The sequence below is a fragment of the Herpailurus yagouaroundi genome, unplaced genomic scaffold (genome assembly GCF_014898765.1).
Source record: "Herpailurus yagouaroundi ecotype Mexico unplaced genomic scaffold, PumYag 195, whole genome shotgun sequence".
Classification (NCBI taxonomy): Eukaryota; Metazoa; Chordata; class Mammalia; order Carnivora; family Felidae; genus Herpailurus; species Herpailurus yagouaroundi.
In genome coordinates, this window is record NW_024412426.1 from 13,235,147 (window position 1) to 13,303,560 (window position 68,414).

A 68,414-nucleotide genomic window follows, 5' to 3' on the forward strand; every position below is an offset into this window, starting at 1 on the left:
CGCCCTTCCTACCCTCTTCCGTGGGCTTCTCATCTATGCTTGGCTCTGGAGAATCCATTCTGCTAGACTTTTGGTGGTTTTCTGGGTTATTTTGGCAGGTGTGGGTGGAATCTAAGTGATCTGCAGGATGCGGTGAGCCCAGCGTCCTCCTACGCCACCATCTTCCCTCCAAAAACAAAAAGCCCCACTTTTCCCCAAACAATTTTTTTCTAATATAAAATCAGATAACTTGTTTAAACGAAGTTTTTGTAGAAGCTAACAGGAAAATATATACACCTTCAAGGAGTTTATTAGTTTTAAAATAGTGGTTGAAGAGCATAAATTCAATATAAAAATTACTGAGAATAAAGCTGAGGGTGGAAGCAAATTTTTCCCTATCAATCTAATGAAAAGTTAAATGTGTTCATAATGCAACCTAGTAATTTAGCAGATTGCTATTTACCCCTTCATATCTTTCATTATCATATTATTTCTAAAGAAATATGTTAGAAAAATAAATGGACAGTGTAAAACAAAAACCTAAGTTGTAAACAGCTTTCCTAATTTTCCTCCATTTTTAAAAGAAAACTTCCTAAAAGTGTGACATTTCTTAGATCTACTCTCCTCTTGCTGGCCTCAGAGAAACTGTGGTATGTGTGACAGAACACCAGTTTCTATCAGGTCATGAGAAGTAATGATTCTATAATCTATGATTGACACAAGACTAGTATGTGATTGTACTAAGATACATATTCAGGTCTTCTGATGGTCCCCAGGCTTTCCTCTCAACACCACGTTCTTATCTCTGTACATTGTTTTGCTTTCTGAGAACTAAGTGATTATCATGGCCCATATACAAAAGTAAGGCTCAGCCATAGACTTAGGCAATTATACCCTACAAACCCTCTAATCTACTTATATTGCAGTCCTTTGGGTCAGTGCTGTAGAAACATGCTACACGTGAAGCAGTGTCAAAGGAAGGCCATTCAAGAAATTTAGTTCAGATCCAAAAATGGACCTCTTACTCCTACAAACATCTATTTGTTGCTTATTATATCCCGAGCAGTAGACACTAGGGAACCCATGATGAACAGGACATTGTTTCAACTGCCTCAAGGAGATGTACTCTAATGAGGAAGATGGATAAGAATGTGAAACCAAAAAACAAAACCAAAAAAAACAAAAAACAACAAACTGATATAACAAATGAAATATCATATGGGATTGCACAAAAGTAGTAGGAGAGAAACTTAGGTGGTGGTGGGCAGTGGGGGAAGGGAGCCACTTCTAAATGAGTACTGAAGGAAGAGGAGTTTTTAAGATGATGTCAGCCGAGTGAGTCTGTAAATGGGGTGGGGCAGAGTATGGTAGGCAGGAGGAATTGCTAGGGGAAGGCCCTGGGTAATAGAAGACTATGCTACTGTAACAAAGGCTAAGGCAACAGTGACTTAAGCAGGTTTAATCCATTTCCTTCTTACCTAAAGTTCTGATGTAGGTGGTCCATGGCAAATAGGGCAACTTGTACCATGAAGTTCACCCAACGATGCAGGTTCTTGGGCATGGCTTTTGTATTGTGTTCCAAGGTGATTATTTTACAGTTGACCAGCAGGAAATGGAGAAAAAGCAAGCTAGTTGTACTATGTTTTTAAAAACATGAATAGAAGCTTCATACCTGAATTCTGTTCACATCCCTTAGCTGAAACCTAGTTACATGAGCACACATAGCTACAAAGAAAGCTAAGAAATCTTTAGCTCTGTGGCCATGTACCTACCTGAAACTTCTATTACTACAGAAGAAGCAAAGAACAGATATCAAGGACACAAATGTCAGCCTCTGCCAAAGTCTGGCACTTTGATGGCCCAAAAATCAGAGTGTACTACTAATTTTTTTATACACAGAACACTTTCACCCCTATTCTAGAAAGAGAATCTCTAAGTATTATTTGTTTACTGCATTAGCTCAAAGTCCAGGATTGCTAAGTGATGCAAAATCCAATCTCTGGGTGATATGTGTGCTTTCAATTAGGACTGAATGTGGATCTTTTGATCCAGTGATCTAAAAACTAAAAAAGAAAAAAAAAGTTTTCTCCTCTTCCAGGACCAGTATACCAAGATGGGATAGGAATCAAATAACTGCAATACAAACCCCTATTCAGAAAGTGAAAGAATTGGAAATGCATGAGAATTGCTCATCTCTAGCAATTTTCAGATTCCACTGGAAGACATTAGAAAAACTCCCTACCCTGACAGTAAAAAAGTAAGTTTAGTTACTCTGTCTTTCAATCCCTGAATCTGCTGTCAGGGAGGGATTCCCCCACCCTCTGTTTTCTGTGGTCATATTGCAAGTGGGTAGTAGGGCTATGTCCTCATTAGGAGGTTAAGCATCTTTCACACCTGCTTCTTGAGGGTACAGGTTTAGGGATCCAGATTTTGCTTTAGAGATTAAAAAAAAATGTTATAGGCTTTTGTTAGCCAGGTTTGCATGTTATTTTTAGCAATAAATTTCCCTCAAAAAGTCGGTATGCATCTTGTGTTTCCAGGTAACCACAGCAAAGCATATCATCTGGGCTTAGGGTGATTGAAATCTCTGGTCTGCCCTTCATGCTCTGTCCATACCTCCCACTCACCCCCAAATTAAAGTTGTCTGAAAGAAAACCTTCAGTTGGAAGGCAGCTCTCTCAGTCTGAATTTTGTTGGTGAAAATTTTTACCAGGAGCAAGTTCCCATTATCTGTCTGGTAAATCTTAAAGGGCATGCTTGAGAAAGTCTAGGCTACAGCTTGTTTTTCTCTTTGCCACCTCTTTAGAGCCAGAATCACCTCTTATAATTAGCACACATTCATGACTGACTGCCTTACAACTTTGGTAAGAAGTGAGAAGCAGCTGGTTCACACTGACAGGAGTTTTTCCAGTTATTTCCACTTGAATTGTAGGCTCTGTCAGCATATGGTTGGTGTGCAAGTGTTGCAAGTGACAGTTTTACTGAAACTTTTTGCACCATAAAACAAGTATGCCTAAGTTTTCACTCTGTGATGTCTATTCTTTTGTCACCAACTACCCAGCCACCAAGCTAATACCACATATTTTCATTTTTGTTGCAATAATGCCCAGATTCTAGGATTCAAATTCTCTGTCAATAAAGCTTTAATGCAAGAAGCAGAAACCATTTTAGTTGTTTTAGAAAAAAGGGGATTGAATCCACTTAGTTAGCTGAGACTCAAGGAAATTAACAAATTAACAAGTTGTTAGATTGACTAGCAAAATAGATTTGGAGCAGAATTGACCTTTTGGAGAAGTTCTTCACTCTGATAAAATCAGGAAGAAATTTTAAGGTTGTCCCTGGAGATAGTGAGTCCAAGAACACACCCCTGTGTCTGTAATCCAAAAATCAGAAAAACAAAACCAAGACGTTACCACTGGTACTGTCACACTGCTCTTCATCCATGGAGGTGGAATGATGATGTGGAAAAACCATGCTTCCACAGTGTTGCTTTGCCAGAAGAAACTGTCAAACCTGCAGAAAGTTGGTCTTCACCCACTTCTGCCTTCCAAATCTCTTGCTAATGCATTTATTTGGTGAAATTTAATTCACATATAGAACTCAAGAAGCAAGGGAGTCTAGAAAATTATTTACCTTTCAGCCTCTGTGGCTCACTGATACTCCCTGGAAAACTGGAGGGATAGATGCTGACTGAAAATTAATTACAATATGCAAAGTCTGATTGTAACTGCAGCCAAGGAGAGGATATAATCAAGGGAAAGAGGGCAGTATAAAAAAAAGTGTGGAGGACAGAAACAATCCAGATTTAAGGGATGAACAGAGGAAGAAAAACTCCCAGAGGAGGCTGGAACAGAGAGGTAGAAAGAAAACCAGGCGAGTGTGCTGTTGGTATCTATGAGAAGGGAGCATTAAAAGAAAAAGGTGACAACAGAGTTGAAGACTGCTAAAAATTGAATAAGAAAGGATCAGAAATGGTAGCTGGATTAAGTAAAAAGGCATAAACTCGGTGATGGTATTTCATTGAGTGACAGGAGTAGAAGACAGATTCAGTGAGCTGAAGAATCAGGAGTCAGGGAGTATAGACAACTGTAGCAGGAACTTTGGGCATAAGACTATAGGATAGATGTAGATATTAGCTCGAAGTAGATTTGGGGGAAAGAAGAGAAATACTGTTTTTCTTGCTCTTTTTAAAGTAAGAGAGATTGAGAATATTTAAATATTCAGTAGAAAGGGTAAGAAGGAATTGAGAAGTTGAAATATAGAAGGAAAGGCAAAAACTAACAGAAGATGGTTCTTGAAGGTAGGAAGAGATGGAATCCAGGGCAGATATGGACAGAATGCTATGGGTGAGAAATAGGACATCTTTTCCATTGTAGCAGAAGAGATAGCAAAGGATGGGTCTAGATGCAGGTAAAATTGGATGGTGAGACATGAGACTGAAAGAAGCCCACTGATATTTTCTATTTTTTCATACATACAAGTAGAAAAGTTTGTTAAATTGAGGAGACACCTAGTGAGTTAAAATATTCATGAAGAGTTGAGAATATTTGATTCTATCTGTATATCACAGATCAATAACCTTCTGGTGAAATTGATTAAAGTTTTTCAGTTGCTAGTAGACTGAGAGAGAAGAGGTACTGAGAGTGTGAGTTAATTTCCTAGGGCTGCTGTAATAAAGTTCCACAAATTGGGTGGTTTTGAACAATAGAAACATTGTCTCATAGTTCTGGAAGCCAGAAGTCTAAAACTTTAGTGTTGGCAGATCTATGCTCCCTCTGAAGGAACTAGGAATAGATCTGTTCTAGATGTCTCCTACTTCCTGGTAAGTTCTTGGTTTATAGCAGTGTAATTCCAAGCTTTATGTGGCATTCTCCCTGAGTGTATGTCTCTATCCAAATTTCCCCTTTTTATGAGGACACCAGATTAGGAGCTCACCTACTCTAGTATGACCTCATCTTAACTAATTATATCTGCATGACCCTATTTCAAAGTAAGATCACATCCTGAGGTACTGGGGGATTAGAACTTCAGCATATGAATGGGGCAGCACAATTCAACCCATAACAGAGTCACACTCCTAGAAACCAAGGGATAGAAAGTTGCTAATAGCAAACCCTCTAAATCAGGAAGGGATAAATACTGTTACATGCAGCTGAAAATAGAGTGGCAGAGATGGACAGTGGAGTCATCCCTTAAGAATAATAATGCTGTTGGGGCGCCTGGGTGGCGCAGTCGGTTAAGCGTCCGACTTCAGCCAGGTCACGATCTCGCGGTCCGTGAGTTCGAGCCCCGCGTCGGGCTCTGGGCTGATGGCTCAGAGCCTGGAGCCTGTTTCCGATTCTGTGTCTCCCTCTCTCTCTGCCCCTCCCCCGTTCATGCTCTGTCTCTCTCTGACCCAAAAATAAATAAACGTTGAAAAAAAAATTTTTAAAAAAAGAATAATAATGCTGTGGCATGTGGGTGACTCAGTCTATTAAGCATCCGACTCTTGATTTTGGCTCAGGTCATGATCTCACAGTTTATGAGTTCTAGCCCTGCTTCAGGCTCTGCGCTGACAGCGTGTGGCCTGCTTGGAATTCTCCCTCTCCCTCTCTCTCTGCTCCTCTCCCACTCATGCTCTCTCTCTCTTTCTCTTTCAAAAATAAATAAACTTTAAAAAAAGAATAATAATGTCTATACCCTAGGGTTATTCTGAGGATTAAAGGAGATAATACATATAAAATATTTAGCACAAAACCCAGATTATGTGAAAAGCATTCAATAAACGGTTATAGATCCTGGCTTCCTTTCAATAAATAACAGTTACTACTATAAAAATAACACTAATAATAGTAACTGTATTCTTCAATTTATTTATTTATTTATTTATAATATACAAACTCCCATCTGTGCTAGGCCCTGTTTTAAGAATAGGAATATAAAGTAGATTAAAATTAAATATTTGTTGAATGAAAGAGTGAGTGAGTGATCTTACAGTGTAATGGGGCAGAAAGGTATTACAAACAGTTATGGGCCAGTGAAGCAAATGCTAAAGGCATACAGAGTTAAATTGGAGAGCTAGGGATAGCTTCAGCATGAGATGATAGTTGAATATTTACCTAAGCCTGAACACCTCTAGAGTGATAGAAAGTAGGACCACAACAATGATAATTTTTACATCATTGACTCAATGACTTCCTTGAAATTTACAGTAAGTGTGCTGTTGCTCCCCAGACTATGTTAGCCTGTTTTTATAGTGGCATGTCCATAAAGCTAAGGGATTGATTTTCCAATTTTGGAAGTTTTGAGTCAGAATATAGCTTCAAAGAATAATTGAAAGTATTAGAAGTAGAAATCATGCATAATTATAAATAATATTTGATGAGAATCTTTGAAACATATCAAGTTTTATTTATTTATTTTTAAATGTTTATTTATTTTGAGAGAGAGAGAGAGAGAGAGAGAGAGAGTTTATGAGTGAGGAAGAGGGAGAGAATTCCAAGCAGGCTCTCTGTTCTGTCAGCACTGAGCCCAATGCAGGACTCAATCTCATGAACCATGATCATCATGACTTGAGTCAAAATCAAGAGTCAGATGCTTTACTGACCGAGCCACCCAGGCACCCCAAAACACACTGAATTTTAAAAGTTTAAGGTCTTTGGTTACAAAGAAACATGAGATGATCATGTTTATAAAAGCTAAAAAATAGTGAATAACACCTAGAACTAACTCTTAAAACAAAGATGATAGGAGTACTCATTATTTCTCATTGTCCTCTTTCCCTTCCCCACCTCTTAAAGTGAGACGTGGAGTATCCCTTACTTGACTGATGAAATCTGAGCAGAAAGGATACTTGTCAGTTCCACACTGATAAGTCAGTGTGTGATAAACTACACTGGCTTTACCTATCTCAATGATCAGAAAACATTGCCTAGATAGTGGTGCCCCATCAGCCTGTGTGTCTGAGTGACAGTAATCACCAGGCATGTACAAACCTACATGGCACAGGTGAATGAAAAACTTCTGTTAGGCCAAACCACTGAGATTTGGGTAGTGTTTGTTAATACAGCATAACCTAGCACTTTCTGCTAATACAATAATTGAAATTTAAACCAGCATTTAATGCATCAGTATCTTTGAAGGCACAATTAGAAGCTGTTTTCTTTTCTTCCCTCTCACCATGAAATCTTTGTCAATTAATAGACAAATATCCCTTACAATAGAAAGGACCTCTTAATATCTTGCAAAGTGTTTCAGAAGGTTTGTCACCTCCTTAAACTATAAACTTTTTTTTTTGAGTTTTTGTGGCCATACAATTTTTTTTTTTATGGAGAGAACTCTTCATACTTTTTATCTAGTTCTTCACGAAGTTCATAACCCATACATGATTGAGATCAACCACTATAGAAGCCTATATTTTAAGTTCCTGCATCAGTGAATATAGGTGCATGACAACTTCACATTAACCAGTTAATGGTAGCTATAGTCAGGATGTGAGTTGGAGAGAACACTGTTTGGGAGAGTTTACTAAATAGTAACTAAGTACAGATCTCTAAATCAATTCATACATCTGGTATTTTGACCTTTAAATTTGTTGTTTTTCCATCATTAATAGCTCTCCAATTTATCACAGCATTTTTTTAAGGGTGACATTGGATGGAGTATTGTTTTATCAAAGGATTCTGTTTACCAGTTTCTGAATTGGATTTATGGGAAACACATGTGAACGCACATATATACACACACACACATGCACATACACACATGCACATACATACACATGTACCTTGTAGAAATTCAATCAAAAGAATAAGCTGAAAGACTCTTAGCTTTCACTGTGGAGTTCATAGTGTATTCTGTGGAGCCCTAGGTGCATCATGGATAAGAGAGAGGTGGGTCTGGGGGCTCTCTGTGCTCCCATTCCTACTCCTACTTCAACTAGAGCAACTCCTCTTGTGCGTTTTATATGATGTTTTCTATCTCCCTCTTTCCCATCCTCAACAGAGCTCCTGCTTTAAAAATGTTCAAGAACCACTAATGGAAATTGTACATTTGAGCATAGTGAGCTGTCTCCAAGAACCTGAAAATGAGGTTGACCTCTGAGAGCTAAACTGTGAAATCCAAACTAAGGAAAGAGATTAAAAAAAAAATAGGCAAAATCATTTTGAAGAAAGAGGATGGTTCTCAGGTCTGAATATTATTTGACTCAGAAAATAAGTAATATTTATATTTCTAAAGAAATAATGTACCCCTCAGGAAAGACTGAAGCAAGGGCGGGGTGATCAATAATAGAGCACGGAGCAATGAAAGACAGAAAACTTCTCCATTTCCACTCCCAAACAGAAAAACTTAAACACATGGATCCATCAGATTATGTTTGTTGAGCTCAGAATGCTCTCCTTATCTCTTGACATTCTACCTCAACCCAAAGAGAAGAAATTTTCTACCAAGGGAAGAAGGAATTGATAATCAGATTGGTTAAAGACATCTTTCACTGCACCCCATGCAGTGACCTGGGAATGCACCTTGGAGACAATTAGTGCTCACTGGCTCTGTACACATTTGTGACAAATGGAAATTAAGTTCTGAGAGATTAACTTGATTTACTAGTAAGTCCTGACTCACAAAGTTATGAGGTTAAACCATATGAAACTGTCGATATCCAGCCATTTTTAGCCTACAAAACTGGAGGATGCATATGGTTCCATATAGTGCTATTCACATGAACTGAGTTTAGATTGAATCTAGCTCCAGTTCTAGGCTCTTTTCATTGTGTAGCATTGCCCTCTTTGCAAAATGTTTGAAATTTATTGATTGGCCATTTTTGAGAAGTGTATTTTCTTATTTTCTGTGATTAAATAAGGAAAATCTTGGATTAGCCCTTTGATATTTTGCCTTGCAGTCTACAGGACCATTGGAAAAGATGAAGAGGTGTTTATAAAGACTCATTTGGAAACAATGTGTTGGATGGATTGGAGAACAGGCTTATGTAAAAAGACAAGGTATGAGAGGAGCCAGTAGACCAGGTAGAAGCATTGAACCCAACAGGATAGAAAGGATGAGAAGAATCCAAAGGGGAAAAAAAATGACCAGGAAACTTAACTTTTCCACCCTTGCCAGAGGGGCACTAAAAGAGATCACACCTTACCTTTTGGGACAATCCAGCCCTGCCCAGGTCTTTTTAAAGTACAATCAGTAAGTAATCAGACCTGATATCCCATGTGATGACTCAGTTATTATGCAATGAGAGTGAGTCACTTCTCTTCTGTCTACATTTTCTCTCTGGGCTGTCTTTTCCAATTCCATACCCTAGACTGCCAACTGAGTGGCAATGATTTGCAAATCGTTATCTCTTGCCCAAACCTCTCTCTTGGCTACAGACTCTACTTAAAGGACAATGGAATATCTTTACCTGGTTGTCCCAGAAACATATGAACTCAGCATATGAAAAGTTGAGCTAATAGATTTCCCCACTAATTGAATCTTTCTTATATTTCTATAATTTGTTAATATCAAACTAGGACTTTATCTTAGATTATTCCTTCTCCTCCATCCTCAACATCTAATCTGTTCTTCCAGCCTGTCTTTTTTAAAATCTCCTAAACATCTCCTCTCTATTTCCATAGCCAAAGTTCAGTTGCACATTAATTTTTACAATGGCCTCTTTACTAATCTTTCTTCCCTATTTTAAAATACAAAAATGCTGTTTTAGGGATGGCTTAGGGGGTTAGTTGGTTAAGCATCGAACTCTTGATCTTGGCTCAGGTTAGTTTCTCATAGTTTGTGAGTTCGACCCCCACATTGGGCTCTGCATATGTGGAGCCTGCCTGGGATTCTGTCTCCTCTCTCTCTGTCTCTACCCTGCTCACGTGCTCTCTCTCAAAATAAATAAATACACTTAAAAAATGTTTAAAAATGATGATTTAAAGGGGCACATGCACCCGGATGTTTATAGCAGCACTGTCAACAATAGCCAAATTATGGAAAGAGTCCAAATATTCATCTACTGATGAATGAATAAAGAAGATGTGGTATATATCTATAATGGAATACTACTCGACGATGAAAAAGAATGAAATCTTGCCATTTGCAACAACGTGGATGGAACAAGAGTGTGTTATGCTAAGAATAAATAAGTCAGTCAGAGAAAGACAAATATCATATGATTTCACTCATGTGAAATTTAAGAAACACAACAGATAAACATAGGGGAAGGAGAGGAAAAATAAGATAAAAACAGAGAGGGAGACAAACCATAAGAGACTCTTAAATACAGACAACAAACTGAGGGTTGCTGGAGGGAGGTGGGGGGCGGATGGGCTAAATGGGTATTGTCATTAAGGAGGGCATATGTTGGGATGAGTACTGGGTGTTAAATGTAAGTGATGAATCACTGAGTTCTACTCCTGAAACCAATACTATGTTGTACATTAACTAACTTGAGTTTCATATAAAACCATGCACACAAAAATAAAAACATGCACTAATATTTGTATTCCAATTTTTAATTGGAATCATAGAAAATAATAAAACATAAGGGTGTAGGTGAGTATATTGAAAGAAATAGACATTGTACCAGCTGCAATCCGGTCAAATGAATCATAGTCTTGATCAAAATAAATGGTCAATGATGCTTGAGTTCATCACTGTCCTTCTGGGTATTGTCTAAGGAGACTTGTCTCTGGAACTGAGGTCATAACCATGTAGGTCATGGCAGGCTTGTTTTTCATGGGTCAAACAGCATCAAGTTGTCTACTGAAAGTTTAGTTGGAATAAATGATAACATTACTAACAAAGTGGAAGAGGCAATTCATTGGGCTTCTTTGTTGTTTATTGATGTTTGCCTTGTGGACTGGTACTATGTTTTATATGTGTTTCCATCCTATTTTAATTACAGAGTTATGGGAAATTAATATTTTTTTCTTTTTTTTTTTTTTTTTTTTTTTGGAAATTATTTTTTTTTTTTTTTTTTTTTTTTTTTTTTGCTCTGAAGATTTCATTTTTTATTTTATTTTTTTATTTTTTTATTTTTTTTATTTATATATGAAATTTATTGTCAAATTGGTTTCCATACAACACCCAGTGCTCATCCCAAAAGGTGCCCTCCTCAATACCCATCACCCACCCTCTCCTCCCTCCCACCCCCCATCAACCCTGTTTGCTCTCAGTTCTCAACAGTCTCTTATGCTTTGGCTCTCTCCCACTCTAACCTCTTTTTTTTTTTTTTTCCTTCCCCTCCCCCATGGGTTCCTGTTAAGTTTCTCAGGATCCACATAAGAGTGAAACCATATGGTATCTGTCTTTCTCTGTATGGCTTATTTCACTTAGCATCACACTCTCCAGTTCCATCCACGTTGCTACAGAAAGCAGTGTGGAGGTTCCTCAGAAAATTAATATTTTTTTCAATAAACATATGAAAGGCTGTGGAAAAATACACTAAAATACACTCTTCAAATAAACCACCACTAATCCCCCTTCAGAAATCGTCAGGGAATCAGTTTCAAACTCCTTATGTGCTTTATATTCACCACTTGTTCACTGTTTAATTTTCTAGCTTCACCTACCTGCATTCTTGCCCTTGCATTTTTTCCATTTCTTTTGTGATTTCTGGGCAAAAAAGATTGTATGCTCCCCAAACATTCTATATTTTGCAATGCCTCCAAGCATGTATACAGATTTTCCCTCCACCTAGAATGTCCTTTCCTCCACCTCTGCCACACCTCGTACCCTGCCTTGTCCACCTGGTTCTCTTAGTCATACTGAAAAACAGCTTTTCCATCTTCTCCTTGAATCCTTTCCACACCTCCTTCCCCTTCCCCCAGGCAGAGTGACTTGCTCCCTCTTCTCTACTCCTAAATACCTTCTTTTACATCTATATTGCACTAATTACCTCACTATATGATAACTCTCTGCCCCACAGATTGTATCTTCTTGAGAGTTATATTTTGAGTGGTTGAATGAATGAGGGAGTCAGAGCCAATTTTATTTCCTTTTTAAGATATAAAAATAACTTAAAACTGAACTGTTGCAATGTAACTGATATTTTCAGGAATCTGTGAGACATTCACAAACTTGTGATTCATCCCCAAAAAGGACCAACTCAAAAATGGGCAGCAAGTTTCTTATTTTTTTCTTCTTACTTTTTGTGATTAAATAAAGAAAATCTTGGATCAGTTTTTTGGTATTTTGTCTTGTAGTCTGTAGGACTTTTGAAAATGTATTCAGTGTTCAAACAAAAAAAAATTAGAATAAAATGACCAATTATGGGTATGTTTAAGAATCATTTGTGATATGGTATGATAGTAAGGTAGTTGATTGATCAGAAGATTGCAAGAGCACAAGTGTCTTGGAGGATATTTTTCCACTTGGTTGTTTTCTGCATAGTCTTGTAGTTACTGTCAGGTATGATTTTATTTAAAAAATTTGATTTTTGTCCTTTCTTTTGTATTTCATGCTGTCCTAGGGGAAGTCTTCCATCTCTTTATATATGTAAATATTCATTGATGATTAATTACTGTATTTCATTGATTAGTTGAGAGCTAAACCAATAAGCAATGTCTTTAAACAAAAATCTATTCATTTCTATTATCCCAAGTTCTTGTGTCCCGGAAGAGATCTAGCTTCAGAAATGTTGGGCCTTTCTAACTTTTTTAGCGTGCTTAAAGGCAAGAACTCAAAATCTCATTATTATTTTTCAGACATTTTTGAGCAATTATTAATTCTTGACATGTTGTAGAGCTATATTCCATTTATTTTTATTTATAGGCTAGAAAGATTCTTGAACCACTATGGGGAAATAGAATAGAGAAGGATAATTTCTTCCTTTGTCTAGGAAAATACTAACCTTCCTTAATCTGATTGGAGCCAAATCTTAAACATTGTTGGATCACATTTAACTGTAGATGAGCATATGGTATATAAAAGATCCTGAACTTAACTGCGAATATCCCTTCTTCCTCTTGCCCCATGAAGCTAGAGCCAGAGAATTTCGTAAGGGTCTTCTCCAAAAGTAATCCCTGTCATCCTTCTTTCTTTCTTTGCACTTCTTAGTATCTGCATTCTCATCTCTTTAGCCTTTTGTACCAAGTGGTCAACCTGAAGTTAGTAATACCCTGAAATATGGATTTATACTTAAACTAGTGAGAAAAGCACTTAAAGTAAAGTAAAGCACTTAAAATAACTAGGTTACATTTATTAACACAGCTAACCAGAGATCTCTGCATTGGAATTTAAGTAGAGGACCAGCTAATAATAAACTAATAACTTTTTTGCCATATTCCCTGGATCCTTGTGCATATTTCTTCTTTGTGGAAATCACATAAGAAGAAACAACTGGACAAAGGCTACATTGAAGCATTCCTGGATTTCTTGTCTATAATACCATATGAAAATCCCCCAAACTCACATTATCATTCATAACAAGCTGATCATCATCATCATCATCATTTGGATATTACTTAGAGTCACCCTGGCTGAAATTACAGAATAATTAAGAAAATATTGGAAGAAACTGGGATCTGAGATGGTGTTAAGTGTAAGGCTACCAGTTGAGGATAGTGACAGAATATGATGGTAAAGATTATTATCATAATAACATTAGCGGCTAACGTTTGTTGGACATTTAGTGTATGCCAGACCCTGTGGTCATTGTCTTATACCTGTAATTTTACTAAATTCTCAAAACAACTCTATGAAGTAGGTACTATTACCGTTTGTATTACATAGATTAGAAAACTAAGGGCTTGGGGCACCTGGGTTGCTCAGTTGGTTGAGCATCCAACTCTTGATTTCAGCTCAAATCTTGATCTCATGATCGTAGGATCAAGACTGGCGTCAGGCTCTGTGCTGAGTGTGGAGCTTGCTTGGGATTCTCTCTCTCCCTCTCTCTCCACTCCTGCCCATGCATGGGTGTGTACTCTCTCCCTCTCTCTCTTTCAAAATAAATAAATAAACTTAAAAAAAAAAAAGAAAACTGAGAGCTAGAAAAATTATGTAATTTTCCCAAGGTCCAAAATGACACTAGGTTTTAGTATTATGTTAATTTGAGCATTTGAAAGGAAAATAATGACTTAATAAATCTTGTTTCTAGATTTATATTCTCATCAGTAGTACAAGGAAAATTTGAAAAGGGGTTAAATGCAATTACAATTTTATGGAATTTTTTTAGGCAAGATATATTTATTAAAATAAAATACTTATAGGGGTTCTTGGGTGGTTCAGTCTGTTGAGCTTCTGACTTCAGCTCAGGCCATGATCTCACATTTCATGGGTTCGAGCCCCACGTCAGGCTCTGTGCTGACAGCTCAGAGCCTGGAGCCTCTTCAGATTCTCTGTCTCCCTCTCTCTCTCTGCCCCTCCCCCACTCACATTCTGTGTCTCTCTGTCTCTCAAAAATGAATAAACATTAAAAAATTTTTTTCAAAGGGGCGCCTGGGTGGCGCAGTCGGTTAAGCGTCCGACTTCAGCCAGGTCGCGATCTCTCGGTCCGTGAGTTCGAGCCCCGCGTCGGGCTCTGGGCTGATGGCTCGGAGCCTGGAGCCTGTTTCCGATTCTGTGTCTCCCTCTCTCTCTCTGCCCCTCCCCCGTTCATGCTCTGACTCTCTCTGTCCCAAAAATAAATAAACGTTCAAAAAAAAAATTAAAAAAAAAAAAAAAAAAAAGAAAAAAAATTTTTTTTTTCAAAAAAATATAATAAAATACTGACTCAGGCCTCTACCTTTGTATTCTTTTATTTAAACTTATATCCTAATCAAAATTATAAGTTGTTGAATTTCAATTTTGCTTCTAGCTCTGCTTACCATTAAAGCCTATGGGTCTCTTTCAACACACAGTATTAACAATCCGAACTCCAAGCATTTATTAATAGGCAAAAGCTTCATACTCTTTGCTATTCTAAACTTAGAAGTTTGGTAGAAAAATTTAGATTTCTGGACTATTTTCTTAAGAATATGTGGTCTGTACGTTTTTATAGACTGTTTTTTCTTTGGGCAACACTATCCAGATTTACTGAGTTGATATTTGGAATTATACATTAGCCTACATTGAAATATATTAACAAAGTGTCCCTTTTTTATTGCGCTACATAAGGTTCATTTATGACCTTAAAACCAGAAATAGTTGGGCCTTTCTTGATTCGAGTTTTATTGCTGTTAGTCAGATTTATAGTGTCCCAGTGTTACTGTGTACTAGTAACAGGAGAAATGGAGTCATGGAATATGTTAGTACTCTGGAGTATGGTAGAACAGTTTCCTACAATTATTTCTTTCATTTTATCAAGATCTTGATCAGTAATGCTACCTACAACAAATTGGTAAAAAGGAGAGATTTTTCGAAGGTGGAATATAGTAGAACACAATTATAGAGATTATTTTTAAAGAAACTTCCAGTTATGGGTTTCAAATTCTTCATCTTAGTAGCTTCCTACATACTCCAATGGCTCCATTGCTGTATATCATCCCATATTAACTGTTTTCATTCAGTAATGCACAGATCAACTGAATATTGCTAAGGTTCATTAAATATACTTTTTAAGAAATATAATAAATGAAAATGTGGAAGAAATAACTGAGAATTAAATATGAAAACCTATGCTTAACTGCAGTCTACTGGAGGATTTCATCAACATTTTTCTTGTTAGCATGGTCATAAATATGAATAACATAAAACAGCCAGGGAAGTGTTTTTATGTTTACATTTTGTATTTCAACTTCCCTAATACCACTAATAGAAATTTTTATCTTGTTTCTTTCCAAAAGGATTTATCTGCATAAAAGACATGCAAAGTAAGGTTAATAATATAGAAAATAGGAACAAAGGGAGAAAAGAAAATGAAAATATCCTAACTCTATAACAGTTTATGTAGTTGAACTTCACATTTGTCTCAGAGCTTCCTGACATACAAGGAAAAAAAAAGAAAAGAAAAATATAGTCAGTTACAACAGGGCTTTTTACTTATTATATAATAACTGACATTGTATTACAAACCAAACATTATAATTATTTTAAGGAACATGGTAAAAAGCAGAGGAGCCTGAATTATCTATCCTGGGATCCAGATAACCTGAGGGCTGAGAAGATCAATATTTGGGCACACCTATAAACACTCCAGGATATACTTGTGAGCCAAGGCATCATGGTTGGAAAATCTGTTACATAGTTTACATTATTAGAGAAAAGGGTGTCTCCCAGTTTCCGGTGGGAGGGTGGGGAGAAGGGGGATGCACTTTCCCTACATCTAAATTCTAAAATACTATATTTATCCCATTGAGAATAAATAAGAGTAGAATTTCTTAGAGTTACAGTTGATATCTGCATACTCATTTACTCTTGGTATTACTTAATGTAATGATTTGCCATTAATAAAGAGGATTTTGTTTACACGTTTGTTTGGCTTTCACTGTTTCTAGGCATGGTCTCATCCTATGTGGCAGGTAACAGCACCATCCAGTTCCCCAAAGGAATTTCTTAGAGTAGGAGATGTAGGGCTTCCCTCCCTGCTTTCTAATAGAAGACACATAATTTCCCTTGAAGAGTGTGAAGACCAGCCTGTTCTTCAGCTATGGCAACGATGTATGAGTATGTGTTCTGCCATTGCCCTACCCTCCCAAACCCTATGAATGGCGTGAAAGGGCAGGGCGCTGCAACTTGATGCCTGCAGGAAAAGGGAGACAGATTTTCGTGTAAGTGTAGACTTTTGCATAATGAACCGATATGCAAGCTTCCAGGTTGTGCAAGTTATAACGGGTAGTATTTTGGAAACCAACATACAAGTATAATCAGCTACTAAGATACATAAGCAGAATATGCGGAAAATGTTTTTCTCCCAGGGGGCCTTGTGAGGGGAGTGGAAAGGAGCTTTTAAAATGAGGGAGACACTAAATCCTGTTGCCATGCAGGGTTGTAAAAAGTAAACAGTATACACACTCCCAAGGGCTTTTCTTTAAAGAATCTGGATTGGAATGAGAACAGCAGTTATCACATCCAACTATTGCCATGAAAAGCAGAGAAACTAACCCAAGCCCAGAAGCTTCATGTCAGCAGGTAGTTTGGCCAAAAGTTAAGGGAACACCGTTATAAGTGCTAATATTTATTAGGTAGATGATGTTTCTTCCCAGATATTTTTTAATAGTTTGAAGTAATGTGAATTTAAAAAAAAAAGTTTTTTACCGGATTAGAAAAACTATCTTCATCCATGTGGAATATCCCTGCTCTTATGGATCATCTTAACTTGACTGTACAAATCACCACATTGTGTAGAGTTGGTGTTCAGGGTGTTATGGCCTAAAATTGTGTTGTCCCCAGATTCATATGTTGAAATCCTAACTTCCAGTAACTCCAAATGTGAGTGTATTTAGAACTAGGACGTTATAGAGGTAATTAAGGTAAGATTAGGTCATAGCGGTATGCCCTAATCCAATATGACTGGAGTTCTTATAAGAAAAGTAGATTAGGACACAGATGTGTACAGAGGAAAGATCAGGTAAGGACTCAGAGAGAAGGCACACATCCGCAAGCCAAGGAGACAGGCCTCAGGAGAAACCAAATCTGCTGGTATCTTGATCTTGGAATTCTAATCTCCAGAACTGTAAAAAAATAAATTTGTTTTGTTTAAGCTACCTGGCATGTGGCATTATGTTATGGCAGCCCTAAAAATGAGTGCACAGAGTATGAAATAAAAAAAGACCTAGCAAGTATCTTATGATTTTTAACAGAATAATTTCTACTATGTATGCCTTAGAGAATAAGACTCACAACTCTCTTCTAAAATTGGCTGAAGATTCAGAGCTCCTTAATTTACATAAGGGTCACCCTGGCTAGCCTGTAAGTCCCTTCAGAAAAGGAGCTGAGCCATGTTCTTGTTTTCTGTGCATTCTCTGAGTGATAGCATATATTAAGGTACTCACTCTTTAACTTAATTCTTTGATTTTCCATAAAGGAGAAGAAAGTGAATTCTGCAAACTATAAACAAAGAATCTTACCCTCAGTTTGAATCAGGAATCTGGAAAGAAATTATACTAAGATCATTAAAAGTAGGAACAAGGTGTATTAACCTAATTAATCCCTCATTGGGTAATTTATTCAATGACATTGGGCATTACTGTCCAGCTCTTGAAACGCTCTCCATCTTTGATTTCTACAACATTGTTTTGATCTTTTTTACTTCCTTGATAAGAGCTTCTCTGTCTCCTTCCTTTGCTTTTCCTTCTCCAGTCCCCCCTTCAAAGCTTTTGGAGTAACTATTACATTGAACAAGCATACTTCTTGACATAACCAAAATACAACTTTTGTTATTAAAAGAACCCCTAAAATTTATTTATAGGGCAAACTTCCCCTCCCCTGGATGGAAATTGATGGTTCTTCCATCCCTTTTCTGCTACATCTTAGAATTTTAGGGACTTAGAAGCTGGGCAGTCCTAGTGCTGGGACTCACCCGTTCCTACTTGATTCGTTCCACTATTATCTTTGGTCAGGCTTTTCCATGTGTTGCCTGCACTCTGAGATCAATCCTATGGCCCTAGAAGTTGAAAGGAAAAAGAAGTTCCTATTGATCTGGATTTACAAGCCAATTCCAGCTTAGGTCGTATGCCAGGTTTTTACCAACTCTAAACTTACATTCTGCTTTGTGGTACTTGGGCTAGGACTCAGCAGACGACGTTTCTCAGATTCTTTTGTCAGCTAGTTTCTTATCAGGGTCTATGAATGGGAGGCAGTAGAGGAGAATTATAAGGCAATAGGAAGGAAGAAAGGAATTTCTTCCCCTTTTCCCAGTTTCCATCTCACACACCAGCAGCAGGGGAAAGTAGCTCCAGCTTCCAATATCTTTCTGAACTCCCAGCACTCCCTTCAATATATTCCTTAGAGGAACCAGCAGCTACCAGGATGTATTCCTTTAGTAGTTGGAGTTAACCATTGTTCTGCTTCATGTCACCTACTGGGCTGTACTGCCCAGGCTGTCCAAGGATCTGGCCAGCCAAATCTCAAAATTGGAGATCTTTCCCCTATAGCTTGGAGCACCCAGGGCTTCCTCCTGTGAACTCCTATGTCTCTACTCCTCACCTCTTTTTCTTCTGCAAACTTAACAGTTATTAATATCCTTTTTGCTCTTTCAACCTTTCTATGCTTATGGGAAGAGTTCTCTGGGTTAATTCATCTCTCTTTGAAATACTCAGTGTGGTTTCTGTTTTCTTTATTGGCTCCTGAGTTACACAGGTCATGGGATCAATCACCAATTGTTGAGGCCAGAGAGTGACCACAATTGATCAAGCCTGGGACCTCTGTAGCTGAGAGCATGGTCTTCTGCTAGAAAAAGAATAGGTAGGGAGGATAGCACTAGTGAACAGCTATGGGGTGCAAACTATAATTATCACATTAAAAAATAACGTTGTATTTTTTATGGTAAACTGGGTAGAAGAGGAAGGACAATATTAACTGAGAAATTGGAAGTGAGATTAAGGGAGGAGTTTTGTTCTGAGATGGACATGCATGTTCGGATGCTGATGGGAAAGACTAATATATATGCAGAGGTAAAAGGACCAGAAAAAGAAGAGATAATGGATGTGCTGGGACATTTTCTAGATATAATAGGAGGAACTTGTTGGAGCTTACCTATACTGACCTCTATATTCTCTGTTAGGATGAAGGCAGGTCATTTTCAGGGAGGAAGAGGAAGAATGGGCCTATGGCAGAAGTTTGAGGAGAGAGAAGATGTGGAAAAGCCCTCTTGTAAAAGAGAGAGAAAGATGGTCAGAGAAACACAGTGGTGTTACCAGAAATACTGAGGGCACCTTTGAATTTAGTAATCATAAATGTGTAAGAGTACCAGCTTTCTCTCCTGTGTGGCTTTTTAATTTAAATTCTGATGCATGAATATGGAGTAAGTGTAGAGAAAACATGAAAAGAGTGTGGAGTTAGTGTGGAGAAAATGTGAAGAAAGTGTGCAGAAAGTGGACAGTTAGTTTCTTTCAAAAAAGGGGATGGAGAGGGCAAGAGAGCTTAAGGTTTTGGCGAAAGAACTATTGAGGTGGTTAACCATTATATTTATTCTGGAAAAGGGCAGAACAAAAGGCAGAAGGGAGCTGAAGAAAAGGATACACCAAAGATACAAAAGACTGAGAGCCTAAAGAGATCCAGGAGTGATCCCATAGCAAGTACTCAGATAAGCAGTCTGGAAGGATAGAAGGGATATGGTTGCAGAGCGCAAGGACTACATCTAAGGACTGCTAAGGGAGAGGAAAATTTATTTGAAGAAGAAAATGTCAAGGAACATTTCTTTTTTAAAAATATTTATTTATTTACTTTGAGAGAGAGAGAGAGAGAGATGCAGAGAGACAGGGAGAAAGAGAATCAATGTTGGGCTTGATCTCACGAACTGTGAGGTCATGGCCTGAGCCAAAATCAAGTGTCAGACATGTAACTAACTGATCCACCCTGGTGACCCAAGAGATATTTATTTCTAATTGCTGGGTTAAGGCATTTGTATATACTCAATGCTTTATACATTCAACATTGTTTTCCTACATTAAATTGTGAGCCTATTGAGAGCAGGGACTGTGTCTAAAATATGTTTTTGCTTACCTAGAGCCTCACAAAACCTCTCTCCCAAAGAATATTTTGAAAGAACAATATATATTTTTTTAATTTTTAAACTTTAATTTAAGTATAGTTAACATACAAATATATTAGCTTCAGATGTACAATATAGTGATTCAACAACTCTATACGTTACTCGGCGCTCATCATGATAAGTGTACTCTTAATCCCCATCACCTGTTCTACCCATCCCTCTACCCACCTCCCCTGTGGTAACCGTCTGTTTGTTCTCTAGAGTTAGGAGTCTGTTTCTTTGTTTCTCTCTCTCTCTCTCTCTCTCTCTCTCTCTCTCTCTTTTTTCTCCTTTGTTCATTTGTTTCTGAAATGCCACATATGAGTGAAATCATATGGTATTTGTCTTTCTTTGACTGGCTTATTTTGTTTACCATTATACTATTTAGATCCAGGCATGTTGTTGCAAATGGCAACATTTCATTCTTCTTTATGGCTGAATAATATATATATATATATGTGTATATATATATATGTGTGTGTGTGTATATATATATATATATATAGAGAGAGAGAGAGAGAGAGAGAGAGAAAGAGAGAGAGAGACTTGGGCTGATTCCATATCTTGGCTATTGTAAATAATGCTGCAATAAACATAGGGGTTCATACATCCCTTCAAATTGCTGTGTTTTTTTTGTTCTTTGAGTAAATACCCGGCACTGTGGTTACTGGATCATAGGTCTATTTTTAGTTTTTTGAGGAACCTGCACAATGGCTGTACCAGTTTTCATTCCCATCAACAGTGCAAGAAGGTGGCTTTTTCTCCACATGCTTGCCAATACTTATTGTTTCTTGTGTTTTTTGCTTTAGTCATTCTGACAGGTGTGAGATGATATCTCATTGTAGTTTTGACTTACATTTCCCTGGTGATTAGTGAGGTTGAGCATCTTTTTATGTGTTTATTGACCATCTGTACGTCTTCTTTAGAGAAATTTCTGTTCATCTCTTCTGCCCAGTTTTAATTAGATTATTAGGGGTTTTTGGTGTTGAGGTGTATGAGTTCTTTATATATTTTGGATATTAACTTTATCAGATGTTCCATTTGTAAATATCTTCTGTCATTTAGTAGGTTGTTCTTTTAGTCTTGTTGATTATTTCCTTCACTGTGCAGAAGGTTTTTATTTTGATGTAGTTCCAATAGTTTATTTTTGCTTTTACTTCCCTTGCCTCAGGAGGCATATCTAGAAAAATGTGGCTACAGCTAATGTCAGATAAATTACTGCCTGTTCTCTCTTCTAGGATCTTTATTGCTTCAGATCTCACATTTAGATCTTTAATTTATTTTGAGTTTATTTTTGTGTATGGTGTAAGAGAGTGGTCCAGTTTTATTCTTGTGCATGTAACTATCCAGTTTTCCCAACACCATTTGTTGAAAAGAGTGTCCTTTTCCCATTGCATATTCTTGCCTCTTTTGTTGAAGATTAATTGACCATGTAATCATGGGTTTGTTTCTGGCCTTTGTGTTCTGTTCTGTTGATCTATGTGTCCATTTTTGTGCAAGCACCATGCTGTTTTGATTACTACAGCTTTGTAATACAAGTTGAAATTTAAAATGATGATACCTCCAACTTTGTTTTTCTTTTCAAGATTGTTTTAGCTATTTGGGGTCTTTAGTGGTTCCATAGAAACTTCAGTTTCTATGTTCTGTGTTCTGTGAAAAATGCTGCTGGTATTTGGTAGGGATTGCATTGAATCTGTAGATTGCTTTGGGTTGTATGAACATTTAAACAATATTTGTTCTTCCCATAAGCATGGAATATCTTCCCATTTATGCCATCTTCAATTTTTTTCATCAATGTCTTATAGTTTTCAGAACAGGGCTCTTTCACCTATTTGGTCAAGTTTATTCCTAGGTATTTTATTGTTTTTGATGCAATTGAAAATAGGATTGCTTTCTTAATTGCTCATTATGTTGCTTCATTATTAGTGTATAGCAATGCAATGGATTTCTATATATTGATTTTGTATCCTGTGACTTTACTGAATTCATTTATCAGTTCTCATAGTTTTTTCATGGAATCTTTAGGTTTTCTATATTTGGTATCATGTCATCTGCAAATAATGTAAATTTTACTTCTTCTTTACCAATTTGGGTGCATTTTATTTCTTTTTGTTGTCTGATTGCTGTGGCTAGAGCTTCTAGTACTATGTTGAATGAAAGTGTCAACAGTGGACATCCCTGTCTTGTTCCTGACCCTAGGGGGAAAGTCTCAGTTTTTTCCCATTGAGGATGATGTTAGCTGTGGGTTTTTCATATATGGCCTTTATTATGTTGAGGTATGTTCCCTCTAAACCTACTTTGTTGAGGGTTGTTTTTTTTTTTTATCATGAATGGATGTTGTACTTTGTCAAATACTTTTTTTGTAACTATGGAGTGATCATAGGGTTTTTATCCTTTCTCTTATTGATGTGATATATCACATTAATTGATTTGCAAATATTGAACCATGCTTGCATCCTGGGAATAAATCTCACTTGATTGTGGTGAATGATTTTTTAATGTATTGTCGGATTCTGTTTGCTAATATTTTGTTGGGGATTTTTGCATCTATTTTCATCAGAGACATTGGCCTGTAGCTTCAAGAACAATATTTTAATAAAATAATGAAAATGTCAGTTCAAGGAATTTTCATTGCCTTCAGGATGATAAGATGTGAATATTCTCTGCAGATTTAACAACTGAAGGTCTAGAAGGGATAAATTATTTACCCAAGGTGAGCTGAAGTTAACTTCAAATGTATAGAAAATTCATTGAGTTAAAAGAGAGCACATTCTTCTGAAACACATGACATTTCCTTTTTTCATTTGTTTGTTTTCTTTCCATATAAGGCTTTGTAAAATCAGTAATGAAATGGCTATTGCTGGGCATAAAATGCAGGCTCAAAGGGGTGTGGCACTGAGTGGCAGTGACAGTCTATCCGCTGGTAACTTGAGGGAAATGAGAAGTATAAATGACTCCCATGTTGTCATATTTCCTGTTTCAGAACTACAGGAAAGGTGATGCTTTGCTCATGTGTACACATTTCCCCATCATCCCTCCTCCTTACTCCTATGTAACATTTCAATTGGACCAGCCCTCTTGGCCTCATGCCCACCATCCCTGGTCCACTCCCTGGACAGCCTCCTGAGACCTGACACCATTTAGGATTAGGCTATCAACTAGTGCTCACCCGTGTAAGGTCATATTTATTCAGAGTGACACCCCATGTGATGCTCCCACTTCTGAGTGCATTCATCTTGCTCAGAAACTCTTAATCAATGAACCTATCACTTCTGAGGTGGATTGAAAGTTCTTTACAAAAGCAGAAGACCCAAGGATTGCAAATGACTTGCTTTTTAAAAAATAAATTCAAAAGGAAACAACCAAGATGTCTTTCAGGGGGTGAATGGTTAAGCAAACCCTGGTATATCCATGCAGTGGGACACTGCTCAGCAATACAAACGAATGCAACAACATGCAATACATGCAACAATTTGGATAGATCTCAAGGGCATCACACTTAATGGGAAAAGATAGTCTCAAAAGGCTATAGGGTTCCATTTATATAACATTCCCAAATAACAAAACTATGAAAATGGAGAATAATTAAAGGGCAGGGATAGGGTTGGGGAAGTATGACTATAACAGAGGAGCACAAAGAATTCCTACATGCCGTGGAACAGTTCTGTATCTTGTTATTTTTTGTTTTCATCACCACACATAGTTATCAATTTTTTTCTTGTTATGAGAACTTTTAAGAGCTACTCTCTTAACAACTTTCAAATATACAATACAATAGTATTAACTACAGTCACTATGTTGTACGTTATATCCCCAGGACTTACTTTATAATTGGTAGTCTATACCTTTTGACTCTTTTAACCCATTTTGCCCATACTCTCTGGGCTGCCTCTGGCAGCCACCTATCTGGTCTCTGTATCTGTGAGGTCTGTGGTGTTTTTCAGATTCCACATGTAAGTCAGATTATATGGTACTTGTCTTTCTCTGACTTACCTCACTTAGTACAATGCTCTCAAGGGCCATCAACGTTGTTGCAAATGGCAGGATTTTTTTTCTGTTTTTGGGTGAATAATATCCCTGTATGTGTGTGTGTGTGTGTGTGTGTGTGTATGTGTGTGTGTGTCCCACATTTTCTTTATCCATTTATCCATCAGTAGATACTTAGGTTGTTTCCATGTCTTGGCCATTGTAAATACTGCTGCAATGAACATGGGGCTACAAATACCCTTTCAAGTTAGTATCTTTGTTTCCTTTGGATAAATATCCAGAAATGGAATTGCTGGATCATATGGTTAGTTCTATTTTTAATTTTTTCAGGAACCTCTATACTTTTTTTCCATTATGCTGCACCAATTATATTCCCACCAGCAGTGCACAAGACTTCTTTTTCCTCCATTCTCACCAACATTTGTTATTTCTTATCTTTTTGATAATAGCCATTCTAACAGGTGTGAGGTGGTCTCTCATTGTGCTTTTGATTTGCATTTCCCTGATAAATAGTGATGTTGAGCACATTTTCATGTACTTATATGACAATGGTAATCTGTATGTCTTCTTTGGAAAAATATCTATTCAGATCCTCAGCACATTTTTAATCAGATTACTTTTAGGTATTGAGTTGTATGAGTAGTTCTGTATGTTGATTTCAACATTAGCTACATGATTCTGTTTATGGTATCAAAATTACATAGAAGTAAACACACATACAAATATACACATATAAGCAAATGAGTACATAGAAAAACTAATGAAAACTAAATAAGGTATGTAATCTAATTAGCATTTGTATTAGGATTCTCCAGAGAAACAGGGCCAGACTGTACATACACATATACACATGTACATACACAATACACATACATGTCTGGAAGTTGGAGACCCAGGAAAGCCAGTTGTGTAGTTTGAAAGCCTGAGAACCAAGGGAACCAATGCTGTCAATTCTAGTCCAAGTATGAAGGCCTGAGAACCAGGAACACAGGGAACAGGAGGACATCCTTGTCTCCATTCAACAGTCAGGAGGAGAAAGGGTAAATTCAACTTTCTTCCACCTTTTTGTTTTATCCAGGTCTTCAAGGAATTAGATAATGCCCACTTACATTAGGGATGGCCATGTGTTTTACTCAGTCTGCTGATTCAAATGCTAACCTCCTCCAGAAATACTAACACAGACACAAGCAGCTATCTGGGCATCCTGTGGCCCAGTCAAGTTGATGCACAAAATTCACCATCACAGCAGTATTGTATCAATGTTGATTTCTGGTTTTGATATCGTATATGTAAGATGTTAAAAGAAGATGTCACCATTAGGGGGTGTTAGGCAAAGCTTACACAGGACTGTATGTACTATTTATGCAACTTCCTGTTTCTAGAATTACTGAAAAAAATTATAAGTCAATTCGAAAAGAGTTAAGATTACTTCTAAAATGATATCATCTTTACTTATTTGCATTCTGATTGAAAAGTACAGAAAGAGCCCCACTTTATTCTAAGAACAATTCTCTCTAAGATTTTAAGAAAACCCAGGGAAGAGCTCTTAGTAGAGCATCGAATGAATTGTGCTCTTGGTTAGACTCTGATCCTATTAGACTGATTCCCTTTTAATTGGATTCCCTCATATACTGAATTTTCTGCTCCTGAATTTCCATCTGCCAGAGACTGGGTATGACTGAACATTCCGGATCCTGACCACTTGTCTACCTGGCTCTCAGGTGGTACTTCATTATTGTTCCATCTCTACTAAGCTGGATAATGGTCTTAGACAAAGTCTGTACTTTCTGATTATGTGATTTGCATACCATTGCCAGGTTAAATGACCTTTCCTTAGTTTACCATTCTAAATGTGACAATTCTGCCCCATTATTCTCTTAGAGTATGAGTACAGGTATTTTTCTATCATAATACCACCCTTTGTACTCATTTAGTATTTGTTTGTTTATGCACTTAATGCTCATCTCCCCACTAGACTATAAGCCCAATGAGGACAGAGACTATGTCTATTTCCTTCCTTAAGTGGGGGAGGAAGCCATGTGCAAGCATGGGCTTCATGGTCTGGGCCAAAAGTGGGAAAAGCAAGGATAAAGAATCTGAGGAGAGATTTCTTGAAAGTTTGAAGAAGAGTAATGAAGCCAGTGTGGCTGTGTAAAGTGAGCACAGGGGAAACTATAGAAATGAGGGCAGAGAGGTAACAGATATTGGGGAGTGCAGAAGATGAATTCAGGGCCACATAGGTGATAGCCCTGAATCACCTAGGGCTATCACCCTAGGTGAGATGAGAAATCTCTGAAGGGTTTTATTTATTTATTTATTTATTTATTTATTTACTTACTTATTTATTTATTTATCTTTATTTATTTTTGAGAGAGACAGAGAGAGAGACAGAGTGTAAGTGGGGAGGAACAGAGAGAGAGAGGGAGACACAGAATCCAAAGCAGGCTCCAGGCCCTGAGCTGTCAGCACAGAGCTCAACACGGAGCTCGAACTCACGAACCACAAGATCATGGCCTCAGCCGAAGTCAGACGCTTAACCCACTGAGCTACCCAGGTGCCCCTGAAGGGTTTTAAACATAAAAAATTATTTGACATGTTTTAAAGGTATTTCCCTTTTCTGATTCTCTAGTATCTCTTTGAACCAGCTTTTAAAGAGAGAGAGTGGGGAGGGACAGAGAGAGAAGGGGACAGAGAATCCAAAGTGGGCTCCTCACTGGCAGCAGCAAGCCCAATGTGGGGCTTGAACTCGTGAACTGTGAGATCATGACCTGAGCTGAAGTCTGATGCTCAACTGACTGGGCCGGCCAGGCACCCCTAAATTGAACAAACTTAAAAGAGGAAAAGAGGGATGCTATTTATCAATTCCCTAAAATCTCACACCTGCTACCTAGGAGACCCTTGCCAAGTGTTTTTCTTGCATCATTTCCTTTTGTCCAATTATTTATCACATTAAGCAAATTAAGAAACCAAGGCTTGAGGCACCTGGATGGCTCAGTTGGTTAAGCGTCTGACTTTGGCTCAGGTCACGATCTCGCAGTCAGTGGGTTTGAGCCCCACGTCAGGCTCTGCGCTGGCAGCCTGCAGCCTGCTTCAGATTCTGTGTCTCCCTCTCTCTCTGCCCCTCCCCTGCTCACACTCTGTCTCTAAAAAATAAATAAACATTAAAAATTTTTAAAGAAATTAAGGCTTAGGGAGATTATAAAAATTACCCAAAGTCATATATAGTAAATTGCAAATTTCTGATGCAAACCTGGATCTGCTCATTTTAAAGCTCATTCCAGCTATTCTGCTGTACTTCTGGAGTATAATCTGATTTAAGGAGTGGAAGAAGATAAGGCCGTAGAGGTAAGCAGTCTTCAGATTGTCAAAGATTTTGTATACCATATATAGTAGATGCTTATATATTTTATCTGTCTGGTTTTCCCTCCCCTTCCTGCTCAACTATCCATTGTAGTATCTTCTCCCCAGGGCTGGGTTGGGTATATGATTTGTACCTGGCCTGTCAGAGTGACTCATTCATTCCTCTAGCTACGTGATTGAGCCAAAAATGAACATGTGATCCCAGCCAGACCAACCAGAGGCTTTCATTTTGGAGTTTTTTATTGAAATTAGAGAAGAGGATTTCTCTTCTGGGTCTTGGAGATGGAAGTATATAATTAGGAAATACCCATCAACCATCTTTCTTGCCACATGGAAAAACTAGTCCACAATGGGAAAAAAATAATTTGTGCATAATACTCTTCATTGTCAGTCAACTCAGGAATGCTTTGTGATGTACCCCAGAGCAGGGGTGGGAAGACAGAATGCATGTTATTTTTGTATATTTACATTAGGCATATTAATATTATGTATCTTAATATAAAGTCAAAGACTTGTAAATTGGTAGAATCTCTCAATCAACAATAGGTTTCCTAAAAAATTCAATATCTCTATTCTAGGCTGTTTGTACATTAAGACAGTCCTCCATCTGGACTAAAGACTTGCATCCACTATTCTTCCTCTCCTCCCAAACTCATCCCATTAAATCAACAAACAGAGAGATCCTTCTCTTTACAAAGTCAGCAGAAACAGGACAGAAGAGATGTCGGATGCTGTGATTTATAAGAATTAAAAGAGTAGAAAGATCCACAATGTGTAATCAGTACGTGTCACACCTCTGTTCAAAGCTCCCAGAGACTCTCTATCACATTTAGGATAAATCCAAAGTCATCACCATGGCCTATGAGGTCCTAGATGACCAAGCCTATGTCTTCCTTTCTGACCTCATCTTCTATCAGTTTCCTTCTTGCCCAACTCCACTCCAACTGGGCTCTTGCTGTTCCTCAAATACTCCAAGCACCCTTACTTCAGAATGTACATTCTGTTTCCTCTTTTTGAAACACCTTTCTCTCAAATACCCACATGGCACTCTCAACTTCTTTCAAGTCTCTGTTCAGATGTCACCAAATCATTGAGCCTTTACTGCCCTCCCTAACTAAAATAACCTACCCAAACTTGTGTGCTGCTTTCTTTATAGTACTCATCACTACCTATTTGTTTCTTTGTTAATTATGTGTCCACCCTCACTGAAATGTATGCTCCATAAAAGCAAGGAGTCAAATGCTTTGGCCACTGCAGTATCCCCCACACCCTCTGGCACATAGTAGTGAGTGCTTGGTTACTAATCTTTGATTGGATAAATGAATGTAATTTGACATTTGTTGTGACAGTGTGCTAATAATTGATTTGTAATGATTACCGAAGTATTCAGAGTTCCTTGAGTCTTTCTATTCTTGTTTTTTTCAACGTTTTTTATTTATTTTGGGGACAGAGACAGACAGAGCATGAACGGGGGAGGGGCAGAGAGAGAGGGAGACACAGAATCGGAAACAGGCTCCAGGCTCTGAGCCATCAGCCCAGAGCCCGACGCGGGGCTCGAACTCACGGACCGCGAGATCGTGACCTGGCTGAAGTCGGACGCTTAACCGACTGCGCCACCCAGGCGCCCCTCTATTCTTTTTTTTAAAAAAATATTTATTTTGTGAGAGACAGAGAGGGAATGTGCACGCACATGTGCATGCACGCAAATGGGGGAGGTCAGAGAGAGAGGGAGAAAGAGAATCCCGAGCAGGATCCACACTATCAGTGCAGAGCCAGATACGGGGCTTGATATACATATACATACACATATGCACATACATCTATGGAAGTTGGAGACCCAGGAAAGCCAGTTGTGTAGTTTGAAAGACTGAGAACCAAGGGAACCAATGCTGAGCCGAAATCAAGGGTCAGACACTCAATGGACTGAGCCACCCAGGCACCTTGAGTCTTTTTGTTCTTAAATTAATATCACTAAACATTTTCCTTTTCTAAAATTGGTCATGCACATACACATACAACAGGTTTAAGAACCACTGGTTTTGTAGAAGTGTAAACATAGTTAAGATCACTGGTGATTAAATGAAGGATAGAATTGAGGGAGATAACATTATGAACAGACTGTTGTAACTCAGGCTTTGAATGAAGAAATATTGAATTAGACAAGTGAAAATGGGTAAAAGTACATATTAAAAAATTTTAGGTAGTAATGTTAGCAGAACTTGGAAAATGTCTTTCACGAGTGAGTTAAAGGGAGTAGTTAAGGGTGACTCCATATTTCTAGGTTGGGTGAATGGTTGATGATAATGCTACCAAATGAGAGAGAGAATACAAGAGTGGTGATGTGGAGATAGTGATGATCATCAGGTTAGTTTTGATAAGGCTGACTTGAGATAATGGTGAAGAAGACATCCAAGGAAATATGGTCAGCAGACCATCAGACATATGAGGCTGAAGGTCAAAGGCATGGTCTGCAGATTTAGATTTTGGTGTCATGTCCAACAATTCCAGCCTGTGAACATGCCCCCAAATGAAACCATCATCATTCCTCCCAAATTACCCTCTCTTTTCCTTCTGTGTTACCTCTAGAAGATTATATTCAGTTTCCACCCTCTTATAAATGGAAAAATATGTAAAGTAACTTTTTTAAATGCATTTTTAAAAGTAATCTCTACACCCGACGTGAGACTCAGACAGGTGCCCCTAAAGTAGCTTATTTTTAAATTAACTATAATTTTACTGATATTGCAAATGCACAAAACTTGCTTATCAAATAAGTCACAAAGAGAAGAACTGTCTCTATCTGAACCATTACTACTCCCCTGAAACAACCTGTTTTAGTTCTTAGTTTTTAATTTTAGGATTAATCTTTAAATTTCTAGATATACTGAGGTGCCTGGGTGGCTCAGTCATTTAAGCGGCTGACTCTTGATTTTGGCTCAGGTCACCATCTCACAGTTCATGAGTTCAAGCCCCACACCAGGCTGTGTGCAACAGTGAGGAACCTACTTGGGAGTCTCTCTCCCTCCCTCTTTGCCCCTACCCTGCTTGCGTTCTCTCTTAAAATAAATAAGTATTTTAAAAAATAAAAATAAATTTCTAGATATGATACCATTTCTTGGTTTATCAATTTTATACATTTTCTATTAATTTCTTATAGTGCAGATAAGTGTTTTGCTCTCTTATTTTCTGTTTATCTCTTCTCCCATCATCCTAATCTAACTTTATCACAATTTGTGGTCGCATCAACAGAATGTTCACATTATTGTGACTATATAAAAACTCAGAACCAAGCAGTGTACTTACAGCTTAATCAGCTTTTCTTGTCTGGCCCAAATTTAGTTTTTCTTTCAAATTTACTTAGCTTTTTCAGTTGCTTAGTTTTTAGTTTTCTCGTTTTTAACCTCTGTGCTTCGTTTTGGCAAATATTCTGTTTATCAAATTGCTGTCTCAAACATAACAGATAATCTCTCAATTCCATAGGTTTTCTGGAGACAACCCCCAAGCCCTTTGTCATCTTGTTCCAATTTAAGCAGTTGCTTCTAGACCTGCTGAATGTCTCATCCTGGCTCTTTAAGATTTATCATCAAAGTGGAACTGAATTTTGTCACTTTTCTATTTAGGCTACCTAGTTTAACAAGACTTACTATATTCCTCTTTCTTGTTTTATGCCCTTATTTTAACTGTAGCAATCATCCAATAGTTCCTTATAAAGGAGTACTTAAGAGGTACATTTTTTTTTTCCACTTTATTTTTTTGGTACTTGCATGTCTGAAAAAAAACCTCATTTAGCCTCACACTTAACTGGAATTTGGTGAGCTATAGAATTTCATCTTGAAAATAGCCTTCCCTCAGGATTTAACACGTATGTTTCCACTGATTCCTGGTGTCTACTGCTGCTGTTTCTGAGAAGTCCAATGCCATCTCTTTTTTTCTTTTAATTGTAACTTAACTTTCCCTTTTTCTCTGGATACTTTTAGGTTCTCTTCTTTCTCACTAGTGTTCCAAAATTTTGTAACACTATAGTTTGAGATTGTTTTCAGGCTGGTACTCTTTAACCTCTTTTCACTATAGGACATTTTATTTATAATTTAAAATTTATAAAGTAAAATTCTCCTATATTTTAAAATTTCTTTTATTTATTTATTTTAAGAGAGAGACAGAGGCAGGGAGGGGTAGAGAGAGACAGAAAGAGAGAGAAGGAGAATCTCAAGCAGGCTCCATGCTGCCAGCACAGAGTCCAATATGGGGCTCGAACTCATGAACTGTGAGACCATGACCTGAGCTGAAATCAAGAGTTGGACGCTCAACTGACTGAGCCACCTAGGCACCTTCCTATATTTTTCTTTTCTCTTTGCATACCTCCCATGTACTAGAAGTTGGATCTCTTGGACTTCTCTAATTCTTTTATCTTTTATTTCCCATTTCCCTCACATATCTTTTATTATCTTGAGTTTAGCTTTCTACATATAGTGAATTATTTACTATTAGCATCATGTGTTTAATTTCTACAAACTTTTTTATTTGATGATTGGTTCATTTTAGAGCATTATCTTTTAAGAAAGTCAGAGTTTCTTATCTGAACATATTAATTAAAGCAGGGGTTTTGCTAAGGGAGGGTTGGGAAGTGAGCCAATTGATGTCCTGTTTATCTGTCTACCCTATGCCACCTGCCTTCCCTGCTGCATCTTAGCTATTAGTTTGTAAAGAGTTTTCTGTCACTGAACTCCTGAGGCATTGAAGGACCAGATGGGAAGTGCAAAGCTCTCCAATTAGTGGAATAGAATGTAGACCCTCACAGTGAGGGAGTTTTCATCGAAATTTAAAATTATAAGCAATAAAGGATTCATGGTTTTGAATTCATACAAAAAGAAACAAAATTTCTGTTCAAGTTACAATAATATTGCAATCTCCTTACATACCAAGGTATTAGAAATAGTTATCTCTGGGTGGTGAGAATGTATGATCAGAAAGAAAGGAAATTCAAAAGAAGATTGACTGACTGAAATAAAATCGAGGAATAAGGGTCTACATGAAGTAGGAATGTAATGAGGTATGAGTTAAGGTGGGAGAGAAGTACAGAAGTCAGTGGAAAGATCATGGGTTAAATTTTCTGAGCTAGTACAGAGCTAAATGATAATGGTTGCTTTGGAAAGTGGTGGATGGTGGCTGAAATGGAGTAATACTGAAAATCATAGATCACTGAATGGGTTATCTGCACAGTCCTTATAATCTTCAAGAGCTTTGATGGGGGAGAGGTGCAGATGTGCAAGACTCTGAGCCATGTATCAAAATTCTTAAGGTCTAATTAAGGATTGTCCAAAGATAATGTGGATGAAGGAGTTGGCAGACCATACCTGTAGGATTTGCTACTTTATTCAAAGAAATAGCCCATCATACTTACCTGTGACTAAAACAGGCTATTTATAAATGGCAGCTCTTAGGATCAAGCTAGGAAGAATCATATTTTAAACAAAGCATTATATTTCTCCTCTGTTTAGCTTCATGGTAGATGTTTTTTGCAGTGCTGAAAATCTCTACTTTCTTACTAAACTGCTCTTTAGTATTTCAAACTCTTGATTTGTGTGCATACCTAATTGTACCAATGAATTCAGGGTAAAGGAAGATGAAAAGGTGGGGAGGGACTTGGAGTCTAAGAAATATTATAAGTCCCCTATTGATTTACAGAACTCTTTCAGTTGTTTACATACCAACTGATTGTCTTGTCTGCCCCAGGTCTGGCTGACCCACTTCCTGGTTTGATAAAGATTGCGTGGAAGCCAGGAAAACATTGGCAAGATTAGTCAGATTCATTCAGAGGAAGTTACTTAAGAACTCATTTTATTTATGTTCCTTTATAAATATTTCCACACCCACCCTTTACCTAAAGTGTTCACACTGCAACCCCTCAAAACAAAACAAAACAAAAACAAAAACAAAAAACAAAAAAACCCTAGAGTTATAATGAAAACAAATTTATATTCTGGTTCTCCATGTGTGGTCCTGTGTTTGTGATCAGTGCCTACAATTAGTGCAGATTTTAGGACTGGCTTTTTTCCTCTCATAACATGCAGTAAAAGTAATCCTGCTAGTATACCCCTCCCTTTAAGCCTGAAGTTCAATTCTTCTTCTGATTCCATAGTCTTTTAATATTCCTTCAATGTTTTTATAATGCTTATTTATTTATTTTTGACAGAGAGAACCAGCGTGTGCATGCACAAGCGGGGGATGGGCAGAGAGAGAGGGAGACACAGAATCTGAAATGGGCTCCAGGCTCTGAGCTGTCAGCCCAGAGCCTGACATAGGGCTTGAATCCACCAACTGTGAGAACATAACCTGAGCTGAAGTCAGAGACCTAACTGACTGAGCCACCCAGGAGTCCCTTCCCTCAATATTTTGTAAACACTAGGATTCTGCCTAATGGGATTCAGGAGCCCATATGGTTTGAATAGGGTGATTAATTGCTTTAAGTTACGAAAACATCCAGGGAGATCATTTGCTACCAGAATTCTTTCAATTCCACTGGCTTGTAGTCCCCTAAATTCATGGAAGTACAGACTGATTTTCCTATGTAATACACACACATACATACATGTATATGTACATACTTTTTTAAAAAGCAATTTTTAGCTCTGCAAATTAGAAACTTAATAGTCTGCTGATATCCCCTCAATATTACAACTATATTTCTCCTTGATAAAATAAAAGTTTGAGTTTCGTAATAGAATTGCAGATTCAGGGGATTTATATTCAAACGGTGCCCTGGGGATGTAATTTCCCAGTGGGTCAGAGTTCTGTTTTACCTTAAAACTGTATCAGTAATGCTGCAGACACATTTTTGCTTGTCAAGTCACCCCTTTCTGAACTACACAGAGCACATCCCTTTGGTTGATATATTCTCTTTGGTAATTTAGAAGCATCAAATAGGACACAGGTGTCTTTCACATTTCATCACATTTAATGATATTTCTAGGCCCTTGCTTTCTTGTTTCTGAAAGTGATTTGTACAGGTAGCAAATTTCAAACAGTAAGCATGAATTTTGTAGCAATATTTCATAGATTCTTAGATGCACACTTATGTTTGCATTTTACATGCCAGAAACTAGTATGTATGTTATTATTGACAGCATCTTACAATTAACCGGCACATTTTTCATTTTCTTGGTTATACATAAAATAATGGTTCATCATTGACTGCATAGCATCTTAGGTTCTATGAAATACGGTAGGTATTAGAAGGTAGTCTTTATTTCCAATACTTGCATCTCTTTTCAGTATCTCTGGTTCTTCAAAAATTTTGGATGTTACAGAGTGTGATAGTTAACATCTTATGTCAACTTGACTGGCCCTGATTAAATATTATTTCTGAGTGTGTATATGAAGGTGTTCCCAGATGAAATTAGCATTTCAATTGGTGGACTCAGTAGATTGCCCTCCCTCATGGGGGTGGAATCATCCAATCTGTTGAGGGCTTAAATAGAACAAAAAACTGAGGAAGGAGGTATTTGCCCCTTTATATTTCTGTCTGCCTGCTTGAGTTATCTCATCTCATCCTCTCTGGCCTTTAGACTGGAATTTACACCATCAGCTTCCCTGGTCCTCAGGCCTTTGGAATCAGATTGAATTACACCATGGGCTTTTCTGGGTCTCTCCAGGAAATAAATATATATATATATATATATATATATATATATATATATATACACACACACACACACACACACACATACATAAATATATACATATATATAAATATATATATATAAATACATACATATATAAATATATATACATATATATAAATATATATGTATATAATTTCCTATTGGTCTCTGTCTCTGGCAAACCCTGACTAAAACAGAGAGGACATAAATTTGATTCACAAAAACTTGGATGCATTATTATTGTTATAAGACTTGCTGTTTTGGGAGAGTAAAGCCATTGGTATCATGTCTTGCCAAGCATCATCAGCATATGTACTTCTTAAAGATTTATATGTTACAGAATGTCCATATCTCATTACAACAATGCAGAATTCCTTTCTAGTTTGACTCCTTTCTCATATAATTGAGAAATAGGGCATCAACCTGTTCCTACTTTAGAAATGTTTATTCTCAGAAGATCTATCTATGTACCGAGACTGTACAACTTCAGCTCTGGATAGAATTACTTTAACAGAAATAAATTATAATATTATATGGATAACTTTTGCTCAGAAGTTTTCTAAGCAACAATCATTTTTGGACAATATCTGTCTTTTGTCAAACTGTTCCCTAGGCCATCACAAATTACGCTGTTCAAAACCACTTACTTAATGAAAAATATCCTGAAAAACTGCTGTCAAAGAATAAAGTTAGCTTAATTTTTTTTCTTTCCTTTTTCTTTTTTTGTTTTTTGCTTTAGTCTCCTATTATTAGTTTTCATCTGTTTATTATTAACTTTTTTCTATCATTTCTTTTTTTTTTAACGTTTATTTATTTTTGAGACAGAGAGAGAGCATGAACAGGGGAGGGTCAGAGAAAGAGGGAGACACAGAATCTGAACAGGCTCCAGGCTCTGAGCTGTCAGCACAGAGCCCGACGTGGGGCTCGAGCCCACAGACTGTGAGATCATGACCTGAGCCGAAGTCGGACGCTCAACCGACTGAGCCACCCAGGCGCCCCTATCATTTCTAATTGTTGTAAGCAGCATCAGATTATCTTTGGGAGGGGCACCTGGGTGGCTCAGTCGGTTAAGCATCCGACTTCGGCTCAGGTCATGGGCTCACAGTTTGTGGGTTCGAGCCCCACGTCGGGCTCTGTGCTGACAGCTCAGAGCCCGGAGCCCAGAGCCTGTTTCAGATTCTGCGTCTCCCTCTCTGTATGCCCCTCCCCCACTCGTGCTCTGTCTCCCTCTGTGTCAAAAAATAAATAAACATTTAAAAAAATTATCTTTGGGAACATGTTGAGTTTAAATCAATTAATATGACTACAAAAAATTTTACATAAAGCATATGTAAATTTATATATCACCCAATTTATAATGAAACTTTTATAATAGGACAAAACAAAGTCAAATTATTTTTCTAACAAATTAAATTATATAAATATTGAATAAAATTGTACACTTGGACCCAGTTAACATTTTGTTAATTTTTTGCAACAAACTTAAGAGGTGCTTTTTGCCTTTAGAACAGAGCAGTGTGCCTTCTTTTACCTCTTTTACTTTTCCTTCTATTATTTTTGTACGTAGTTATAATTCGAGTCAGGAACATTTGACACAATTTTTCTATTGATTCTTATGAATATGATTTTATAACTAGTGGTTTTATAATTTCCGTGTGAAATTATGTTCTTTTTCTATTTTATGTGAGAAAATAGACACTATAAAATTATCAGTATCTTGCCCTATGAAGATAATGGCAACCAAATGTTTTATTTATTTGTTAAATTATTTTTTGGGAGAGCATAAGCAGGGGAGAGGCAGAGAAAAGGGGACAGAGGTTCCAAAGCAGGCTCTGCCTGATAGGCTGACAGCAGTGAACCCGATATGGTGCTTGAACCCACAAACCACAAGATCATGACCTGAGCCAAAGTTGGACATTCAACTGACTGAGCCACCCAGGTGCCCCCCCCCATATGTTTTATTTTGAGTGATATAGTGAATGTCCATGATATGTAGCTATTCTACAGGCTTACTACTTTATTCACGAAGTTGAACAATTTTTGTCATTGGATTGGAAATGTTTTTTTTAATAAAATTAAAGTATATTTCTTTTTAAGAGAAAGAGAGTGTGAGCAAGGGAGGGACAGAGAAAGAGGGAGACAGAGAATCCCAAGCAGGCTCCACACTGTCAGCCCAGAGCCTGATACAAGGTTCGATGTATGTGAGATCATAACCTGAGCTGAGATCCACAGTCAGATGCTTACCTAACTGAGCCACCCAGGCGCCCCTAGATTGGAAAATTTTTAATGAAAGTTTTCTACCTAAAATTAAAAAAAAAATTTAGAGAGGTGAACATGTAATTGTTGAAACCATTTTACAACACAAAAGTTGTTGGCATGGTTCAAGGATGTGTTTTCAGTGATTTAAAAATCTTTTGTTTTTAGGTTTATTGTCTCATAATGCAAAGGAAAAAAAGGATTTTAAGATAACTATCAAGTAACTGAAAGAGGAGGCACCTGATAGAATATTTGTTAAATGTGTTCATTTTATTGGTACATTTTCTGTAAAAATAATCTTTTTTTTCAAGTTATCATATTTTCCTTCATTTAAGACATTAGAATGTCCTAACCTAGCCATGACTGTGGATGCAAGAACAATCCTGTTCGTCAACTTTTTGATTACAAATGACAAGGAATAGAGGTGCCTGGGTGGCTCAGTTGGTTAAGTGACCAACTTCAGCTCAGGTCATGATCTTGCTGTTCCTGAGTTTGGGCCTCCTGACTGGACCTCTGCTGACAGCTCTGTGTCTTCCTCTCTCTCTACCCCTCTCCCACTTGTGCTCTGTCTCTCTCTGTCTCTCTCTCAAAAATAAACATTAAAAAAAATTTTTTTAATTAAAAAAAATGCCAAGGAAAGATAGTGATTCACATTGCTATATTCAGACCACTGTGTTAAAGTGATACATTCAAAGGCATTTTAAATGATGCATCCTTCTTTCTAAATAATTAATCAATATGGCACACATTTTTTTTTCTCATTGGTAAAGGTATATTCAGAGACAGTAAAGTCTACCAAATATAGGAAACCTAATATGGGACACCCCAAGGAATAATTTTGCAAAAGATGCAAGGTATGCCCATCTATAGTTGCTTCTTGGACCTAGATTTGACTAAGTAGAGATTCATTCCATTATGGAAATAGGAACTATACTAAAATCTCAGGGTTTTTCCAACTGTATTAGTCAGCTTGGGCTGCCATAACAAAATACTACAGACTGAGTCTTTTAAACAACAGAAATTTATTTCTCACTGTTCAAGGTCAAAGTGCCAGCCAAGTCGGTTACTTATAAAGGTTCTCTTCCTGATTTATAGAAGGCCACCTTCTCACTTAGCAATACGCATTTAAGGTTTGTCCATGTCTTTTCATGGCTTCATAACTCCTTTCTTTTTAGCACTGAATAATATTCCATTTCTGGATGTACCAACTAGAGATAATCCTATTAGATCAGGACCCCAACTTCATGACTTTGCTTAACTTTAATGACTCACTTAGAGGCACCATCTTCAACTATAGCCACACTTGGGGTTAGAACTTCAACATACGGATTTGGGGAAGATACATTCAGTGCATAACAGCACCCCCCTTGCTTTATAAACCAGAAAAAGATCCATAGAGAATGATGGGAAACTCAAGATTAAAAGAGACCTAAAAATTATGAAGATAAAGCTTTCCTTTGGTGTTTTCTACCAAAAACCTTTTAAATAACTTGTTAAGTAAATTCATGGGAAAACTTGATTCTCAGTTGAAAGCATTTTCTGGGACATTACTACCTTCCCTCCTTGTATATGTCTCCTCAGTCTTTTCTAAGTTGTTACAGATTCCCTTCTACTACAGAATAATCCACTGCCCTAAGATTCTTAACTTGGGTCATGTTCAAGAGCTTAAAGAACTATTTGAAACTGTATGACAATTTTTGTGTTGTTCCTATTTTTTTATTTTAGGTGCATAGCTTTTATCAGATTTAAAAACGGCCTATGACAGCACTATGACAGACTATGGTAAGACTCTATCTTACCAGAGTGATGTAGTTCTCTGGTTTGAAAGTCTCTTTTGAGGGTAGATGTGGCATATCCACTCAAAAAAAAGCTAGTAAGAGGTATTTTGGATGTTTAAAGTACTGAGCTTCATGCTAAGAATAGAAAAATGAATACCATAATTCTGTAAAAAAGACTCAGTAAAACACAGAATAATAAGGAAGAGTTGAAGAGAGGTAAATTTATTGAACACACAATTTTTTTCTGACTCTAAAAACTTTTTTTTTTTTAATTTCACTATGCCCAGTTTGACTTGCCTCCTTCTGAACCTTATTAAAGCTGCAGGATATTGGGCATGAAGTATCTAATCAGTTTTTTTCTCATTATGAGTTGACATTATGTTGGGGAAAGGATGAAATTTAGCAGTGTTGCACTTATTTTGCAAGTGGACAAGTGGAGGCTTTCATTTTCAATTTTTTAAAAATTGAAGTATAGTTGACACATAATGTGACATTAGTTTCAGATATATAATAGTGATTCAACAACTCTGTACTATGCTATGCTCATCACAAGTATAGCTACCATCTGCTACCATGCAATGCTGTTGACTATATTCCCTGTGCTGTGCCTTTTATCCCATGACTTATTCATTCCATAACTGGAAGGCTGTATCTCCTACTCCCCCCACTCCCCTTCACCCACATTGCCCATCCTCCCCTCTGGCAACCATCAGTTTGTTCTCTGTATTTATGGGTCTATTTCTGCTTTTGGTTGCTTTGTTTATTCGTTTTGGTTTTTAGATTCCACATACAAGTGTGCTCGCTTCGGCAGCACATATACTAGATTCCACATACAAGTAACATTGTATGATATTGTTCTTTGTCTGACTTATTTCACTTAGCACAATACCCTCTAGGTCCATCCATGTTGACACAAATGGCAAGATCTCTTTTTTATGGCTGAGTAATATTCCACCATGTATATATACACATCTTCTTTATCCATTCATCTATCGTTGGACACCTGAGTTGCTTCCATACCTTGGCTATTATAAATAATGCTACAATAAACATAGAAGCTTTCATCTTCAATTTTAATTTCAAGAAAGAAATTCTACATTGTTCTTTAAAATCTCCTCCAATTCATACACATAGACTGGGATTGATCTGAAAGAGAAATAGCAGAGTGAGCCTAAAGGTAAGAAAGATGATCAACTCTACAGCCAGTTTTTGCAGCAAGAATCCAAAAAAGGGGGAAATCTCTGAAGAAATTCAATTCACTGATGATTATATGAGCTTAAAGATTATACTTAAAGCAAATGTGTAAGACAAGACCTAAGACAAATAACAAGGGCCTTGAAGCAAGAAGCACATACCCTCCCAGTCTGTGGGATACAAGAAGCAGGTCCAAAAGGGACCATAACATTAACATGTACTAGAAAGAGACTGAGTTCGACATGCAATATACAATTTGTTGTACAAATCCTTCTTGACTTATAATGTGATTACATCTGAGAGCTGTAGCTCACTGCTGCTGCCTAGCATCACAAGAGAGCATCGCTCAGGAAAATATCAAAATTCATAACTTGAAGTACAATTCCTCGTGAATGCACATCACTGTTGCACTATCATTAAGGTTGAAAAATCATTAAGTTGAATCATTGTAGGTGGGGGACCATCTGTATGTATCTATGTTGAGTAATTTATATACATACTTCCCAGTATAAGAGGTGGGTCCCATTACTCCCCATCTATTCTTCTCTGTCCTCAGCAACTACTATGTTAGTTTCCTACAGCTGCTGTAACAATTCGAATTTATTATCTCACAGAGCTATAGTTTGGAAGTCCTAAATGGGTCACACTGAGCTAAAATTGAGGTGTGCCTTCCTTTCTGGAGGCTCTAGGGGAGAAGAGGTTTTCTTGCCCTTTCCAGCTATACAGGCTTCCCAAGTTCCTGCATCCTTGGTTCTCTTCCATCTTCAGTAATAGCTGGTCAAGTCTTATATTGCATCACTCTGACACTGACTCTTCTGCCTCCTTCTTTCACATAAAAGGTCTCTTATGATTACATTAGGTAATCCAGGATGATCTCTATTTTAAGGTCAGATGATTAGCAACCTTCATTCCATCCACAGCCTTTGTTATGTAATATATGACAGATTCCGGTAATTAGTACTTGGACAACTTTGGGGAGGTGGGGGGCATGATTCTGTCTACCACAACTACCAAGGTAAAAAACACTTTAAGTAATGTTTCTTATAATAGTATGACAGGATAGACATTTCCTGAGCTGTAAAGCTTCTTATACCCAGTCTCTTATACCCATTAAACTGACTGAGAAAGCAAGAAGTATATTGTTACTACAGGATGTGTAGTTATTAAGTTAACTTAGGAGTCAGATGTGAGATGATGTAGCCTTCTCTAAACTGAAGAAAATGAAACTCAGAGAGATTTCTGATTCTTCATGTCACAGAAAGTCAATGTTAAAACCTCAAATTACTTCCACTGTTTCTGATTTATTTTCTCAGTGCAATGCTATCATTAACATTATTTATTATATAAATGGAGAAATTAAAAAAAAAAAAAAAGAGGGGGTGCCTGTGTGGCTTAGTCAGTTGAGTGTCCGACTCGTGATTTTGGCTCAGGTCATGAGGGGTTGTGGGATCGAGCCCCAGGTGCGGCTCCATGCTGAACGTGGAGCCTTCTTGGGACTATTTCTCTTTCTCTCTTTCTCTCTCTCTTTCAAAAGAAAAAAAAAAAAAGAAAAGAAAGAAAAAAGTAAATAAAAATAAAAAACAAATAACCAAAAACCAAAAAAAAAAAGTCATTTGCCTAGAGTTACTGTAGGCATAACTGTCTCCATTTTACCTTTTTAAAGGTGAGGAACATGGGACTCTTAGTAAGCACACTGCTGACATTGGAAGAGCCCGGGTTCGCCTGACTGCAAAGTCCATGCCCTGGCGGTAAGCATCTAGCCAGTTCACCACCATGTTATTATCATCAGGAATGTGAAAAGTCATGTTCTGGACTTGTAAGATCTCAGTAATTTAGTCTAGAAATTCACAATTGTTTTATAATTCCCATGAATATCTCTGGCTATTTCAAGTGATGCCATAAATTTTTAAACATAAAATAGAAGTCACGTTCTGAGTTAATCTATTTATGCTAATTCACTTTATTAAGAATATTTTTGATACATATCACCTTTTAAATAAGTAAAGAGAATTAATACGCGATAAGGGGCAGCCACAGCAATCTATTTGATGTTCAATTCCCCAAAGTTGGAGCTTTAATACAATTACAGTGTTTCTGAGATTCCAAGGCTCTCATTCTCTGTCTTTGAAGCAGGCTTCTTCCAACTTAAACAGCGTTTCAGTAGCCTGATGTTTAGCACATTACTCAATAGTGTTGTCAAGTCTATATGAAATACACCATGAGAATGTTACAGAAAATTTACATTTTAAGTGGTAGGTTTCAGGGTGTGGGTGAGAGAAACATTCTTCCCCTTTGCATCATCTCCAACTGTTTTTTGCTTACAGAGAAAGATTGTTTACCCAATTGGCCTTTCTTCTGGCTTCTTTCTGAGTACTGTGTAAGTGGAAAACACTCCTTCAAGAGCATGTAAAATATACCCCACCCTGTGTTTTGTGAATGTTGTCATCACGCACAGGTATTGAGTAATAGCCAGGGAAAGTCACGCTATGATGCTTCCACATCACCTATTAGGAACAATCAGGAACATGAAAGAGCAAGTGAGTCTCTGGACAGGGTTCACTTGCAGGAAGACACAGAGGCAGGGGAAGTGGAAGCATTAGAGGCTGAGGCACAAGACCAACTCGAATCTTAAACTTCTTTCGTTTGGTTTCAGTGATGAGACATCTAGGAAACAAATTGGGAAGTAAACTGAAGATAACTGTTCCTGTGATCTTTATTTTATCAAATAACGATCTTTTCTCTGAAGTTTTTCCATGGCTTCCGCTCAAAGGCAATTTGACCGTTTAGTTTTCTGAGTGAATTTACGTAGAATGCTGAGATAAATTTCGCTTAATTTAGGCATTTAAATTAATTATTATTGTTATTTTTTAAACATGTATTTTTCTTAATGTTTATTTATTTTGAGAGATGGAGAGTGTGTGTACAAGTGGAGGAGGGGGAGAGAGAGAAGGAGACAGAGAATTCCAAGCAGGTTCCGTGCTGTCAGCACGGAGTCCCAGGAGGGGTTTGAACTCACCAACTGTGAAACCCAGAGTTGGAGGCTCAACCAGTGGTGGAGCCACACAGGCGCCCTGCATTTAAATTAGTTATTACAGTGAAAGCAATCCGATCACTTTTGAATGCCAATTATTGAGAGTCCTTGAAGTAATGACTTATGTCTGAATTAAAAAGCAGTAAGTGATTTATCAAACTGTTTACTGTTTATCTTAAACAACTCCCCTCTACTTCATAGCCAGACTGTGGCTAAGCTCTGTAAAAGTTTGAGTCCTTAATAGTACATTGGAATTGGAGATGGAATTGGGAAACAATTGTTATTTCTAATCTTTCTTTTTTTTAACCTCAGCTTTGTTGATAACTATAGGAAATAAAGCAGCTCTGGGTTTCCTAAGTCTGTGATATTAAGTTTTTGAAATACAATTATTAAATAAGTTCTAACACATGTCGAAGATATCTATCTATGTCTATATACAGTAAAACTTTGGATTGTGAGTAACTTGTTCTGAGAGTGTTCCGCAAGAGAAGCAAACATTTCTAATAAATTTTAACTTGATAAACAAACGATGTCTTGCAATACAAGTACTATGTGAGAGAGAATTTTACTTTCCCAGCTTGGTTGGGTGTCCACTCTAGGATAATCTATTGTCCTAGGATAGGGCAATCCTATTGTCTAGGATAAGGGTTAGGAAAACTAAATGATATAAAAATGGCCTATAACCCTATTCTTGCCACCAAGAATAGCATCACATCTCTTCCTTTTTTCTTTTAACTTTTTATTTTGAGATAACTATAGATTCATACGATGTTTCAAAGAAATGTACAGGGAGGTACCATGCAACCTTCATATCACCTCCTCTAATTTTGACATCTTACATAATTATAGTCCAATATCAAAATGAGGAAATTTACCTTGGTACAACCCATGGCTCTTATTCAGATTTCCCCATTCATACATGTATTTGTGTGAGTGTGTGTGCATAGTTCTATGCCATTATGGCACATATGTAGCTTTGTGTAACTACCACCTCAATCAAGTTGCAAAAATATTCAGTCAGCACAAGTCTCCCTCATGCTACCCTTTTATAACTATAGCTACCTTGAAATTTCTAATCTGGTAACCACAGATCTGTTTTCTTTCCTTATAGTTTTGTTATTTCAAGAATGTTATATAGAGAGAGAATCATAGAATAGGTAACTTGAAAGACTGGCTTTGTTTTTTTTCATTCACATAACTCCTTTGAGTTCCATCCAACTTGTTTTATGTATCAATAGTTGTATTTGTTTTGCTGCATAGTACTCCATGATACGGATATACCACCGTTTGCCCCGGTTTGTTTAACCATTAACCTTTTGAAAGATATCTGAATTATTTTGCCTGGGGCTATTATGGATAAAGTTGCTATGAACCTTCATGTAGAGACTTTTGCATGATTTTTTTCTGGGATAAATGCTCAAGAGCACAATTACTGGATTGTATAATGTGGTAGGTAAAATAATGGTCCTTCAAAGAGTTCCATGCACCAATCCCTAGAACTTGTGAATATGTTACTTTACATGACACAAAGGACTTTGTATATGTGGAAAAAAATTATGGATCTTGAGGAAGAGAGATTTTCCTGGGTTACCTTCATGCGCCCAAAGTGATAAAAAGTGTTCTTATGGGAGGGAGGCAAGAGGATCAGGGTCAGAGATATTAAAAGATGATGCCCTTCTGGCTTTGAAGATAGAGAAAGGGAGCATGAGCCAAGTAATGTGGGTGGTTTCTGGAAGCTAGAAAAGGTGAGAGACAGATTCTCCCCTAACGATTCTAGAAGAAACACAGCCCTGATGACACCTTGATCTTAACTCGTACAATCTATTTCTTACTTCTGACCTCCAGCACTATAGATAATAAATTTTTGTTGTTTTAATCCATGAAGTTTGTAGTAATTTGTCATAGCATGAATAGAATACTAATATACGTGGTAAGATAATTTTTAGTTTTAGAAGAAACTGCCAAACTATTTTTATAGAGTGGATATTTTGCTTTCTAAGATCTTACTCTTCCTTCAAGAATCAACACATATTCTGCTTCTTTCATGAAGCCTACTCTTAAGCACTTATTGAGTATTTTGTGATGTCTTTTAAGTATCAGACACTGTTCTGAGAGCAGTGAATGATGCAAACCAGGTTGTTACTTTCTTGGACATGAAATTCTAGTGATGGGACACAGATAATAAGTAAACATACAAATCAAGGTAATAACAGAAATAAATGCCAGAAAGAAGATGAAAGAGCTTTAGTAGTTGCTTTAGTTTAGGTGTTTGGAGGAGGCCTTTCTAAGAGGGGAAATTTGAGCCAAGATTTGGGTGTTGAGAAGGATCCAACCATGTGGAAATATGAAGAAGGAATTTTCTAAACAGGGGTAACAGCTTGAGAACCCTTGGTGGTAAGCTAATCAGAAAAATGTTGTGGTGGGAACACAGTGAACAAGGGTAGGAAATTATGGTAGATGAGATTGGGTAGTTAGGCAGGGGACTGATCACTGAGATTTTCTAGGATATAGTTAAGAGTTTGGATTTGTCCACTGTGTAATAGGAAGTCACTCTTTTTCAAATAGGAGAGGAACACGATCTGATGTATGTTTGAAAATGACCAGTCTCATTGCTATAAGGTAAATGGTTTGGAATGAGGCAAAGAATAAAAGAAGGGAAACCAATTGAGAGATAATTGCATCAACTAGGTTGGTAGTATTGGAGTTAGAGAAAGGGTGACAGGTGTAGGATTTGTTTGTGGGTTAGAGTCAACAAGATTGCTGCTGGATTGGCTAAGGGCATTATGAAAAGAGAGGTTTTTGCTTGAGAACAAGAAGGTGGTGGTATACCTAACTTTTGAAGATTATTATTTTGGGTATATGGTGCCAAGAGGGCAGAGATTATAAAATAAGCTATTAAATTTATGTGGTTGAGTGGATAGGTTGTCATTGACAGTTGGGAGATTGGTTCTACAGCCATAAATTTGGGAGTTATAATTAATGTCTCAATTTATGAGTGTGTATGGGATTAACCCAGATAAGGGCAGATAAAGAGGGGGATCAAGAGATTTCAATTTATACAATGGAGAATGAAGAGATTTTTAAAAAAAAAAAATCTGAGGGGCGCCTGGGTGGCGCAGTCGGTTAAGCGTCCGACTTCAGCCAGGTCACGATCTCGCGGTCCGTGAGTTCGAGCCCCGCGTCGGGCTCTGGGCTGATGGCTCGGAGCCTGGAGCCTGTTTCCGATTCTGTGTCTCCCTCTCTCTCTGCCCCTCCCCCGTTCATGGTCTGTCTCTCTCTGTCCCAAAAATAAATAAACGTTGAAAAAAAAAAATTAAAAAAAAAAATCTGAGTAATAGCACTCCATGAAGGTGGAGAAAGACCAGGAGAGTATCAGACCATGAAACCAAGGGAAAAAAAATCTTTCACTAAGGAAACTGTAGGCATTTGCGTTGAATGCTAGTAAGAAGTCAAATAAACCGATTAGGAGGATGGCTGAAATCACGTTGCACCAGTAAAGTACAATAGAGGGAGAGAATGAAGGAAGGAATATAATGATGGGCAATGGAAACTGAGCTCGATGCCTACAGAAGGAAATGAGATAAGTGGGGTAATGAATAGTGATGAGGTCAATGGATCAGTAGGCTCAGTGAAGTTAGAGTTATATGTTAAAGTGTGAGTGTTGAAATAGGTGAGCTAGAAGGTGAGTCAAGGAAGATGCTTGAAACCAAGATTTTGGAAATGATTTTGGAAATGGTACAGCAATTGATGATAAGATCAAGGTATGGATAATCATAGGAAATGGTGGAAGAAGGTATCACAGGAATGAAGAAGGCTAAGGAAGAGAAAAGCCAGGCAGGATTAAGTAGGTGGTCCATGTAGATATTACCAAAATATCAACATTAGGAGTACAACAGAAGTCCATCAGCCAGGTATTAATGATTTGCCCAACTGAACATAACATCCCCCTCTTTGAACTTCCTTTTAATTTTGTACCTCCTTAGCAATTTTGTCTTCTTTTTGCTTTTGGTGTACTTGGTTTTCTTCCCTTCTTCTAGATTAGGCAATGAAAACAAGTTTGGTTCTATCTCCTATAGCACAAAGCACACATTTTCCAATTCAGTGTTGCAATGAACAAGAATAATAGATAGTGACCCTAGAAAGTCTCTCTCTGAGGGCAGAACCATTTCATTAAGGTTCAGTCTAGTTTGGAATAGATAGGAGAATGCAAGACAATGGTTTAAGTACGGCGCTTTAGAGAAATCATATGTCTTATGACAAAGATATATGGAAACAGTCAAAATTTATTGTAGAAGAGATTTTTCCATTCTTAAATAGTATAAAAATAAACAGGCATTTGTTTCAACAGTTACATTTGACATTAAGTTAATTTAAATACACATTTGTCTTAGGCACCAAAACCTTTGTATATTATATTCCAAATTCCTAGGTTTGGTCAGCAGGTTGATGTCAATAAAAGTTTTTTTTTTTTTTAATCAATGAAGTTAACAGTTTTTAATACAAGCCCTTCTAATATTAACCATTTCTTTATTAACTATAAAATTTTTAAACATAAAATCTTAAAAAATCCCCTGAGTTATTTCCTTTAATGAAATTTCAATTTCTCTACCTAAAAGACATGCTTTTGCAATTATTTACAAATACTGATGTCATCTGTAATCAGTGCTTGATTTAAAAATATTAAAACTCACAGTGCTTTGCACACATCTCCTCAGTAAGTTATAGCTGAATGAATTAATGAAGGATCCACAGGTCCTTCAAAAAATGTATAAAAGGTCAGTCTTGTGGTGTATCCAGGCTAATGAGACACAGTGTTCTCTGTGGGCTGGTGTGTGGGTAAACCTTCCATATTTCATTATACCAGAGTTGGGTTGCTGAAAATTTATTCAGAAATTTTAATCTAATAATTTTTCTTGTAGTTTACATAGTAATTTAGAGAGTTAATCTCAAAGAAGATATACTGATTCTCACATAATGAAAAAAAAAATCAATGATTGCAGCCTAAACCTAGTTTATAATAACGTCCTAACAAGACATAAATAATAATCCTCAATAAATTAAGTAGTATACAGTACCAGCAAATGTCAGCTGACAATGAGATGTGGAAAAGAAGAAACATGTTCTTCCTGGGAACTATTCAGGAATTGTTTGGCTTTGTTTTTCAAGAAGAAAGGACATTCATTAGAATAGAAATACAACTTTCCTCTATCAAGAACCCCCTGCAGTTCTCCGTAATGCGTTCAAAGCCTACATGTAAGCCTACAAAGAGGCTTCTTCCATTACACTTAGTTAAAATTAACTATAAATAAAGTTCTCTGCTTTTCACTTAAAATAAGTGTATGTCCTTTTGTAGAGGCTTTTATAAGGGCTGTTTTTTTTTTTCTCTTTCATTTTTGTTAAGAGGAGCTAAGTTACTAGTAGTCCTGAGTTGAGGTTTTCCTGAAAACTTGCAAAAGTTCAGATATGAAAATATAGACAGAGGGAAATGATAAGAAAGAAAATAGAGTCCACCGAAAGATGAACTCAGATCTTAAAATCAAGAAAACAAAATAGAAGGAGTAAACTGATCAGAAGAGAGTTTCTCCCAGTACAATGGCTAACAGAAGAAAAGAAAAGGAACAGGTGCAGGTAGTTGCTTCTAATGCATCATGGAGGATACACTGGAAATCCCAGGGTATACACTGGAAAAAAAAACTTGCAGCATTTTGCCATCTTGGACCAGCATTTAAATGTCCAAACAGCTTTGCTTTTGTTATTATAAATAATTTAAACTGAAATTCAAGTAAAAGGATGTCAAACTCATTTCCCATCAGTTTATAAAAAAGAATGAAAACTGTTTTCCCCTTTAACCTGAAGGAATGACATCTTTAAAGCAGTGACATGAAAATCTTCACAAGTATGACCCCTTTCTCCTTAACAGAAGATGTTAAGTAACATAGGGAGTTTAACATAAATATTAAATAATTAAGTTAAAAGAAATAGTCCATATAAATAAATAAATAGGATTAATACCCTTCTACAGTTCAGTTGAACGTTCTTTTAGCAGTACTGTGGGATTGATATCATCCAGTCCAGAGTGCGAAGAGCTTGCATTAATGGTGACTGTTTTGGTGAGCTGTGGATCTTGAACACTGAATGCAGTAAAAGGACAGCCCTTCACGTTATTGCAGATGAGAGACTGAATCGAGGCAGTGTTGATGATTTTAAAACCTACTTCTCCACCAAAAGTGCTAGGCTTCCAGTAGTCAGGAGAACATATAGGATTACCCATAAGTCCTTTCAAGGAGAATGGTGCTCCCATTTCTACCATGGTCTCACCAAAGATGGCATCAGGGCGAGGCTTTTCTACCAGAAGGGCAGGATACAGCTCCATGGCATCAATATCACCATAAAGTGCTTCTAACCCCGCAGCCATTTCCTTCTCTCCTGTGAAGGTGACAAAGACAGATATACAACCAATGTAAAACTTTACCAAAAAAACGTTTTAATCCTTTTAATCCTTTGCTCAATTTGCTTTCAACTTCTCTGTTGTTTCCATTTGACCCTTGATTCTTTTAAGAAGTTTCTCACCTGTGAGTTCTTCAAACGATGTATAGGGCTTCAGCCGAAAGCGTTTGCGATACTCATTAAGAGACTGGTACTTCATCTGTCTGCTCTGGTCGATTGAGGCCTTTGCTACTTGCTGCACTGCAGCTGGAACATTCCTACCACCAGCAACCTATGGAAAATGAATTAAGTTACAGGACAAAACTTTTAGGCATATTTATGGTGATTTCTGTCTTAAAAACATTCATTCCTTGGGTACAAAGTAGATAAGACTGATGTTCCCAGCTGAGACCTACACTATCCAATTTAGAAATTTTATTTCTAGGGGTGCCTGAGTGGCTCAGTGGGTTGAGTATACAGCTCCATCTCAGGTCGTGATCTCACAGTTCATGACTTCAAGCCCCACGTCGGGCTCTCTGCTTTGGATTCTCATACTCTGCCTTTCTCTTTCTCAAAACTAAATACACATTAAAAAAATTAAGGAATATTTATTTCTATGATCTATAGATTGTATAATTATAGAAAGTTTTTGAAAATATATTTAAGGGATGACTGCATATTTCTGTTTGATAACTGTAGACTACAAGTTCAGACTTTTCAAAAAAAAGGTAGGCTTCTTTTTCAAGAAAAGAATTCACTAACAAAATAATTACTCTTTCAGTAAATTTAAGAAAAATCATTTCAGTGGCAGAAATTCTAGTTACTAATCCTTTGTTTCGTTTTTCAATAATAAGGCTTACCCTGCCAGCAATTTGCCTGCTGAATGATTCCACGAACTGGGTAAGCCCATGTTCCAGTAATATAGAGTTGTTGTAGACAAACTGCTGGAAATTGTACTCCTGGTCATCTATTTGCAAGGTGTCAGGCAGAAGGGGATGCCAGTGGTAGAGTGTGTTAAACTCAGCAGCAATACGGTTTTGGTATTGGAATTGTTGGTTGAAAAGCAGCTCTGGGTCAAACTTCAGTTTGAAGTGATAGCCACTCAAGTGTTGTACATAGTCTTCAATCACAATCTTAATGGTTTCTCCTATTTACACAAAACAAAAAAATTAGAGCATTAATCCTCTGGTTACCAACTTTCATGCAGCTGAAATGCAATTCTGTTAATCCAGTATTCACTTGTATTTTTTCCTTTATACCATCCAAACAAAAGGTATTTCTATTACCAATCATGCTCAAGGATTGAATTCATCTGGAGCATGTGATTTTACATTGACTACAGTCTCCCAGAACTACTTAAAACATATCAAAGGTAACTAGTTGTCTCTGGGGAAGAGGGTTTTATTTAAATTCACTTCTCTTCTTGTTTACCTATCAGTATTAGCCTGCTCGTCTGGAACAACCGCTCATCATCCCATTCTGGATGCTCCTGTTTAAGCACATCACACACTCTGTTGTGTTCCCGCAGCCAAATTGTGGCGTACATCATCAGACCAGGCACCAGACCAAAGACCTCCTGGCCCACAGCAAACCGCAGGTGTTCAGGAACATGAGGTGGGTAGATCATCTCGACCTGAGTATCTTTGACTGTGGGAGGATACACCTCCCCATCGATTATCTAAAAAAATAACAATAATAAAAATGTCAAATTTTAACCACTACAGATTCTAAAATATGGGTAAGTGGTGACTCATCATTAATTCTTAATACTCAAATGGCACACACCTGGTATTTCATTTTTCCATCCTTGAAAAGGCGCAGTTTATGCTGTCTATCCAAAGTTTCACCATAAACATGACTTAAGTCCACCTGGAAGATTATGGAAAAATTTTATTTGTTACCGTTGAAGTTCTACAAAGTGTCTGTAATATCATTTATCATTAAATAGTTTGATAAAATACCTATTTTTCTCACAGCCACAAAATACTAAATTAATTCGTTTATCCACTGACACCACAAACCTATATATGTCTCTTGTGTTTAAAGATATTTGTATCTCATATGGAGGCTATAAGTATATAATATGCTTTACTATAAGTGTATGGTATTTCTTTTAATAAGCATCAGAAAATGTATTATTAATATAAAATTCTTACTGATAAATTGAAACTGTGTCATTGAATTCCAAGGAATAATAATGCAGCAAAAATCTCATAATAGCAGCATAATCAGGGTACCAACAAAAGTTTGAAGAGACAAGTTTTTACAGTGCTAATATTTTAAACTAAAAATATAAGAGCCAAATTACAAATAATTATAACATCTGTATGTATGCATGTGTGTGTGCATGTGTGTATTTTTACTAAGCCAGTGAATTAAAATGGAAATTCCATTAATACACATTTCTGGAATAGAAATTCCATTTATAGACAGGGGATTTTTTAAAAAGAGGGGTAATTATTTGGTGTAGCAAATATATATATATGGCCTTTAATATTAGCACTCAGTATGATTTTTGCTATAATTCCAATTTAATTCTATCTTACCCCATGGCCCAGTCCTTTGGTGAAAGCTGGTCCTCGCTTATGATCTGTCTTGAAAAATTGATGGGTGAAGTGTTGGGCAAAAAATGCAAACATCATATTTGTGCCTTGGGGGTCAGGAATGAACTTTCTTCTTAGAAGAAATTTTTCCACAATCTCTTTTGAATCAGGAAGCTCTTTCTTGCCTGAAAAGTGAGAAAGCTAAGATAAGAATTCATCTACATATTAAGGAAGCAGATAGTAAATGGGGACTTGTGGGAGAAATACAATTGTGAACAGGGTTATAATGCAAATGGAAATTCTAAGATACAGGGAACACCTTATTGAATGATGTTATCTATTTTAACTAGTATTTTAACTGGTATTAATTTAGTATTAATGAAAGAATTTGAAAACATGAAGACATTACACCAAAATGCCCATTCACTTTCATAGGATAGTTTACAGAAAGTCACACTCTCAAAAAAAAAAAACAAAACAAAACAATCAAACAACAACAATAAACAAAACAAAAACCCTCCACAGATACCCAATAAGAAAGCAAAAAAAAAAAAAAAAAAAAAAAAGTGCTTTTATTAACAAATTACAGTTCAGTGTTGAATTTTTTAGGTAGCAATCTAGTCCCTATTGCAATGAACACCTCTCTACCCCCCCCCACACACTCACCTTTCACACCCATGGGTGTTGGGCAGTCATCAGCCACAGGGGGAAGAGCTCTGGTATAATAGGAGAGATTGGAAAAGGCTTCCCAGCTTTTATAGCCATAGTCCACATTGTAAGTTGGTGGGCTCTCGATCAAATGTGACCTGGCTGAAATTTTCAAGAAAACAAAAATTTTGTTTTATCTTTTCCCATACTCAAGACACACCAACGTTCATTTTTACTGTAAAATGGGCAAAGTGGCACTAAAGACTGAACTGAATTCCAACAACCAAAGATAACCCATTGTAAAACAGTTACACTTTAAAGTCTCACTGCTGCTTGTACTAAAAAAATCAGAAAGAATGATTCATTAAAATGCACTTTGGGACACCTGGGTGGCTCAGTGGGTTAAGCTTCCACTTTGGCTCAGGTCATGACCTCCGGGTTAGTGAGTTTGAGCCCTACATCAGGCTCAGAGCCTGGAGCCTGCTTCGGATTCTGTGTCTCCCTCTCTCTCTATCCCTTCCCTGCTCATGCTCTCTCTCAAAACATTAATAACATTAAAAAAATAAAATAAAATGCATCTTTAATAAAGTATATATACTTTACCCAAACATGATCTAGCCATCTTGAGTTTTCAAATAATCATCTACTTACTGCATAAGAGGCCTACGAAGGAATACCTGGGCATGAAACCCACTTTAGAAATAAAGTTATTTTCTTGCTCACCCAAATCCAGATTAACCATTTATTTTAATGGATGCAATGCTATGGCCCATGGACATTTAGTAAACAAGTGGACTACACTTCCTTCACAAACTGGCAAGAGTAGTGACTTTAGAAGAGGTGTACAGGATTGTACGTAGAATTCGAAGTGGGACAGAACTTTCTAAACCAGATGAAACTGAGATGTCAATATTTTTGGCCATTAAGATAGAAGGAAAACTAAAGTCATTTTATAACAAGAATGAAAATATATTTCAGGATTAGGTTTAATAACTTAAAGTTCTATAAAGTGCATTTTTCTTTGAAGAAGCTAAAAACCTTAGAAAGGGACTTGTACTTACATGTCAACACATATTTCATAATTATATTTTGCAGGAAGGGAATGTTATTGACAATGTTCCAGACTCCCTTGAAGTGGGTAAGTATGTAGTGCACTGTATTTGGAGTGGGTTTCAGGAATAACTTTATTCTTGTCAGAAATTCAGCTGCAAAAAAGAAGAAAAAAAAAAAAGGAGAGATTAACAGGACCCATTATAAGGTACTAGTTTGTAAAGTGATAACTGGATACATTCCCAGTCCCAATGAGGGCACCCAAGGGCAAACTTACGTGTTGAACAGTTTTCACCATAGAATCCTGTTCGGGTACAGTCACACTTATACTGGTCAAATCCTATGCTCAGGCATATACCTTGGTTTTGGCATGGGTTGGAACAGCAAGGATTTGCTACAATAAAAGTAAGGACAGGATATAAGTCATTTAGTTTCTTAATTTTGACTTAAACATTTAGTTGTTTTACATACTATAGGTCAACTTTATATTAATAAATACAAGAAACATACATGTAGTCATGGGAAAAGTTTTTTTAACCTGTCACATACAATGATCATAATGAAAATACCAACTCCCATTCAACAATAAGGGTAACAATATTCAACCACATTAGTCATGTTGCTAAGCTTTTTCTTAGTAACATTTTAGATGTTCAGCATTTTTAAGGAGCTCAAAAAAGTAGCACTTTCAAAATTAAAGGGTAAATTTAGGGTAAATTTCAATGTAAACACAGCTTGTTTTTAAAATTTTTTTCAACGTTTTTTATTTATTTATGGGACAGACAGAGACAGAGCATGAACGGGGGAGGGGCAGAGAGAGAGGGAGACACAGAATCGGAAACAGGCTCCAGGCTCCGAGCCATCAGCCCAGAGCCCGACGCGGGGCTCGAACCCACGGACCTTGAGATCGTGACCTGGCTGAAGTCGGACGCTTAACCGACTGCGCCACCCAGGCGCCCCAAAAACAGCTTGTTTTTAAAATATTGATTCCTATTCTCTAATAGTAGGCACCACACACAAACATTTCACATACATTGATTGTTCCTGTCTTACCGTAATAACAATCTGCAAATTAGTATCACTATTCCTATTTAGCAAGATGAGAAACGTGAGACCCACACCGGTTAAGTAACTGGCTCATGATGATCAGAGCTTGTAGCAAAAGGTGGAATATACACCCAGTTCCCTTGGACTCCAATGGTGCAACCTCTTTACCAAGTCAAACATCGTCTCCATTCCGGGACTGTTCACAGTACCGGGAGGACCCGGGAGGTCAGAGCGGAACCTCGTCCGGGGTTACGGTACCGAGGGTTCCCCGGTGCAGGGAGCCAGACCCACCTGCACGGCAGAGCGCCAGGGCGGCGCAGAGCAGCAAGGCGCGGGCAAGCATCTCGGCGACGGGCGGAGCGCGGGCGGGCGGAGGCGTTGCCGTATTTGGGCTCCCGCGGCGGAGCTGGAGGTGGCGCTGTGCGAAGTTCCCGTGCGTTTCCTGACGCTCGCTGCAAGTCGTTTGACAACTGGAAGCTAACGGAGAGAACCTTCCTTTTATGAGTGAAAACTAAGCCCACGTGACGACATGACTATTTGTTTCCGCTTTTTTTTTTTTACCCCCCCAACTCTCCCCCTCCCCCTGTCTGCTTAATTGCGTAAGACCCGAGTGGGGGCAGGAGTTTTACCCACGCAAATGAGAAAATCGGAAACCTGGGAAGCTGCCCTCGGCTTCCCCAAGGCGGGTGCAAAGCGAATTGACCCCCTTCTTGCTCCGATCTCCCGCTTCACCTTCCTCAGTCCCTCAGGTCCAGAATGCAATTTGCGCCAGATTCCCTTTCTCTCAGTCTTTGACCCGGAGCTTTCCGGACCCGGTGCCTCGGCGGATTCCCTTGGGGGGAGGGGAGACACTCGGCTTCCTCTCCCGGAATCCAAGCGGCTGGAGGTCCCAGAGCGCAGGGAATCCCCCGGCGCGGCCGCCCCCATGTCTCATCCTCAGGTCTTTGGGGGGCCGGAGGAGTCACAGTCTGGGCAGACGGGGCCAAGAAAGGCTGACATGTTTTACACGTCATGTACTTCAAACATGTCACCACTTTAGTGACGACCCTTAACCTGGAGTATATGCAGCACATACATACATCTATACATTGTTTTTTGTTTTTGTTTTTTTAATTTGGCAGGATGAAATGTAATAGCTATAGTCAGAGTACATATCTGTAACTTCAAAGCTAAGCTGCTCTTCACATAAATGTTGTTCTCCACACCCCCACCCCTTCCTTGCTTCTTGGAGACAGAAAAAAATGTTAATTCCTCTCCACAATACTGCTCCTAAGCAGTTATACTGTCAATAGTCCATCTGAGCTTGAGGGATCACCACGATAACGTTTCCTCTCCTCTGATGAAAACAGGAAGGTAAGGCGCCCAGGGTCTGCGAGGATGCTAAATGCCCACAACATCTGCTTTAAAGCATTTCTTTCTTGGCCCCGCGCGCGGTTCACTTTGCTTAGCAACCCTTCGCAGGAGATACACATAAAAGGAAAAAGATCCTTAAAATTTGGTTTTTTGTCTTTTCTGACCACTTTTCCAAGATGATGAATGTGGCAATGGATCAAAGTACAACACTGCATTTATGTTTCAGTTGTCTGGGCTTATTAGTGCAAATTTTCTATTCTCATTTTTGGAACATGGTTTGATGAGGAATTGAGTGGAAAAGATGGATGATTTTGACAATTTTGAATTTCTTTGTCCTTTGTTTTTATTTAATATCTTTTGGTGGTAGGAGGGTGAAATCCAAGCAAGAAGGAAGGAAGGAAGGATGGAAGGAAGGAAGGAGAGAGAAAAAGAGAAAGATAGCAAAGTGGAGAATAAAAAGTTCAATTAAGCCATACATTCTTAGCACTAATGGAAAAAACAACATAAAACCTGAAGTAAATCTACACCAGATACCTCAATTTGTAGAAGTCTTGAAGAAAAAAAAAAAGAGACTCACTTGGAATTTTTTTTCTTGCCATTTGCTTAATGTACACAGTATCTAATTTTACATGAGACACAAATGACTAAAATTCCATCTCATCCAGGAAGCTTTTCTCCTCCTCTAGTCATATTTAATCATTCCATTTGTGACACTCCCACATATTGTACTAAGTCTTATATAAAATTTTAACTAAGAGCATAATTTTTTGAAATAATTCCACTTTTCTGTTTCACTTTAAATAAGTAGGTTGTGTCTACTCAAATTTTAAACTGATATTTAGGACCACTAATTTGAGCTAGTTTAGGTGTCACTTAAGAATCCATACCCTGGCTCTGCTGGTGTATTGAAATTTTACATTGTAATCCAGAATTTATGTTGAAGTCATCCTCATTGTTATCAGCACAGAGCCTGACACAGGGCCCGAACTCATGAACAGTGAGGTCATGACCTGAGCCAAAGTCAAACGCTTAACTGATTGAGCCACAGGCGCCCCAAGAAAGGGCACAGTTTAGAAAGGAAGTCCAAATATGGGCTTGAGGAAAAACCATCATGATATGATTTATTAAATAATTTTGACAAGTGTGAGAACGTGAAATCGAATGGATAGTACATATTGGGATGCTAGTCACGAGGGGATGTTAAATGTCCCAAACCAACTCCAGATGGCTACACATATTTTAGGTGGAAAAGTACTATGATTACTGTGCCATGATGTATCACACCATAAAAAATAAGGTTTTGATTATGCAAAACCATAGCTCTCACTTTTGTATATATTTAGTGTTTCTGTGTGTATTTTATTTATTTTTTTATTTTATTTTATTTTTTTAACGTTTATTTATTTTTGAGACAGAGAGAGACAGAGCATGAACGGGGAGGGTCAGAGAGAGGGAGACACAGAATCTGAAACAGGCTCCAGGCTCTGAGCTGTCAGCACAGAGCCCGACGCGGGGCTTGAACTCACGGACCGTGAGATCATGACATGAGCTGAAGTCGGCTGCTCAACCGACTGAGCCACCCAGGCGCCCCTCTGTGTGTATTTTAGACACACACACACACACACACACACACACACACACACACACACACATAAACATATATATAAATATATACTATATATTATATATATATATACTATATATAAATTTATACTATATATATTTATATATAGTATAAACTTTCTTAGTCTCTAAAATGTGTTGGGAAATTCTCTGCATGAAGGAAAATAAGAAAGCATATTAAAAATCTTCCAGAGCATTCTGTTGAGTTTTACTGCCCCCTTCTGCTGCTTGAATTTTTATCAACTTCTTTCTTTATGATACTGTGAAGATTGCTAGATAGGTTTTGTGTCTGATGTTACAATGTTCATAAAAGTCTACATGTGCAGTGCTCATTTTAAATTTAACTCATGAATATACTGAAAAAGAATGAAATATTTGTTCATTGAAGTGATAAGCCATTTACATGAGTTAAAAGAAAATGAAAAATGAAGCTCTTAATACCCCAAATTCCAAATGAGCTAACATTTTTGAGAGAGACATTTCTTATCATTGAGTAGGGTTCTAGCACTCAGACATGCAAGAATGCTCTGATCCCACTCTCTCCGGCAAGGAGCTTCTTTCCATTTCCCTCCCTTCTACCTTAGTTGATTTAGTGATTCATTCAGAGGGAGTGGAGATTGCCCCATGTCTTTTCATTCATGGCCTGCTGGCTAGAAGAAGAGTTTTGCCATCTTGCCTCAGGGTTATTTATTTTTTTTAATTTTTAAGTTTATTTATTCACTCTGAGAGAGAGAGAGAGAGAGAGCACAAGCAGGGGAGGTGCAGAGAGAGAGGGAGAGAGAATCCCAAGCAGGCTCTGCACTGTCAGTGCAAAGCCCAATGTGGGGCTTTAGCTCACAAACCTTGAGATCATGACCTGAGCTGAAGTCAGACGCTTAACTGACTAAGCCACCCAGGCACCCATCATCAGGGTTATTTTTAAGAGATCTTTTAGCAAAGTTATACCACAGAGTATACAGAAATGCTACTTACAAAGGGCCTCTAGTTTAGTCCTTCAGTAAATCCTGGTTATGCACCCATTCCTGCCTGTATAAGAGAAATTTCAAGGCTATAAAGCAGATTTTTTTAATTAAAAAAATTCTTATCAAATAAACCAATGAAGAAATACCAAATAATATCCATTTCTGAGTTTTATAAAAAGTTGATCTCCTTTCTTTTCTTTTTAAAAAACAATTTTTTTAACAATTTATTCATTTTTTGAGAGACAGAGAGTGAGTGGGGGAGGAGCAGAGAGAGAGAGAGACAGACAGAGAGAGACAAAGACAGAATCCAAAGCAGGCTCCAGGCAGGCTCTGAGCTGTCAGCACAGAGCCTGATGCGGGGCTCCAACCCACGGACGGGAGATCATGACCTGAGCTGAAGTCGGAAGCTTAACCGACTGAGCCACCCAGGTGACCCTCCTTTCTTTCAAACAACTCAAGTCTCTGATAGATTTGTCTTTTTCTTCACTGTTCATGGTTGCATGTCATAACTGCTCAGACGAGCCAAGGTAGATTGAACACAGTCCTGTTAGAGTTAGGAATCTCAAATGGGAATAAGGAAGTCCAGTAGAGTGTGAACAGGGTGAACAGGGGTGTGCATGGTGAGAACACACTCACCAATTAAATATCAGATTTAGGACTTTCAGTTTCTGTTCCAGCATGTAAGCAGCTTGAAAGTTGCCACTTCATCCTAACAACAAATAAAAACCTGAACAAACTGGAAGTTCAATACTCTTTTTTTTTTTTTTTAATTTTTTTTTAACGTTTTTTTTTTTTTTTTTATTTTTTTGGGACAGAGAGAGACAGAGCATGAACGGGGGAGGGGCAGAGAGAGAGGGAGACACAGAATCAGAAACAGGCTCCAGGCTCTGAGCCATCAGCCCAGAGCCCGACGCGGGGCTCGAACTCACGGACCGCGAGATCGTGACCTGGCTGAAGTCGGACGCTTAACCGACTGCGCCACCCAGGCGCCCCGGAAGTTCAATACTCTTATTAGATCTCTTAGGGTTGTGAGATGACAGGATAAAATCCTGTCCCCAAAATTTGAGAGACAGGCCATCCAGGGAAGCACAACTTAGCAGAACAGAAACCAATGAGCAGAAACCTCCATGGAAACCAGTACTGGACTGGAAAACGCAAAGTGTAATTGACGAATTCTGGATGCTCCATGTGGATAAGTCTGAGTTAAAAACTCCAGGAGAAGGGGCACATGCTTTTGTGAGTTTCACTTCCTAAAGGTCTACCAGGTTCTCACAATGAATACCAGAAGAAGAAGAAAAAAAACAAAAACAAAAAACCCTTGAAAACTCTTGAGAGATTGACAGGGAAAAGGGAAAAGTAACCATTTTGAAATATGCCAGAGCATTCTGTTCTTTTCAATAAGGCCTGCATTCAAGAGAAACTATTTTAATAGAGCCTAAACTATTGGAATTTTTATCAGAGCAAAACTAACCTGGGGGGAAAGAAAATACCCAACTCCATCCCCCTCTTCCACACGTGACAGGGAATTACTCAACTCCAGCCCCTGTAGCCATCTGTCCCACCTAAAGTGTGGGACTGGGGTACTAAAAGGCACTTGTGGCATTCACAGTTCAAGGGCATAGGCTCACTAAAAGACCAAGCCCTCCTCATAGGACTATAGAACCCTTCTCCTCCCTTCATACCTCACCACCACATTACTAAGGTCCTATATACTGTTAGGATGTCCTTGGAACCACAGTAGATGGGACGGCCGATTGTCCTAACCCAAGGGACGACAGACTCGTGATGCCTCCATGTGGAGAGGCTTCACCCCATTTGGACTCTGCCTTCCAACTGCTGGAGATGGAGGATGACGACTGACGAGGCCTAGACTCAGTAACTCCGGTGACCCACGTTGAGCCCAGGGTAAAACTCCAGGTAGCGGGTAAGTCCATCTCCTTTCTGTTGGACATGGGGGCTACCTATTCCATCCTGCCGAGCTATTCTGGCCCCACCACGCCGTCCTCCATTTCGGTCATGGGTATAAACGGCACCCCCTCCATTCCCCCATGCACACCGGTACTCACCTGCTGCCTGGATGGCTTCCACTTCTCCCACTCCTTCCTAGTCATCCCCACCTGCCCCGTCCCCCTGTTGGGCCAAGACATCCTCAGTAAATTAGGAGCCTCTATACACCCACCAGCTATCTGCCCCTCTCCCTCCCCCACTTATCTCCTACTGACTGTTATCACAGACAACACAGACCACAACCTTAACCCACACCCAGACCTCCCAGTAAACCCAATTGTATGGGATACATCCACCCCGATGATTGCCACCCACCGCCAACCTGTCCTCATTAAACTCAAAAATCCATTGCAATTCCCATCTAGACCCCAATACCCAATCTCCCACACTCACCGACTAGGCCTAAAGCCCATCACCAATCGCCTACTCAAGGAAGGCCTCCTAATCCCATGTCACTCCCCCAGCAACACCCTGACCTTGCCTGTAAAAAAGCCTAATGGCTTATATATAGACTAGTACAAGACCTCCAAATAATCAATGAAGTGGTAATCCCTATCCACCCAGTAGTGCCCAACCCATACACCCTCTTCTCCCAAATTCCCCCATCCACAACCCATCTCAAAGATGCCTTGATTTCAAAGATGCCTTTTTCACTATTCCCCTACATCCTGAATCCCAATTCCTCTTCGCCTTCACATGGCAAGATCCAGTCACCTCTTTGGCCTGCCAACTCACATGGACGGTACTTCCCCAGGGGTTCTGTGATAGTCCCCATCTCTTTGGGCAAGCCTTGGCCAGGGATCTCCTCAAATCCCCACTCTCTAGTCACTGGACTCTACTACAATACGGAGATGACCTTCTAGTATGTGGAACCTCTTTCAACCACACCAAACAAGATACAATCCATATCCTAAACTTCCTGGCTAACCTGGGGTATCGAGTCTCCCCACACAAAGCCCAAATCTGTACTAGCACAGTCACATTCCTGGGAGTCTCACTCACACCTACCACCAAGGCCCTAACCCAAGACTGTCTCCAAGCCCTCCAGACCCTGTCCCCACCTACTAATGCAGATGAAATCCTCTCCTTCCTGGGTTTAGTGGGCTTCTTCCGGCACTGGATCCCTAACTTTGCTGTACACGCAGCCCCCCTATACAAAGCAGCTAAAGAAACCCCTCAAGGCCCACTCTCTAGCCTGGGATTGGTAGCAAGGGTCTTCCAATGGCTGGTCACATGTCTAGTCACTCAACCGGTCCTTTCTCTCCCCTGTGTTTCAAAGCCTTTCCTCTTACACACAGATGAAAGGGCTGGAATTACGGCAGGGCTCCTAGCCCAACCATGTGGCCCCAAGTTACAAGCTGTCGCCTACCTCTCGAAACAACTGGACCCTACTATCAAGGGGTGGCAACCCTGCCTCAGAGCACTTGCATCAGCTGCCACCCTAACCAAAGAGGCACTCAAACTTACCCTACACTGCCCCCTAAGGGTACTCTCATTGCACCGTCTGTCTGATCTCCTTACACATAAGGCCCTGGTGCTCCTCTCCCCATCATGCACACAATTGTTCCACCTGCTCTTTATTGAAAATCCTGAAATATCTCTCCAATTCTCCCCCAGACCTGTATAATACTTATGCTCTTACCTTGTTTTCTCTGTTTCGTACAAAAACGAATTCATGAAGTTTCCCAGGTTGCATTTCACCAGATGGTGGTCTGGCCATATTCCCGCATTCCAACCTCAGACCCCACATACCATGACGTCGCCCTTACACCCGCAGGAAGCAGCCAGATCAGATTCGTCGCCCATTATCACCAAAAAGGGGTTGGAATGTTAGGATGTCCTTGGAACCACAGTAGAGGGGACAGCCATCTTGCCAGCGCAACCCAACGAAAAGCCCCTAGTAGCTGCCAGAACGAATTGGAGGTCAACCAATCACCGAGCGACAGCACCACCTGATGCGAAAAAGGCCCACCCGGACCTAAACCCAGAACCGCTGCAGCTTAAAAACCCCACCCCACCACACCTGGGCGCGACTTCCCTGACTTCTCTTTCTCTCTCTCTCTCTCTCTCTCTCTCTCTCTCTCTCTCTCTCCCTGAGTCACAGAACCTCGCCTGAGACCCTAGTTCCCGATAAAGCCTTTGACTGCTAAAATTTAAAAAAAAAAATTTTTTTTAATGTTTATTTATTTTTGCGACAGAGAGAGACAGAGCATGAACGGGGGAGGATCAGAGAGAGGGAGACACAGAATCTGAAACAGGCTCCAGGCTCCAGGCTCTGAGCTGTCAGCACAGAGCCTGACGCGGGGCTCGAGCACGAGATCATGACCTGAGCGAAGTCAGCCGTTAAACCGACTGAGCCGCTCGGGCGCCCATAAAATTTTTTAGCCTCTGACTCTTATCTTTACCCCGCCTGACCCTGACATATACCAGAGTTCCCTTCACCTGATACACACTATAAAGCCGTTAACAAAAAATTATGAGGTATACTGAAAGGCAAAAAACACAGTTTGAGGCGACAGAATAAGCATCTGAACCAGACTCAGATAACAGAAATATCAGACTCTTGGAAATATCAGACTCTTAATTTGAGACTCAGACTCAGATAACAGAAATATCAGACTCTTGGAAATATCAGACTCTTAATTTGAACAACTATGATGAATACACTAAGGTTGCTAATAAAAAAAAGTAGAGGCGCCTGGGTGGCTCAGTTAGTTGAGCGTCCGACTTCTGCTCGGGTCGTGATCTCATGGTCTGTGAGTTCAAGCCCCACACTGGACTCTATGCTGACAGCTCAGAGCCTGGAGCCTGCTTCGGATTCTGTGTCTCCCTCTTTCTCTGCCCCTCCCCTGTTCATGCTCTGTCTCTCTTGCTCTCTCAAAAATAAATAAACATTAAAAATTTTTTTCTAAAAAATAGACAATATGCAGAAATAGACAATATAAGCAGAGAGATGGAAATTCTAAGAAAGAATCAAAAAAAAATACTAGAGATCAAAAACACTGCAACAAAAATGAAGAATGACTTTGATGGGCTTATTGGTAGACTGGACATGGCTGAGAAAGAATCTCTGAGCTTGAGGATATGTCATAGATGTTTTCAAAAATGAAAAGCAAAGAGAAAAAAATACTAAAAAAACCCCAATATCCAAGAAGTGTGAGACAGCTGCAAAAATAAATGTAATATATGCAAAATGGGAATATATGAAGGAGCAGAGAGAAAGAAACAGAAACAATGTTTAAAGCAATATTGACTGAAGTTTTCCACAAATTAATGTCAGACACTAAGCCACAGATCCAGGAAACTCAAAGAATACCAAGTAGGAATGTGCCAATAAAACCACACCTAGGCATATTATATTCAAACTGCAGAAAATAAAAGAGAAAAAGCCTTGAAAGAAGTCAGAGGAAAAAATACCTTAATTTAGAGGAAAAAAGATAAGAATTACTTTCTACTTCTCCTCAGAAACCATGTAAGAAAGAAGAGAGTGAAGTAAAATATTTAAAGTGTTGAAAAGAAACAAACAGAAGATCACCAAACTAGAAATCTGTAACCTGGGAAATTATCCTTCAAAAGTGAAGAATGGGGCACCTGAGTCACTCAAGTTGGTTAAACGTCCGACTTGGGCTCAGGTCATGATCTCATGGCTCTTGGGTTTGGCTCATGGGTTCAAGCCCCACATCGGGCTGTCTGCTGTCAGCGCAGAGCTGCTTCAAATCATCTGTCTCCCTCTGTCTCTGTCCCTCCCCTCTCTCTGTCTTTCAAAAATAAATATCATAAACATTTTTTAAAAAGTGAAGAGGAAAAAATTTCTCAAAAATTGAATGGAATTTGTGGCCAGTAGGTCTGCCCTGCAAGAAATGTTAAAAGATATTCTCCAGAGAAAAGGAAAATAATGTAAGTCAGAAACTCAGATCTACGTAAAGAAAGAGCATTAGAGAAGGAATAAGTGAGGATAAAATAAAAACTTTTATTTTTCTTATTCTTAACTAATCTAACAGATAATAGTTTGTTCAAAATAATAACAAAAATGTATTTGAAGATTATAGCTTATGTATAAGTGAAATGAATGACAGCAATGATACAACGGATGAAAGGGAGAAATTAGGAATGTTTTGATATTATAAAGTACTTGTACTACCCATGATGGTATACTGTTACTTAAAAATGGAGTTGGGGTGCCTGGGTGGCTCAGTCGGTTAACTATCCAACTTCAGCCCAGGTCATGATCTCATGATTCGTGGGTTCGAGCCCCACATTGGGCTCCATGCTGACAGTGTGGAGCTTGCTTGGGATTCTCTCTCTCTGCCTCTCTCTCTGTCCCTCCCCCACTTGCACTTTCTGTTTCTCAAAAATAACAAAAAAAGAAAATAGAGTTGGGTTAGTTGTAAATGTATATGGCAGATTCTAGGGCAACCACTAAAAAAATTTTTTTAAGAGCATAATTGATATGTTAAGAGGAAATAGAATCCTATAAAATTGTCACTTAAAATCATAACTAGTAGAAAAAACAGTGAAAGACAAATATAGGAATACAAAACAAAGGCAGCAAATAGAAAACAGTAACAAATATGGTAGCTATTAATCCAGATACATCAATAATTAATGTATCTTTAAACAACAAAGATAGAGATTATCAGGGTGGATCATAAAAGGAGACCAAACTATATAATTTTTACAAAACCCACCTTAAATATAAAGATACACATATAGGTTGAAAGTAAAGGAATGGAGAAAACTATACCATACAAACTAATCTAATTAAAAGAAAGCTGTAGTAGGTATATTAATTGAAGACAAAGCAGACTTCAGAGCAAGGAAAATTATCATGGACAAAAAGGCACACTACATAATGTAACGGAATCCGTTCTACAACAAGGTATAACCATTTTTAACATCTATGTACCTAACTACACAGCATCAAAGTATATGAGGCAAAAACTGATAGAACTGCAAGGAGAAATAGATGAATCCACTATTACAGTTGGAAACTTTAACACTCTTCTATCAAAAATAGAAAATCAGTAAGAACATTAACTGAACTCAGAAGTATCATCAATCAATTGGATATAACTGACATCTATAGACCTCTTCATCCAAAAATAGCAGGATACACATTCCTCTCATGGTCGCATGAAAATACACAAAAATAGACTGCGTTCTGGGCCATAAAGAAACACTTTAACAAATTTAGAATAATAAAAATCATGTAATGGATGCTCTCAGACCACAATGGAATTAAACTAGAAATCAGTAATAGAAAGATAACTGGAAAATCCCCAAATACTTGAAGGTTACACAACATACTTCTAAATAATTCATGAGTCAAATTAGAAATACAAAGAGAAATATAAAAATACTTTGAACTAAATGATGATGAAAATACAATTTAAAATTTGTGAGATTCAGCAAAAGCAGTGCTTAAATGGAAATATATAGCATTGAATGCATATATTACAATAGAAGGAAGATCTAAAATTAATAATCTAAGTTTCTACCTTAGGAAACTAAAAAGAAGAGTAGATTTAATCCAAAGTAAGCAGAAGTAAAGGAATAATGGATATTAGAGCAGAAATCAATGAAATTGAAAATTGGAAATCAACAGAGAAAGTCAATGAAACCAAAAGCTGGTTGTTTTAAAAATCAATAAAATCAATGTTTCTAGCTAGGATGACTTAAGAACAAAGAAAGAAGATACAAATTACTAATTTTAGAAATGAAAAAGGGGACATTACTAGATATCCCATGGAAATTAAAAGGATAATAAAGGAATACTATGAACAACTCTCTGACCACAAATTTTAAAACCTAGATGAAATGGACCAATTCCTTGACAGACACACTACCAAAACTCACTCAAGAAGAGTGAGACAATATGAATAAGTCTATATCTACTAAAGAAATTGAATCAATAATTAATAACCTTCCAAAACAAAAAAACACTAAGCCAAGATAGATTTACTCAATTTCTACCAAACATTTAAGAGAGAAATTATACTAATTCTCGACAATCTTTTCCACAAGACAGAAACAGAGGGAATACTTCCTAACTCAATCAATAAGGCCTGCTTTACCCTAATACCGAAACCACACAAGACATTACAACAAAGTAAAACTACAAAGCAATATCTGTCATGAATACCGATGCAGAAATTTGCAGCAAAATATTAGCAAATGAAGTCCAACAATATATAAAATAATTATATACCATGATCCAAGTAGAATTTATTCCAGATATGCAAGGCTAGGATCTAACAAAATATGTATAAAATCAATATGAAGAAAACTATAAAACTTTGATGAAAGAAAATGAAAAACAATAAATGAAGGAATATTCTGTGTTCATGGATAGAAAGACTTACTATTGTCAAGTAGTCAGTTCTTCCCAACTTGATCCATAGATTCAATGCAATCCCAATCAAAATTCCAACAAGTTATTCTGTGGACATAGACAAACTGATTCTAAAAATTACATGGAAAGGGAAAAGATCCAGACTAGCCATCTCAATATAGAAAGAGAACAAAGTCACAAAACTAACACTACTGGACCTCCAAATTTATTATGTAGCAATAGTAATCAAGGCAGTGTGATATTGGGAAAATAATAGATAGATCAATAGACTAGAATACAGAGCCCAGAATAGAGCCCCATAGAGTCAACTACTCATTAGCAAGGGAGCGATGGCAATGTCACCAAATGATGGCTAGAACAACTAAACATCCACATGCAAGAAAAACAACAGAGTTTAGACACAGACTTAATTTCTAACAAAAACTAACTCAAAATAGAGGTAAAAAATGCAAAACTATAAAAGAAGACATAGGAGAAAATCTAGATGAGCTCTATTATGTTAATGACTTTTTTTTTTATTTTTTATTTTTTATTTTATTTATTTATTTATTTATTTATTTATTTATTTATTTATTT

General features: G+C 37.9%; 1 protein-coding gene and 1 long non-coding RNA gene across 2 annotated transcripts; one reads left to right on the plus strand and one right to left on the minus strand.

The window, feature by feature from the left end:
* The first annotated feature begins 42,454 nt into the window (after window positions 1–42,454).
* Window positions 42,455–54,663, plus strand: LOC121011860 (uncharacterized). The gene is made up of 3 exons (XR_005781810.1): window positions 42,455–42,544; window positions 51,692–51,867; window positions 54,540–54,663. It is a non-coding gene; the product is annotated as an uncharacterized LOC121011860 (long non-coding RNA).
* On the minus strand, window positions 48,093–56,224 carry PTGS2 (prostaglandin-endoperoxide synthase 2). The gene is made up of 11 exons (XM_040446616.1): window positions 56,171–56,224; window positions 55,833–56,018; window positions 54,772–54,888; window positions 54,506–54,649; window positions 53,463–53,606; window positions 52,800–52,981; window positions 52,039–52,122; window positions 51,685–51,931; window positions 51,114–51,400; window positions 50,398–50,545; window positions 48,093–50,253 (listed from the first exon to the last, which is right to left on the minus strand). The coding sequence occupies exons 2-11, from the start codon at window positions 55,882–55,884 to the stop codon at window positions 49,844–49,846; spliced, it is 1,815 nt and encodes a 604-aa protein (XP_040302550.1). The 5' UTR covers window positions 55,885–56,018; window positions 56,171–56,224; the 3' UTR covers window positions 48,093–49,843.
* Between the last annotated feature and the right edge of the window lie 12,190 nt (window positions 56,225–68,414).

Excerpts from the sequence above, each read along its gene's own strand:
- PTGS2 (XM_040446616.1), bottom strand. The coding sequence starts at position 55,884 with ATGCTTGCCCGCGCCTTGCTGCTCTGCGCCGCCCTGGCGCTCTGCCGT. Across the intron at positions 52,123-52,799 it reads CCAAAGGACTGGGCCATGGG|GTGGACTTAAGTCATGTTTA; the intron begins GTAAGATAGAAT and ends ATAATCTTCCAG. Across the intron at positions 51,932-52,038 it reads ATGGAAAAATGAAATACCAG|ATAATCGATGGGGAGGTGTA; the intron begins GTGTGTGCCATT and ends TTATTTTTTTAG.